Genomic DNA, 68,692 nt, shown 5'->3' with positions numbered 1-68,692 from the left:
TTTTCTGAGTTGTCAAAAACACCTAAGCAGCAACACAAGAGGACGGAGGAAAAAAGGCTGATATACCATGAATGGACTGATGAAGCAGACTCATATTGGATAGGGAACCAAATGACAAAAACTAAGCTGTGTGCTTTTTGGCTTCAGACCACGGTTATTATAGTTAACGAAAACTTAGACTATTACTAATACTAGCTGTTGAAAAATCATTTTATAAACCTGTTTCATAAAATTAAACTAAAACAGAATTGCAGATAAAATCAACTTAGTTTTCATTTCATTCTCTCCCTTAATTTTTACCATGTCTTGATCAATTTGACTTCTTGAGATTACCGACTAGTTCCAGAAGGTGGCAGCATAGCGGATGCCTGATGCAGCATAACACACAAGAAGAAGATGCGAAAAGCGCAAATTATGATTTCCAGGCAGAAAACGTCACCGCCAAATATGGGAATCATTTTTACTATGAACACTATTGTGTAGTTGGAGCTTCTTTCAATGAGGAAAACGTATAACATTTAAAGTCAGCGTTTATTTGCGTATTTGCTGCTTCTCACAAACATTAACAGAGGACGACAAACAGCAGACCTCCAGCCGATATCTTGGCACGTTAACTTTTTTCTACTTCCTGTTTTTCACTATCAAAATAAAAGCATTTTAAGTAATTCAGCTCAAAGCTTTCAAAGAAAATTAAATCTCTGGTTAAACCAGGCGGGGAGTTCTGGTCCTCTGAAATGAGGCCAACGCGGAAGTAACTTAGAGCTGCATTCTATCAAAAGGCCACCAGGGGGCGACCGTCTCTATACAAGTCAATGGAGAATTCACCAACTTCTCACTTGATTTCTAACCTCAGTAAACGTTTTCAAAATGTGTTTATGGTCTCAATCGTTAGTTTAAAACCTTCTTCAATGCAGTATGATGTTCATTTGTGAAATTTTGGCCTCCCTGATTTTATATGTGACGATAAAGCAGGGTATGCATTGGGGCGTGGTTACATCCTGATTGACAGGTTGATTGCCCAATGTCCTCGAGATCCAGCCCTCGCAACCTCCCCGCTCTGCCGTTGGCTCCGCCCATACTTCCGCCCATGGCTCCGCCTCATGCCCATATAAGTCGAATCCGTGTTCTTTTTTTTCCCAGCATGCACCTGAAATTTTCAAGATGGCGCTGCCTAGATTCGAAACTATTGGCTTCCGAGCAGCAGTCCACAAACCAATGGGTGATGTCACAGATGTTACGTCCATTTCTTTTATACAGTCTATGGGTTAAACACAACAATAACCATTTCTTGTTCCTTATGTCATGTAAATATTGTAAATAACAACATTTCCAACTGTAAATACTTTGCCCTTGTAACTGACCATTAATTAACTTATTTATTTATCTATTTAATTTAACATTTCTTAACAAACACATAGTAGATAAAAGTACCATAAAAACCAGTAAATAAGTCGTACCGGTGTATGAGACACAACCCATTTTTAAATGAAAAACAAAAATAGTAAGGTGCATCTTGTTTACTGGTTTTTATGGTAAATGTGTTGTGATGAAGAGCGATGGGAACATTTGTAGGATATCGCTAAAAGGGAATAATCCCACTAAAGTCTACCTTCAAAGCTCTCACAGAGAAGCACACAAAAAATGACAAATGACACCCTCCCTTCTGCTCTCACACCTCTTCACCCTAAAGTCCCAGAAATGTTGACTTAGAATACGTGTAACATATGTTTTCACAAATGTTTTTTTAAAGAAACATTTGACCTTGTTTCTAGAGGTTCACATCTTTTGGAACTGCTTTTGTGTATTATGGTTTTTCACATTTAAGTTTTGCTTTTGATTTAGCTCTAGGTGATTATTACTGAGTTCTGCTATGGCCTGAGCATCAAGCCAAAAACTAAACTACAACTAGTCAGTTCCTCAAAATAAAAATAATTCATCACTTGTAAACTGAAACATTTCTAGTTCAAAAAGAGAGTAACTGTCACAAGAACCTTGAACCCTGAAAGCCAATATAAAGACACAGATACCCTGAGGTGATACTCTGCAAGGTGGGAATGCCAGCTTTAATGACATGATATAAAGGTATGAATGACTACTAGCTGTCTAATTTAATGTGATCTCCAGATGTGAGCTGACCCTCGCGTTTCTGGACGTCGTTTAACTACCGCCTGATTCTGCAGTGAGTCGGTTCACTCTGAATTGTTCCTCCAGAAACGACCAAATGTGGCATTTACTGTCACTGAGTCGTAAACCTCTGCTGAGAAATGTAGTCTACACAGTGGAGGCAGTTTTTGAATGATCTGCTGTTAGCTGGAGAGATAGATGGAAAGAAAATAAGCAAATGTCTGAGGGTAAAGAACTGCGTAACCTCACCAAGATTTACTTTACCGTGTCGTGAGGATTGCTGAGAGGAAGCGAGAGGAGACACTGATAAACAGAGAGAGAGAGGGAAGCAGCACATAAAAGAAGGGGGTGGGAAAAAAAGTGGACAGACTTCTTCATGTGGAGGTGAGAGACAGATGTGACCGTGGCAGCCAAAAGGAAGGGATCAGGGGGGAGTAAGGGAGAGTCACGCTTGGTCAGCCATGAAGAGGAAAGAGAGAGAAGTGAGAGCTGTCTCCTGCCCTCTCTCTCTCTCTCTCTCTCTCTCTCTCTCTCTCTCTCTCTCTCTCTCTCTCTCTCTCTCTCTCTCTCTTTCTTTGAGCCTTGTCTTATTCATTTCTGTCTCTGGTGCTTTACTTGCTTCCTGCTAACTGCTTTGATAATCACAGTAAGTCTGTCTGACATGTTCCTCTCCCCTCCGCCTCTTTCCCATTCCCTCATCCCGTCCTCTCTCACCTTCCCAGGAGAAGCCTCTCAGAATGTTTTTTAAACCCACGCTCCTGTGCCGCAGAAGTAAACCATTCACTTTAGGGAGAGAGCATGCAGTATTGAAGATAATGATTCAGAACGAGTTTGGGAGCTGTGTAACGTGACGGTCGGAGTGGAGTTTTAAAGGGCTACTCCATAAATGTACCTATTGCGCTTCCTTAAAGTTAGACGTTAGTGGGCTTGTGATTTACAGTTTGTTTTTTTGTAAATGTCCACGTCTTTTTTTCTTCACCTGAGCCACAGCAGACATTTATTTGTACAAGTGATTTAACAGGCTGAATATAACCCCACACACACACACAGTGTCCAAGCCTGGAACTGATCCTGTTTGGCAGCTCTCAGTCTCTAAAGTCTCCGAGTTAAAGTAAGCCAACATTACAGTCTCACAGACTAACAGGACAAACTGCCACTCGGCTCTAAAGGTCTCCCTCAAAACGACAACTTAAAATATTGATGCGACACTCTGTGAATTACAACGCTAACTGTCTGTCAGCTCAGCGCTCGACTGCTGTCTGTCTAGAGCGACGAGGTGTGCGGTCAGCTGATACTAGATGGTTTTTGACAGACTCGTAGTCAGTCAACACAGTCACTGGAGATAGCTGGTAAAAATCATGGTACCACTTTACAATAAGTCTACCCTCATAAAGGCTTTGTAAATGGTTCATAATTGGCTTGTTAATTAGGTTGTGAACCCTTCATTAATAAGCTGTTAGAACTCATTGGCAAAAAAAGGTAACAGTGACCAGCTGCTTGCCTTTTTGGCATCCAACTATGAGCATTTCTTTATGAGTTACAAACAATTTAACACTAAAAGTGAGCTTTATTGTAAAGTGTGTAAAAGGCACCACCATTTACTAATGAATAATTAGCATTTATGACTGCCAAAGGGGAAACTTATTGTATGATGTATAAGCAGTTATAAATATCTATAACTAAATTAATGCTCATAATGAGATGACAAGAAACATCAAAACAGATGGAGGAAGTGACAAAATAGCCAGATAGTGACCCCACTATTAATTATGTTACAACTGTTAATTAATGGTTAATTAATTGTTTACAGTCTAATTAGTGACTCACTTACAACCATTTATAAATCCTTTATAAGGGTAGTCTTATGAGAAGCGAGCTAACAGCTGTGATTGTGGCCTTGTTATAGCAGGAGAAGCACAGGTGTAGCTGATAATTCTATTTAATTTCCATTTAGTAAAATCAACAAGGACCCTGAAACCTGCGTGCATAAATGAAATGCAGCAATGATTCATGTGATTAATCACACCCATGCTGTTCCTGGTACGATGTGTTAAAATCTATGTAAATAATAATAATAATTGTAAAATGACTGGAATTTCTCACTATGAGTGAAATTTGAAATTAGAGCCAGAGAGCTGTGGATAAAATGATGACTTGCTGTGACATTGTAGCGAAAAGTGACGCAGGCAAAAACATTTTGTGTGTATATGTTCAAGGAAAGCCATGAAAATGTCTTTAATGTTTATGAGCCAATCTCTGTGCTGATGTTCAGACGTCATCCTGTGTCGAGGAAGCAGCTTAAATGACTGTAGCGTCCTTGTCGACTCCTCTGCTGCAGTGGTGACATTAATTGTTCAGGCAGTGTGAGACAGAGATATGAGACACCTGGAAGCAGGTGTCAGCTTAAATGACAGCTGGTGTAAAATCATCTCACACTTGTGTCTCTCTGTCTGTCTCTCTGTCTCTCTCTCCGTCTCTCTCTGTCTCTCTCTGTGTCTCTTTAGGACCCAACACCTACGAGGACGCAGCAGCTTACATCCAAGCACAGTTCGAGAGTAAGAACCGCTCTCCAAATAAGGAAATCTACTGTCACATGACCTGCGCCACGGATACAGGAAACATCCAGGTGGTGTTTGACGCCGTGACCGACATCATCATCGCCAACAACCTCCGAGGGTGCGGCTTGTACTGAGCACGCCCCCTTAATGCCCCCTTCCCCCCCCCTCCACTTTGTCCCCTCTTTTCTCCTGCCCTTTCCTGTACCACCCCATCCCCTCCCTCTTCTCCACCCCTCCCTCCTCGTTCCTGTTCCTCTGACACTGCTGTGGATATGATGGTGGTGATGATGACGATGATGATTCTGCTGATTATTTAAAGAAAAAAAGAAAGAAAAATGCAACTAGGTACATATTAATAATGAGGATAATTTAAAAAAATAATAGGCATACGTATATATAAATATATATATATATATAATGTTTTTAGTTCTTGTCTCTCCTCTCGCTCCGACTTCTCCCCCCGATGTTCTTTGGCCTGCCGCCAAGCAAACAAAATTGTTTTAGTAGGTAACATGAAACCCTGCAGCCTTGAAAACTTCTTGAACAAAGTCGATGAAAGCCTCCGTTCCCCCCCGTCGTCTTCTTTTTTCTTTCCGTGTCTTCTGTGGTTAACAAAAACAAAATCTGTATCTTTTCTCTTTTTTTTTTTTTTTTTTGGTCTTTTTTTTTTATTACTATGAATATGACCTCTGTTTTATTTTTGTTGATGGTGTGTATATTTATTACATGAGTATCAGTCTGTACACTGATTTTTATTCACATTTTGCCTCACCTGACACCTTTATTTGTGTATTATTTTGTTAGAGGTTTGTTTTTTTTGCTATAGTAGTGTTTATGTAATAACAATTTTTGCAGAAATATGTGAAAATGTCGATAGCACTAAAGGAAAAAAAAAAAAAAGGAAAAAAAAACCCACCAGACAGGTCAGCCAAAACCTTAAAAAACTCTCCAGACCTGCTGAAACTGACAACACAGATTTTAACATTAGTCTTTTGTTTACATTAGCCAAGACGTTTGAAGATGTTTGCTGTCAATTTCTTTTTTCTTTTTCTAAGTAACTTGTCTCATTTTATTTCCCCCGCGACCGAGACCCGCTTTTCATCGACAGGAAGTGAGGCTTCCTGTTCCCAAAAACCTGGCCTTAGCCAGTAGCCAGCCGTCGTCATGGCCGAGCCTGAGAGCCAATAGGAAATGTGCTAAATGTCCTATCAGTGCCATGTAACAGAGGTACTGTACTGTAGATAGCTACGCTTTTAGAAGCAAGTACACAACGTTATAACTCTACCTTCCTCACTGTTATAACCTCTACTAACATTCTCCATGTAAGGAAATTCACTCCTGGTTTGATAATGGTTGATTAATTTATTAATTTATTTATTGATTGATCGCCTGTCCTACTCATACCTCTCTCTCTCTCTTTCTCTCTCTCTCTCTCTTCATTTACACACCACCATGCCTTTATTTCTCTCACCTCTATCCATCTTTTTTCTTTTTGCCTTCTTTCTGCATGGCGCCCTGGCGTCCTGATTTAGGGGGAGGGATTGCAGGGTGGGTCAGAGGTTGTGGTAAGGGGTCAAAGGGTCCCTCCTTTCTTGCCAACCTGTCTCTCCCTCCCCTCCTCTTTTCCTCTTTCTCCTAAAGCCCAGACACAGATAGCATGAGATACTCAAGCCTTTGTATAAAGAGACCAGTTAATTCATAAAAGCTTCACATAGATACTGTTCAGATAATAATAACTTAAAAAAATAAAAATACTTTTAATAAAAATCGTAAAACACGAATAAAAAAAAAGACAGGAAAAAAAAAGAAAACAAAAAAAAGAATGAGCCAACAGCTGGAAAGACAGAACTGAAGGAGAGAGATGATTGGTTCCAGACTAGGATTGGGCGGAGTCAAATTTTAGCGTAAGTATAAAAAAGTTTCGAAGGTAGAAATGTCACACGGGAAGCTGTTCGGAAAGACTTTGGGATTCTCGGATTCACAAATTAAAAAAAAAAAAAAAAAGAAAAAATCTACAATAATGAAGCCAATGAAATGAACATGGATATTACAACAATTAAGACAACAACAACGATCCTGTAATATTCTCAAAAAATAACCTTTCTTGTGCTTTGTAGCTACAGAACATTTTTTTCTCTATATCTCTCTTTTTTAAATAAAAAATAAAAAAAGATGTTTTGCAAAGGGTTCCAGTTTGACAGCAAGCCGATTTGGAGCCGCGACGATCTCAGAACCGACTCGTGTTGTTGTAATGCTCTGAACTGTGCCCCCCCCACCCCCCGCCCTGCCGCCCCTTTCCCTCCTCCTCTCCTTTTACCGTTTTGCCTGTTTCCCTGCATTTAGAACCATGTCCTCACTTTAGCCTGACTCCGAACGATTAAATATAATATTATAACAATATCTATTTTTTATTATTTCAGGAAGAAAAAAAAAAACAAAACCACTTTTTTTTTTTTTTTTTTTTTTTTTTTTTGGGGAGAGCACGTTTCTCGCTGCGCCCGCTAGTTAGGGACGCCGCATGTTCACACATCAACGCTGTACAAAGTCATGCTCCTTTTCTTCTTCTTCTTCCTTCTTCTACTTCTGTCTCTTTTTCAGTTTCGACACACACCCTCTTCCAGGTCTACAATGAAAAGCACAGTTCTCACGTCACACACACACACACTTTGCTGGCACTCACAGACACACATACACAATAAGTAGATTTGGAAATTTGTTATCTATTCATACCTAATCTATGTTACCCCTCATTGATCTATCTATCATCTATCTATATAAACCTCTCTTTCTCGCCTTTCTTGATTTCTAGTTTTTAAAAAGAGAAAAACAATTGTGTATAATGACATGATATACCTGTTTTTGGCATTCTGTTCCCGTTACCTTCATTATGATTTTTCTTTCTTGTTTTTCTTCTTTTTTTTTTTACCTCCTCTCTGTTCTATTCTTTACCCAGTGAATGCTTTTTTCTGTGCAGCTTTTTTTTCTCTTCTCTCTCTCTCTCCCCCTCTACTCCTCTTTAGTGAATGGTTGTTATTTCATGTGGGATGTCCGTGCTGGAAAAACCAATCGAATGTAGTGTTTACATTAAAAAGCCACTGTTTTCATGACTACAAAAAAAAAGGTCTTCTTGTGTCTGAGTCTTTCATTATCACTGTGTGTCTGTTGCTTTACCAGTGGGCTTCAGTCAGATTGAATATCTGGAACATGTCAGAGCAGATATTTGGCTTTTAGTGAACACTGACTAGGGATGGGAATTGAGAACCGGTTCCAGTTTAGAGGGTTGGTACCAAATTGTCCAAGCCATAGGAATTGTACTCCTCCCAGCTTAATGATTCTTCCTATCGATGACCAGGAACAGAAAAAGTGGAACTTGTCTGTGAGGGCAGTAGGGCTGGGTATCAGTAATCGATACTTTTAAGCTATCAACCAAAATAAATCGATACCAAGTAGTATCAAAACGTCTCACGTCAAACGATACCTGCAGTTGATTCTTTTTGCACCCAGAGCTAGAAAATATGGACTTACTCACAGCCAATCAACATAAGTGTTAATCGATTTAATGTGACCTTTGTCGTGTTCAAAATTTGAAGAAAGCGATGCAGTCGATGTTTGAGGGTTCAAAAGACAAAGTGTTTATTTGACAAAGCAAAGAATTATACGCAGCTGCGGACTTAGTCTACTTCACTCAGAAGTTTTATAGAAGAAGACCCGAATTTCCATTTTTAATTCCTTATATACCTTACTGTTTGATGCTATGTGCCACACCCTCATTGGCTCACATTGGGTGCTTTTGTCCTACTCGGGTTTTCCATATTATAGGTGGACGTGTCGTATGCTTTAAGTTTTTTGTTGATTCAGGTCTGTAGTCTGTCAAAAATAGATAATGAATTTGGGACCTGTTCCTCCTAATTAGCCCACAGGGACCCTAAATCCTTCAGTGGAACAGCTGAGTTGCAGAAACTGTCCCACATAGTTTTACTTTCTTCCTCTCTGGTATCGGCTATCGTGGCCTTCTGCACTTACAGAAAGGGGGATACATACTTTCACTTCAGTAGCCTAGGGTTGAATTTAAGGTCTTAGTCCCCTCTGTGAATCGTATCGAAACGTCTCACGTCAATCAAGCCAATCAACATAAGCGTTATTCGATTTAATGCAACTTTGTCCCATTCGATTGTCCCACTGCCACAGCAGCTACAACCCGTCTGTGGTGGTGAAGTCGTGGTGAATCTGAGTTAGCACGCTTAGCATTTGAGCAGCCAAGATGTCATCTAAACGCTCTAAAGTGTGTCTACACTACACACCTGTTACACCAGATAAAAGACAAAATGTGGAATGGGTATAGGATGAAGTAATCAATTTGTATCAGTATCACTTTACTGGGTACTTGGATTGGTACTGGTATCGTCATTTTTTACGGTTATCTTGTAGTTGTGAGACAAACGTGAAGTTGTAATGCCGTTAGCAGATTAACGTTAGCAGCGAAGCGGTGAGCGAACAGTAGTAACGAGCAGTAACAAACGAGGCAGGCTGACCAACAAACACGACAGCATTACACGATTTTGAGGTAAAGAAAATAACTGTTTAGTCTGTCTCACCTCAACAATCCTGCGTCCGCTCAATGTGTTTTATAACAATGTCTGTCCCGGAGATAGCGGTGCAGCAGAGAGGCATGCTCTCCACTGCTGGATATATAATCTTAATATATGTTAACATTAATTACAACATTTTGTTATTCTTATACAGACAGTAGATTGTAAGATGCTTTCAAATTAATTCATTAATTAATGCAGTTAACTTAGCTACTAGTTATGTTTCATATATTCGTCAGCATGCAGGTCACTGATAAACAGCAGAGATAATTAAACAGGTGTGTTGTTACTGAAAGCCTGTGTAGGCCAACTTTTACTCCACACAAAGAATTGATCAGGGAATTAAAGATTCTGACTAATTAGCAGAATCAATATGGCACTGGTATCAATTAAATCTTATCTATTCCCATCTCTAATAGTCACAACAGATAGACAGTATGATGGTAAATGATGCTTCACTTAGAGGCTGTTGAGGTTGAAACCAGGAAATGAAACGCATAAGCTCTCCAAACTGTGACTCTGCTTGGGTAGACACTGGTGTCACAGATGCTTTCTTTAATGAGGACACCTGGTGAAGTGCTCAGTTACACAGCAAGCCAGCAGCAAAAAAAAAACAAAAACACTTGAGTGAATAGCTTATCACCAGACACCCTCCCAACAATTGGAAATGAAGTCATGGCCGAAACAAAAACAAGCTTCAGGATTATAGTTGGTGCACACCGTCGACTTATGAGACGGTGATGATCATTCGTAATTGTATTTTAATAAGCTCTCACTGTTTACAGCTGGGCATCCAGCAGCAGGCAATCCGATCCTTCAGTAGTTGCAGAGAGAGGAAATTCATCAGTAGACAGGACTTCAAGATGAGTTTTTTAAATTCTATCAGGCTGACTCTGGTAGCTTTGCAGCGTCCATTGTTGAATCTCCAGAAACCTCATCATATGTAACACAGCCCATTGTTTCATCTCAGCTCTTACACAATCTTGAATGTTCAAACTGTAAATATCATATTTTCCATTGATTATTTTTGATTAACAAAAATCAAAGGCTGTTTTTTGTTTTGTTTTGTTTTTTAAACATTTCATGCCATCTGGCATAGAATTTGACAAAATGAGACCAGGAGGTTTTAAGGTGCAGTGTGTGGAATTTAGTGGAATCTAGCAGAATGGACTTTGCAAAAATGAAATATAATATTCTTAAATATGTTTACATTGGTGTATAAAATCCCATTAAAATAAGAATTGTTGTATTTTCATTACCTTAGATTGAGCCCTTTATATCTACATAGGGAATGGGTCCTCTTCCATGGAGGCCACTATGTTGCACCACCATGTTTCTACAGTAGCCCAGAATGGACAAACAAAATGCTCACTCTACTCTTTGGAAGTAAAAGCAAAAAAGACCAGTTGAAATATTACACACACAAGTGTGGCAGCAACAGCAGGTGGCAGCTGCTGGAGCTCTAAAAGACATTAAAACTTTAAAGTCTTCCTTTGAAATACATGCTTGAGATGAAATAGTTAAGCAATGACCTCCCGAAAAACATGTCTGGTCATGTGGTTGACTCATGTATTATCCTCTGAAGCTGTGTTCAGTGCACTTGCAGTATCCCCAGATGTCAGAACAGATGTGAGTAAAATGCTCTCTAATGACAGGACTGTGTTCAAAACAATTCAAGAACTATAAGAGTTATAAAAATACAGATGTTTTCTTTAAGGGGATGGAAAATGGAAAACTTGGGGCTGATTATATCAGAGATAAGTATCTCACACACATACACACACACACATTATTTACCCATATTAACTGTGACAAACATGTTGCTTCCTGTCCTCCCTTCAGATGACCCCCAAAGGGAGGAAGTCATGAAGTCAGTTGACATATTTCAGGCGGACAAACACAAACACACTTCTTCCATTAGTCTCTTGCATAATGTAAGTCTCACACACACTCCAAACACTGAAGATACCAAATTCAACTCTGTTTGGAAGAAAGTATATAAGCTGCATTAACCAAAGGAAAGTTGTTTACCTGCTGTGTTTGTTCTTGTTACACACACAATAATATAACAATATACATTTACTTATTTGTGTTATTGGTCCACTAAGTAACACTTTCCTTGCTGTCTCTCTATGTCGATAATACATTTTCCATATTGTCAACCCATAAGATGGAGCTGTGCCATGTCAGTACACTGATATAAAGCAGGGGAGTCCTTCACATACTGTACACACACTTCACAAGATAATACGCACACACACACACACACTCTCTCTGGCCTCTTATGAAGGTGCTTTTTCAACTTTACTGCAGGTCTTACTGATGTGAAGCATCATACACAGAAAGAAGCCCATGTCATGGCAGATAGAATAGTAAATGTGAGCCAGAGTGATAGGAGGCAGAGAGAGGGAGAGTCGGGTCGTGTCAGACGGCATTCATTCACACATGAAGAGACGAGCGAGTGGAGTGAGAGCCGAGTCTTTCATCCTCACTGCTGTGGCAGTAGCTGCAAGGAAAAAGGCTGGTTCACTGGGTTCAGGCATAATACAGAGAGAGGAGGAGAGAGGCTGGGCAGATGGAGAGAGCCATCAGACAGCAACAGAGAAGAAGAGGGAGGGGGTGTAAGAAAGGAAGGCTCTGAATCTTATCTCTCCTAACCCTGAATGCTGCTTTAAAAAAAACATTCTGTCCTTCCTCTCCTGCGGTTGTCTTTCTAGCTGTTAAAGGGCTGCTCTGACAGCTTGAAAATTTCACTTTATCTCATCTTGTTGGTTTGTTTATTTGTAACCACTGTGATATAGCAGCTATTTTGTTAAATCCACATAATTTCTTATCATAGCAATCATAGCAACTCACAGTTACATGATTGCAATGAGAATACAACATGAAACACCTACAGTTACACCAACACTCACTAAACAGCTTACACTGTAGTATAATATTATATGGTATATACAACATTAGATAAAGCACTAGAAGACACACACACACACACACACACATACACACAGACAAATGGTGAAAAAATAATGAAGCTGTCTGTGTTTAAACAAGTTTGGCCACTTGGGTGTGTCCAAAGCAAGGTGTCAACACATCACTGACATATCATCACCTTTTAAGTTGTTATGGTGAACTTGGTAGCAAACACCTGTTTATTTACACACCTCAGCCTGTTACAATAACTACATTATTGACTCATTGTACAATAAATTAAATATCGATATCATCATGTCTACATAACGACTTATCGTACAATAGCAAATATTGACATCATCATGTCTATATATCCATTTTTCATACGATACATGGACATGTCTTTGATCATTTTATGACCTCAATATTGCCACACTTCACATTAGCAGCTAAGAGGCTATTCATGTCACATTGGCTAAGCAAGTAGTAGTGTCCTCCATTCTTCACTGTGTACGTCCTGAGTGGAGACTGTAGAAGTGAACAGCACCGCTTATATCTCTGTCCTGACCCATAATGGCAGTCTGTGTTTTTACAGAAATGTAGCGCTCCCACCCCCACCCCCATTGCATTATTATGCTTTTATATTATCGTTATATCAGTGGTATGAGATGAAATGGTATGATCTTCAAATGACAATAATATCGTTTATCATGATTATTTCTGAGACAATATATCATCCAACAAAAGTAGTTATTGTGACAGGCTTATACACACCCAGTGTTTCTGTTAACCCAATGAATGTAAGACCAGTATTCCCTTTTTTAGTTCTGGTTTGGGTCTCCACCAGGGTCAGTTTGCTGTTAGGTGCTGAGCAGGTAGTGTATACTGGGTTTATCAGCACTTTTATCACTGCTACATTTTTTAATGACACTACGACAAAGACAACAGTGAAACTGAACTTTAAAGTTAAGGAACAAAAGCAGAACAATGAGCTAAAAGGAAGTTTTAAGTTTAGTAAAAACTGGAGTATTAAATAATGAAGTAACAGTTATTATTTTAACTTCTTATTACTGAATACTATTTACAATTATCGTTACAGTTCTTACCATTATGATGATAATGTTATTTATAATATACTATATATATACAGAATAAAGGTTTGCCAAAATCACCTGTGTGCCAACACTTCAGCTGTCTCAGTGTGTAAAATGTTTATACTAAACCTTTCAGCTATACATTTTTTATTAATAATTAGTCATTCCTGTAGAGTTTGGAGAATAAACTCTATCTCTTATTGTTATTTCACTGTACTAAATCAGTTTAGCCAATAGGAGAGCAGGAGGAGCCGTGGTGAAAAGATACTCTCTACTCTCGATTTAGTACTCTCCTTCTCTTGATTTACTAATTTATGCTCCCCATTTAGTAATTCATGCTCTCTATTTAATAATTTGTGCTCTCAGTTTAATAATTTGTGCTCTTGATTTAAAGGGAAACGTTGGTATTTTTTTAACCTGGCCCCTATTTTCCCATCTTATTGTGTGAAAGTGATCAGTGGGGACAACAGCTTTTGAAACTGATCCAAGTATTGAGCGAGAGAGCTGCAGCAGCAGGCGATAAATGAGCTGCAATGTAATCCTTTGAGACAACTGTACTCCGTGTATGTTTACTAAGGGTGCTTGTTTTTGTCACAGACTCACTCAGATTGGTATTGTGTCTGACAACATTATGGGAAGGAGCATACAGAGATTTTTATTTTTCATCTTTCACTTGATCTGTTTGTTTTTGTATTGTGCTTAATATCCACATATCTTAGTCCGAAATGCAAATAAAGCTTATTAAATCCAAGTGATCTTTGGTTAGGGTGTGCACTGGATGAGAGAATGGTCACAAATGAGTTATTTCTCCATGGCCCCTCCCGGTCTCCATACATGCTTGATGGTTTGAATCCACCGGGTGCATCTGTGTCACATTCCAGCTCGGAAGCAGCCACCAGAGCTGATCGCAGCCACTAGAGAAATGCTTGTGATTCCACCAGACGCCCCGCAGAATGTTCCAAAAGCATCACTTTGCTCCTCTGAAAACTATGACTATACCTATATAGTCTGTTTTTAATGGAAGCTGTGTCAACCTGCAAAGCCAGAGAGGAAACCAGGCACCAGAAAGGCACCAAGCAGATGGTCAATTTTCAGAACAAAACCACCTGCAGACTAATCATACATCACATCACTACATCAATATTACATCATAACCAATAGCACCAGGCCAGAAGGATAATTGCCACCATGGATAACGAGAGGTTATCTTGGAAGTGGAGAAAGATTTTATATGAGATGGGAGAAGCTCAAAAATGACAATCAGCAGCAAGTCAATATCAGACAGGCAAAGTAACTTTTGATTGTTTGTTGTTAGACTGATTCTCATGTGATTTTGCAGTTCTCACTCGATCTCATAAATCACGCTGGCTCACAAGTTACAGCAGGGCGACACTTGCAAGGCAGCGTTCCGCTTCTGAAACACTCCCGCTGGGGTATGACACCGTGCAGAGTAAGGAACAAAACTGCATGGGAATCAACGTTTAATAATTAGTGTTGTCCTTTCGAGGAATATTTCAACATTCTGAGAAATTTGATACCACTCTCATGTGTAGTATGGAGCTAGAGCCAAGAGGCAATTAGCTTAGCTTAGCATAAGAACTGGAAAACAACTGAAACAGCCACTGTAGGCTGGTTCTCTCCACAGTCCTAAAATATGCTTACCAGCAACTGTAAAGCTGTGTTCAGACAGAAAGCAAAGTGGATTTTCAGGTCCGCACATTTGCTGTGGAAATCCAATGAGCTGAAGTAAAAAGTCCTCTTTGAGACTGAAGAGTGTCTCAGTATTGAAGAGACTTTAGAGTGTAATCGCATATTGCAGGTGAACAGTGCGGTGACGCCCCAAAATCTGAAAGCAGAGCGTATTTAACCTCCTCAGAAGCCCACGTTCTGGCCGGCACACTGCAGCAAATATCGCCCAATAAAGTCATTTCTACTCATCTTCCTCTCTGAAGAAGTTATTGGTCAACCTTATTCTAAACATACACTGCCCTTACCAGGCAGATGCTAGTGTTGAGATCACTGTTAAAAATCTAAAGCCATTGTTGACCTGGAGGTACCATAACTCTAGCTAGGAACATTCCTTGATGTACCGACAGTAGAAACGAGATTAGTGAGCTTTAAAAGGAACCCAGTCCATTAAGGCTTTATTAGATTAACCTTGTCATCAACATATGTAAATGTGATATAAAACCACTTTTGGTGTCTTAATTTTTCATAAAATTGGGAAAAAAAACAGATGTATTCCCAGTCTCATGGCACTACAGCGAGATAAACATGTCTTCTGTTCAGCCTTTTCTCTATCCGAGGGCGTTTAACGTTAGACTCCTTGTGGGAGAAAATTGTGGGTACTTGGTTTTAGTCTTCGCTTAACACCAGCAGCACCCATTAGCTCTTTTAACAGCTGTGGTCAACTGAATGCATCAAACGCAGCAGGACTAAGTGGCGAGACCACAGCCGCAGATCTTTAGTGGGTTCAAGTTGAATTTGTCCACAAGCATTTTTCCACTTCTTTCTCCTCTTATTATCGCTTAGGAAAGCTGTGAAGACTTGCATCACTTGTCTTGTTTCATTTCGACTGGAAATTACAACCAAAAGCAGCACAGTCAACCAATTTAAGTCATCAACCTAAAGTTCATCATGCACTTAGTGTAACAGTGGCCTCCGTATGTCGAGATATGTATCAAACGTAGAGGATTTTTAATTTATGAAAATACATCTTGTGTTTCTAACAATGTATTCAAGTAAGACAGGGCAATTATAACATATTATGTGAGCTGTTTCTTCATGTTAAGTTTATTTAAACCTCTCCCTGCTCTAATCTATCAGTCTTCTCACCCAACTCTCAGAAAGTCCCTAAAATGTTTCTAATTGCTTGAAATGATACATGGTCATTTTATAGAAACAAAAAAGAGAGGGATGGACTAAGAAAACAACAAAAAGAAGACAAGGAAATAGAAACGAGTCTTGAAGAGAGGAGCAGATATTGACTTTTGATTTAGAAGGATGAAGACTGACAGGGAAATATTGACAGACGAGAAGAGTGACTGACAGCTAGATTGGACAGTCGAGTGTCAAGAATCTTAAATCCTACCCTGACTGACCCCCCCCCACACACACACACACACACACACACACACACACACACGCACACACGCACACACGCACACCCCTCTCCCTGTGAGATATTTTTAAATCCTGGAGGAGACATCAATGAATCATCATCATCAAGAGGAACAGAAGATAACAGCAGCAACTGAAACAGACACATCGCCTGCTCCACATGGAGCAGTCATATTGTACGGGCCTGTGAGTGGAAAAGGCTTTCATCATTTTTTACTGAATAAAAAGCCAGTCTGGGACTTTGTGGTGTTGTCTAATTTAGTGAAAATGGTGCACTGAACAGTATCTTATGCCTGCAAGGCGTCTCCTCACTAGGCTTTTTCTCTGTTAGAAAATAACAGGCAAATGACATTTTACCACACAACATGTTGTATCATATTATCTTATCAAGCCATCTTGGATGTACTTTTGCACAACTCTGAGTAGCCCTTTTGCTGGGGGGCACACAGGAGAAATCAACCAATACTCAACCTACTCTAAGAATGATGATTTCCAACTCAAAATATTTTACAAATTTTCATCGCACAGACCAAAATGAACATCTAGTTCTCCCACATAATTGTGCTCATTTCTGAAAAAGTCCCCACTGGCAAGTAGAAAATATTCATAATTTGCTGTGCATGATTCAGTGCATGATCTTCACTAGAGCAGTCATTTTAATAGCCAAGAGTCGAAAGTAATACCTGAATTATGATGTTTATTGTCAGCCTGAAAGCCATTATAATCAATAAAGGAAGATGGGTTTTATATGGAAATGGAATTGCTGTCAGATTTAATGCAGTGTACCTTGTGATTTTATATTATGCCATTTAGTAAGGAGTTGTCAAGCTTTTCTCACATAGCTAAAAAGACTTTTCAGGCCCCACGCTGACAACAAAGTTATGTGAACCTAGAATTGTCGATGATGCGCAGTTGAAAATGAAACTTGGTGAAATTTGGTGGCGCTTACATCCTACTAGCTTCAATGTTGATGTTCAATGTACTTCTCTCTCAATGTTGATTCTCAATGTGCTTCTCTCTCCTATCCTTCCTCTCTCTCCTCTCTACCCCAACTGGTCAAGGCAGATGGCCACCCACTCTGAGTCTGGTTCTGCCTGAGCTTTCTGGTTAAAAGGGATTTTTTTCTTGCCACTGTCGCCAAGTGCTTGCTCATGTGGGAATGTTGGGTCTCTTTAAAATTAAACCTGACGAGTACGATTTAGACCTGCTCTATGTGTGAAGGGATTTGCCGCTATATAAATAAAGATTGATTGATTGATTGATCCACATCATATGAGCAAGGTAGGAATTGTAATCTTTAGGACGCAGAATGTAATTAAACTTGTCGTCATTGAGCTTGAGAGATCATCATTGACTGTCTTGACATTTTCCAGAGATTTCAGCCAAATCGTGTGGGCCCTGGACAAGAAACTGAATCAACTAACAACTATCAGCTGTATGAGTCATCAGACCAAAACAAGTCACAGCATCCACTGCGAAGGGGTCAAAGATTATCCAAATACAAGCCCCACAAAGTTTCCAGTGTATGGATGGCAGACCTGTCAACTCTCCCATTTTTCCCATGTTTGGGGATTTTCCTCCCCTCTCCTCTCGCCGTGTTCCTGTTTCATAATTTTCACTGTAAATCTGCCTTTTTTATTTTTACAGTTCTACTCACAGCCGTAGTGGAGACGAAACATGCATAAACACCATTTAATAACCTCTTAAATTCTGAAATAGCATTTACTTTCATTAATTTAGAGCTGTTAGTGGGTCATGCTGGGTTGTGTCGAGATGGTAACCCTAGATTTGTGAAACTCTTGCACGTACACACTTGATTTAAGCACAGTAGCTCTTGACTCTGCAAACACTAGCAATGACAGATATTCAAAATATTTGTCTCAATGCATTTGAAGAGCTTCTGCATTCATATAAGGAGAATTATGTCACAATGCTATGGTTAAGACACAAAAACCACTTGGTTAGAGTTAGGGATCATCATGCTGACACTCATAGTTATGTTTTTTAAAAAGTGTCCTGATTCACAGTTGGAAATGTGGCACTCATGATTGGAAGCGGAAAGTGAACAGCAGTTTTTCTTTTATCACTCTCTACCTCCCCTGCTTGCATGTGTCACTTCTGGCTTCATCACATACATGCTGTTATGGTTGCACTTTGAAAGGTCAGCAGCAATTTTGAGCAGTGTGCCATACCAGTGCTTCCACCTAGTTGGACATATTGCCTCTCTCCTAATTCTTTCAAAACTCTCGCAAGATTTGTGACAAGAATCCAGGGTTACCATCTAGATAGACCTGTCACGATGACTACTTTAGTTTGACGATATATTGTCTCAGAAATAATCGCGATAAACGATATTATCATTTATAGACCAATTGTATACCACTGATATAATGATAATATAATTGCATAGTAATGCGTGGGGGGGTGGGATTGGAGTGGGGGAGCTACACTTCTGTAAAAACACAGACTACAACAAGTGAACCCTCCATGCTGAAGCTAGCAGGCAAGACTGGAGCTGCTTTCATGTGACTGATGACTGAATCAGTCACAGAGTTAAGAGGATCATGTAGGACATTAACTGACGTGTAGCATCAAATAATAATCCGTTAGAGAAAATACTAACAGCCACCATACGTTTTTTTAAATTGACATTAGTGCTGTTTTAACCATCCAGTTTATCTGCTGCTGCTTTATATCACAGTAATGTTAATGTAGCTTGATAGTTTGGATAGCTTGACTGCATATGCATTCCCAGCATGTGTTGTTTGTCCACGATTACTGTAATTAACACTGTCGCAAGTTAAAGTTCTGCTTCATGCTCTGTCAGACTTTTAAAAGGAAGGCTTTCTACTTTTCCAGAGCGAGTGGATGAATTAGGAGAGAGGAGACAGAAGTGAGAGAGAACTGTAGGATGTAATGGCGTTGAAAGAAAAACAAGGAGAAAGTAAAGGAGATGCAACTGATTCAAGATTGAAAGAAAAGGTTTGAGGAGGTAAGAAAAAAAGGAATTGTAAGGAACCTAAACCTGTATCTAGAATAATTACTGTTCTGGTAAATATTTTTGATGGCATTCTTGACAAAAGGCATGTTACAAAACAACCATGTGTTTTGCAAGATGTGTAGGGAGGACAATCATGGTGGAAAAACTGATGTTAACCGGCCTGCTAGATTAAACATAAGAACGCACAATACATCACAAAGAACAACCGATTACAGCATGGCAGGCAGTAAAGTCACCAGGTGATTAGATCTTTAGAGCCGACAGAGGAAAACATTTCCATAATGTAAAATTTATGGTCAATTGGATAAAATCTCCTTTATTGTCAAAGGCCAATGCTGACAGGTCTAGTCTATTACCTCCAGACATCAGCAGCTCCACTAATGATGCTCTCTTATCTGTGCTGTAGCCATCTCGCTTGCTTCTGGGCCTTTTTTCCTACAGTCACAAACATGATCAGCTGGATTAAGGTTAAGTAACTGACTTAGCCAGTAACAAATCTTCTTCTGTGTGTCCATATAAAAAAAAAAACTTAGTTGCTCATTGTCTCATTGTCCCTCTGCATTGTCTTAACCTTCTTGTTGTCTTCCCATTGACTAAGCAATTTTGTCCTACCGGGTCAGTTTTGACTGGTTGACTGTTAATAAAGCATACATTATCACCCAATTCTGTGTTAGACCTTTTTAGCTAACTTCATTCCAATTTATTACCACAAGTTTTACACTAGCTTTTGGAAATGATGGTCAACAGGCCTTATTTAAATGAAATGAAATCCTTTTTTGTGTCTAAATGTATGTAAAATGTAGGAATTATTTTAACTAAATTTAAGGCAAGAGGAAAACATGTTGACGGATTATCACAGACTGCTATACATACAGTAGGTCAAAGTTTAGGATATGGTTTGAAACCATTTCAAATGTTTTATGGCAGCACTTAATCACACCTGATGTCCTCCTGGGTTTAAAGTTAAGCCGGTCTGGTTTGACTGTCTATAAAGCATAAAGTAGAAATGATCACCCAATTTAATGACAGTAGTGATTATTATACTCGCAAAGAATGTAGTATGCAACCATCCATGTGATTTAATGGGAATTAGATTAAATACATCCAGATTTATGATATAACAACATTTTAAAAACAGGCCTAATTTGACCCGAGGACAAAAGGAGGGTTCAAATTGAGGCACAACACGTAACATTTGCTGCACCTGTTTAACTGTTCATCTCATTTGGATATAAACACTGAACATCAGCACTTGACCAGAACAATTCAATGTGCTGACGTAGAGCCAACATACTGAAAAATGCGTATTATTACTTTGTAACTGGACTGTATATATGCTTGATATAAATATTGAATGGTCATACATTAAAATGACAGGCCTAACAATCAAATATTAATTGAGTTGAAACAAAGGGCTTTCATGTTATTCTAAGAAAACAGAGAAAAATGCCTCTAATACTGGTACTCCTCTCAAGTCACGCATCATTAAACAACAGACAGGACTCTGGTGTTCCTCCACATTTCTGGGAATAGCTGAGTTAACAAAGCCAACTAAGACTTGTTGTTTCTCTTTTTATTAGAGTTTATCAGTTTCTGTTCAACAACAGGCGTTAGCAGTCATGAGTGATGGAGGGTGATTCATTAAAGGGTTTCATCTATCAGGCATAGATTATATGTGGATTAAGCTGCACAGTTTCATCATCTGGGTAACAGCAAACAATATTTGTAATGTTGGTGACTGTTGTTTGGTTGCTTGCCCAATTACTTCAGATTAGCTTCCCCCAAGTATACTGACATATTGTAGCTAATCAATTTTAAAGGTTATTACCATGTTCTGTATTTTGTCTCATTTACATTCAAAATGTTACCCTGCAACAGCAATACATCACTTAAAATGTGCCCAGGAGCTGGCAAATGGCTGCCTCCTAGTTTAAAAGTTTTTTTGCCAGCATTGCTTTTTAGCACAGTGGTGGGGGGAAAAAAGCTGTGTAGGTTAGGCTGAAAATGTAAAGAGATTTAGGAGAGAGTGTGGAAGCTGAGAGGAAGTTGAGGAGGAGAGAGATGAGAGGAGAGTGAGAGTGAGAGGAGAGATAGCAGGAGATGAGGTGCAGGAAAAGAGGGGTTGAAGCTTATTGCCTGTCAAAGCTCCGATGTTAAAGAGGCCTGCACTGACATCAAGCAGAATTAGCAATCATCATTCACCTTGAGATGTTTAGTCAGGAGCCTGCCAATTTAATGAAACTGGCCCACTGCCAATGCTAATCCACTAAAGCACTTACTTTACAGTTCATCTATAAAGAAGTGATTGTAGCTGAATACACACAGCATATAACTAAACTTTTGTTGTCTGATTAACACATACGTTTCAAATCTGTATTAAAGCATTAGCAGGATAATGAAAATTTTGATCCGATGGTGGCACTAGATAAACAGTCAAAGGGAAACAGCAAAGTTATTACAGTTTATCCTAAGTAGAACATTAATGTGTGTATTTCCCTGGCAGTCTATCCAATAGCTGTTGAGACAATTCACTCAAAACCACAAATATGAATCTCATGATGGTGCTAAATTAAAAGACTGGAGAAGTCGTTAGGATTCATCCTCTGAGGATCGTGAATATCTCATGGTAATCCATCCAGTTGCCAATCAGTCACTAGACGCTGGCTCCGACAGAGTCCCATTCATAAGATGTCATATTCTCTCTAGAGATATTAAGTCAATATTTTTTTCAATGAGTCATTAAGGTCTCAATCATTAAATTCAGCCCATCTAATAAATTTACTGGTGGTCATTTTGGTCAATAGTATAAGCCTTCAAGTCATTTAGATTTGAGGGGACTTGGATTGGTACTGGTATCGTAATTTTTTTAACGTTACCCAGCCCTAGCACAATGTAGCTAAAGTAACTAACAGTAGCCCGAGTTTGCACAGTTTGATATTTCCAGTTAGCTAACATTACCTTCTAGCTTCAGGCTGAGGTAGTGGGGCGTGTTTCCAGGGCGTGAAAGCCAATACCTTATTCCTCCTTATTTGAAGGGTCCTGGCTCCAAACAGAAAAGATGGCACTGACCACAAGATGCACAACTTTTGGCTTCAAAATGATGTTGCCCTTCACTTCTTCCTTCTTTATACAGTCTATATTCTGGACGAAAGTGGTGGCCATCACCATCCCTCAAGCCATTCTGCAGGCTGAATTTAATAGCAACAGCTTTTTCTAGAAACAATGTCACTATTTCTCTTAGTAACAGAACACAGTCAACCATTTTCATTGGAACTACTTTTCTACAACACAAACAGCTAGTAGAAAAGTAGTGAAGAAATATGTTGCCCTTGTAATTGAACTGACTGATCCTTGAATGGTACAGATGCATGGTATTGTTAAAGATTTCTTCATTTTTTAAAGGCTGCTTATATAAAACTAATATGAAACTCTAATATGAATCTCATCTGTAATGTTTTTATATCAATGTGCAAAATCTATTATGTAAGCAGTACCAAAAGCCTTTAATAAATGCTTGAAAACAAAGTATTAGGAGTCCTCAGTGAAATCTGCCTGCATTGCTATTCCCCATCGCCTCACTAACATTTCACTTTGCATAGATGGGTTTGTGGCCTGGAACGTGGGCAGATTGTTGAGGTTTGTCTAGCATATGAGCCATCTGTTACCTTACTTTCCTGTAAAATCTACCTTTGTCTTATTTCCCTTATCTACTGTCTGACCTTTATCAACACATATTATCATAACTGGTGTCCTTACACATCATCACACTGTGCTGCTCACACACTAACCATCTCACTCAGCTTATGACATTTATTAGAATAGAGAGACTGTCATGAAAAAAAAGCCAAACAGAATACAATATAGTAAGTTTTAAGATTTTAAACCATTACAATAACAGATTTCACAGCCACCAATTACAACATGTCACTTTTTATTCTCCGGTCCAGATCATAATAATTCAGCTGATCTGGTTTATTCATTAGATCCGTGATTGAATGGCTCTCATGTTGCCCTTCCATCAAAGCTGAGGCTACTTTACAACGATTTGTGTAATCTTCACTCCCAACACGACCATGCTTGATAGACATCATTGATTTTCAAACACATCATATCATATAGAAGTAAGCAGACTTAAGATACAGATGATTACATATTGAATGCACTGTTTGACATTGTGCAATTACATGGAATGGAAATGATTTATAAAACTACATTTTTACCAGCATTATAAAAGAATGTACAGTGACATAACGTTGTAAGAGATACTTAAAAACAACCAATAAAACACCAAATACTGAGAATAAAACAAGCAAAAAATTGAACAATGGAGCATTTGAATAAAAATATGAAACTTAAACTATGGTATGAAAAATATATACAGAAGGTAATCCCCATTAAAACTATAAAGAAAAGCCTAAGAAGTTTATTTCTACCTCAACTCCAACTTCTCTGAATCTCAAATTGGGCCAATCATTAGCATTCACTTCATGTTCAGCTGGAATCCAACCTGCATCCATAACACACCCACACTTCTGACTGCCATTTCAACAGCAGCCTGATTCCTTGTGTTGTTTATCTTGTACATGAGAGAAAAAAAACAACCTGTCACCAGAAAAATGAGCCCTGTGACATATGGTTATGTTTAATGAGATGAACCCCTGGAGGCTGAGGGAATTAAAACTGTTGTTTCATTTTTCAAAGGTGTAAAAACTGACTGTAAATTACAATAGAGGCAGTCTGACACCAAGAAATCAGATTAGAGTTTGTTTTTTGCCTTACATACTTTTGAAAATGACAGTGGATGCAGATTATAACACAAAACTAAAGGGTTTAGTAGTGTTTGTTATGCACTGGTGGAGATATTGATCTGTATTGCATTTCAGCATATTTTTTCTTTCTAATGCACTGAACTGCATGATATATATCATAAACTGGCCTTCACTGGAGATATACATGCAGATGAATGAGGTATGGTGGATGTCCTAAAGAATAAAGCATCCGCTCCTCTTCATGTCGCCCTCACTCATTTCTACTTCCCCATCCTAAGCAGGAGAACATAAGAAGGACTGCCCCTGGCACTAAATCAAGCCAACCTCTTTGCTCTGTGCTGTCTACCCTTTTCCTCTCTCTCTCTCCCTCTCTCTCTCTCTCTCTCTCTCTCTCTCTCTCTCTCTCTTTCTCCCTCTTGTCCTCACCCTCTGCTCTGTGGAACAGGTGATCCACCTTGTGGTGAAAGGAGGGCACTGCACCACCACGCCCAGTGATCAGGCTGCTGAAGTCACACCAGATTGCATGTGTCATGTGTCATGTTGAGGAGATGATGATACATTAACACAAACAGGAGCCTCCTGATCTCATGCTGTTGCATCCCTCCCTCCACCCACCATCCGTTATTCCCTCGCTTATCCCCCTTATTCGCTCTATATGTTCCTCTTTTTTCCTCTCTCACTCTCCCTCTGATGCTCTCTGCCCTGGATAAAGGGACATGATAGATAGATAGATAGATAGATAGATAGATAGATAGATAGATAGATAGATAGATAGATAGATAGATAGATAGATAGATAGATGCAATATGCGCACACACATACACAAAAAGGATATTTATAGCACTCCAGTACCAGTCTGTCTGTTGCTAGGATACCAGCCAGCTCAGAATTCTCAGACATGCAGTTTGGCTTTGTTTACAAAAATGAGCATGTTCAATATGGTCCCTCTGACCCACACACACACACTCACACACACATGCACATACACGCACACACACACTTAAGGAAGATGGAGACAGTAAAGATGAAGTGTATTCACACCCAAGTATCTCCCAAGATCATTTTTGCCTGCGTTGAACTGACAGTAACCATAGTGCTAGAATCTAAAAGAGATGCGGGAAGGAGATAAAAAATGCTGACAGTATTTATTCCCTAGTCTGACAGTCTCTGGTTGCTACGGCAACTGTCCTGGCTTCTCAGCAGCATCCCCTCGGTAACAGAAGTAGGGTGGCGGTGGCTAAACCAGAGGCCCCCTCATGGGAAACAAAGCTGCCACGTCGCCCTCTTCTGGTTCAGAGTGAGCTCTGTAAGGAAGGCTCCAATATTCCCTAAAGGCTTTGGATGTACAGTGTATTATATCACTTACATTTTTTCATTGATGGTAAGGGCTTGTTGGATTAAAATGTTTTCATCATTGCTTTTTTCGAAATCCCTCATAGTGGGCTCTATTTAATGATCTTAAATCAATCCAATTTGTTTTAATCCAAATCCTGGTTAATCTGTCAAAACAGCTGTTCTATTCTGCCTGTAAGGTTAGACAGTCAGCAGGAATTATCCTGTATGTGTGGACAGGGTGAAATAGCATCTTAAACCTCTTAAATAAAAACACACAAAAGGGGTTACTAGTTGTTACTTTTCGGTCAGGGTTAGTACTGATGCTATACTTACAGATATCATTTGAGAGATGCCTGACATATTTTGTGTTTTTAACATAATTAACGTAACAAGCTGTCATAACTCAGACAGATTCCCATGATGCAAAGATATGCAGGACTTCAAGAACAGTGTGATGGGCAGCTTTTTTTTTCTTTTTCTTTTACCACATTTGTGTATAAAGAACAAAGTTTCACTGAAAACAGTCTATCTGGTATACAGTCAAAATCAAAGATGAAATGCAGCAGCTTAATGTAATTGTTGTGTTATTTGACATGAAAAGTCCAGATGTTCTTGTCCAAAAGCTATTATAATATACATATTTTACTGAGCCATGCCATTATTTATCGGTCCTGCTGCTGCAAATAATCTCAATCCACAGCTGGATGTAGTTCCCAATACATTCTTTACTCCTGTTTGTTAATGTTGGTTAAAGCCTTGAACCTTTTTCTTTTAATCTGTGATCAGTTTTAAAGATGTATATCCTTAGTAGGGGAAGTCAGACTGTACTGAGATATGGGTTAACTTGCTGTTAATTGTGGTCTTTTCGTGGGATATAATTTGATTGATTTGATTTGAACATATAAATTAGACCAGACTTATCTTTTAAAATTCAAAACATGTTAACATTTTGTGCTTTCATTCAGTCTCTGCAGTAAAACATCATGGACATTTATCAGATACTGTTTGTTCATCTTTAACATTACCTTTATTTAACCAGATTAAATCGTCTGTATGTATTGTTTTGATATGATTATAGCATCTTTCAAATTATTCTGATATTATACATTTTTCTTTGTATTAAAATGAAAGAATCCCACTCTGTATGTTACTGGAAGCCCATTCTTCTCAGTTCTTTGGTAGGATCCATACCAGATGAATGCATTGCTGTCTGCCACAGTGTTTTTTCTGATACTACCACCGGGGGGCACCAAAGTCCAACATTTTCAAAATCGCCACATTGTGGTTTTAATATATAACATCTACTGTAGTCTGATGCATATGACCAATGTATTTGAGTAATTGGGATAGTATTACAATAATAAGTGAGTTTAGATTAGCTTCAAAATGTGACTGCAACAAATATAACTTAATGCCAAAAATAAAATGATGACACTAAAAGACTAAAATATAGTTAGTGTTGTTATTGTTTAAATTTTAACAGTAATATTTGATGTGTTGGCCTCAGCTTCTGCTATTATTGTTCACTTGTAACAATGTGCATAAGAAAAAATATAAATATTTTTGGTCTGCTGTCTGCTGTTTTCACATCATAGCCAATTGTGACACCATATTTGTGTGGGTGTGTGTGTGTGTGTGTGTGGTTAGGAATGGGGGATCCCTCCCCTCCCACTCCCACTCCCTGGTCTCTTTGGTGCGCAGACACAGTCAGACAGACAAACAAACAGACAGACAGGCGGGCAGACAGACAGACAGACTGGCTGACCGAACACTGTAACCGATATACTAAAATACTGGACCATGCGCCATTCCAAATTTGTCTTTCAGCCACGGGATCCCTCCGTCTGACCAGGAATAAACCCACACACACACACACACATCCAGGCGTCTCCCCTGCTCTATACTGTACTCCTGTGTGTGTGTGTGTGTGTGTGTGTGTGTGTGTGTGTGTGTGTATGGTGTGTGTATGTGTGTGTGTAGGGCCTACCACAGTGAGCGATGCAGGGATGTCTGGGAGAGGAAGGAGGTTGATTCTCAGTCGTTGATGTAACCAGGCTGGGTCACAATGAGTCCACGTGCAGCTCTCTTTATGGAGCCGCCTGGTAATCCCGTCTGCTAATGGTCATTTAATCCAAAGGACAGCTATTAACTCTTTGTATGTTATTTGTGGGACCCTGCTAGACATATTACCAATCATCAATAGCAGAAAAATAGTTGCCAAAATGGGACAAAAACACCTTGTGTAGAGAGGAAGGTTGAGAACAACAGATTGAATGACAGCAAGAATAAGACATCGTTAAGATGTTGTATTGACATTCTTTTTTGAACTACTCAGCGCTCATGCATGATGCATTCGTGCGACACTTTTGCAACAAGAGCAGAAATTGTTGTGTAGACAAGTCAGGTGGCATTTCCCAGTGCTGGTTTCACTGTCAGAGTTACAGACGGGAAAGAAGAAACTTGCCTCATTTCTGCACTACAGTGTGTCTGAACATTATTGAACAGGAGCAGATACCACCCAGGTAGCCAAACACAGACAACAGACAAACACTGAGAAACACTTTGTTCATATTCTTGCTCATTCTCCTTTTTACACAAACACACATCAGAGAAATAAGTCGAGTACGGCATTGTCAGTCTCACCTATTCTGTATACACACACACACACACACGCACACTGATTGTCTCGAGTCAGCTGTGTGTCACTGTAGCATCATTAGCTCTTGTGTGTTCCTGTGTTATTGATGCCTTTTTAAATATTTAATAGGCCACTTCCACAACAGCAGGAGCATCTTCTAAACCAGCGAACACAGCCCAGATATTTCTGCGTGTGTGTGCTTGAATAACAATGAGGAGGAACAACAGTGATACATCGATGTGATATAGGACAGATTTTCACTTCAAAACATATCTGCATAAGGTTTGAATTTGTGTCTCAGGGATGTTTAGGAGCTACTTATTGTATACAAAAAGGAACAGTAGAGAAGCTGAAAGGGTTATATGTTCCTGTGCTCCCTGGTCAGCTCATACTTCAACTTTGTCTTGTGACATGACTTGAACTGAATAATTGAAATCATGCTCATCTGGATATAACAATTTAAACTAATGAATGATAGAAAATAAGATAGCTAATTACTATTTATTTATATATTTTATCATTTCAGTCATGTTTTTTCTCATCACACTTTGAATAGAAGTTCATAAACTCAAGTGATTTTGTTGACTTTTGATTGATTCTTAGTATTTATGTTGTTTCTATTGGATTTTTTAAAAGTTGAAACATAAATGGAAAAATATTGGGGCCGCAATTAATAATTATTTTCATTATTGATTAAGCTATAGCTTTAGTTTATATTAAATTACAAGAAAGCGGTTAACAGATGATAACTTCATTAACTCTAAATGGAAGGATTCTGTAAAGGAAATCTATTAAATGGAAACGATAACTATGAGAATTAGAAATCAAATAGATATCTTTGAAGAAAAATGGGAAAATAGGTGAGGTGCATAACACATAATACTTCTAATGAGACAACTAGACAATATAGGATGAATTTAGTTGTATTGATGTCACTTTGTTTATGGATATATAAAAGAATGTACTCCCAGGTATATGTGAGAGTCTATTTGTGAGCTAGCAGGCGTGGTGGTGTATGAGTGCTTGGTATATATATATGTGTATGTCTATATATGTATATTAACATCTGTGAATATCTATATGGCACCTGTCCCCTGTTTATATATTGGCACAATATATCCTCTGACCTAAAAGTATTAGTCTACTTAACTATTCATCTACTTAACTACCATATCTGATGAACTAATATTAGTTGCCTTTTTTGTCTTTAGTTGTTACAGTATGTGATTCCAGTGTCATTTTGTTATATAATGCAACAACAACAACAAAAGTTTATATCAGACTGATACTGCATTTTAGGGGCTGATGCTGATATTGATATTAGGGAGCAAAAAATATCCCATATCAATATATTTGCTGATGTTATATGTTACAGAATATACATAAACACACATTTTTTTTAGCAATTATGACTCAAATGTGGTTATCAAACACTAATTAAATAAACAAAACACATTAAACTTGAATTAAGTAAAATGATCAAGTTTACATAAAATGCTCCTTATATGACTTTTAAGAAATAATATCAGCACATATCAGACAACATATTCACCGATACCAATATATCTGAGATATGTTTATATTGGCCGATAATATCAGTTGACCAATATATCAGTCAGGCTCTAGTTTATATCATAAAACTCTTCCCTCGATTGCATGGGTGATAACAGTGTTGTCTATAAATACCTTTTCATTTAGAATGATATAAACAGATAAAAGAAAGTAAAGATTGAAGAGAGAAAGAAAGACAAAAAGAGTAAAATAAAAAGAGAGACCGAGTTTTTCCCCTGCATAGTGCAACAGCTACAACAAAAATAGTAATGATATTCAGTATTACAGTTAGGTTTGAAGTTCTGTGGCAAAGTCATATTTTTCTAAGAGCTAATGGACCATACATAAGAGGTGACTCAGCCTCCCGTATTACAGTGTTGCTCCAAAACGCTACGCTCAGAAAACATTAGCAGAGGAAATCCATCAAGCTCTCCGTGATCCATCATTAATGTCATTTTACTGACAGGAACACTGCACATCTTAACATCATTTAAAAGGCTGAAGTGCATTTGCTCTTTACACTTGACTTGAAATTTGGACAGAGAGAGAGAGCGAGAGAGAGAGGGAGAAAAAAAGCATTCAGAACCCCAAACGAAGGAGTGCAAGAGCAGGCTGACCTCCAGTGTTTCAACCAAATTATTTTAAGACATGACATCAGCCGCTTAGAAGAGAAAGAAAGACTGATGGTATCCACTGTGACCTCAGGATCATAGAGATTCGTCTATACATAAATAAACTGAACTAACTTAAGATTTATTAACCAATGTGTATTTTGATGTGAAAAATAAACATTCTTACATTATTCAGACTGACAGACAGGTGTTCAAAATTGATGAGTCAGCCAGGCAAACAGAAAAGCAGCTCAGCACTGAACAGAAAAGAATGAAAACAATTTACAGCCATCATTTCCAGCACCAACGTGGAGACAATGCTCAGCTCCTCGGCTTCCTTTCCTCCACTTCCTGTGGCTTTCAGCGTGAAAAAGACTTAAAGAAATGAAGAAGATGAAGAAAAAAAAGACCAGACCTACAACAAATGAAATGAAATGTACAAAAAGTAACCATCACTAACCTAGACTTAAACTTTACTATAGTTTAAAGCAGTTTCCAACCTAGTGGTCGAGCCCCTCCAAAGGGTCACCAGATAAATCTGAGGGGTCGTGAGATGATTAATGGGAGAGGAAACAGGCTTTTGGACTTTTTCTCTGATCTTTGATTTTTTGCTGAAATAGTGGAAAAAATTAAACCATGTGAGAAGTTTAGAGGGAAAAATCATTATTTGGTGGAGATGTTAAGAACTCATGGACATCTGAAATGTGAGCCCGACTACACACTGCTTTTTATAAGACATCAAAAGACAAACAGACTGGTTTCATCTTTAACAATGTGTTGTATTTTTAAAAGCTTGTTATAATATCCATTGTGTCAAATCTTAATCTGAAGGATTTAAGGCTGTCAGATAAATGTAGTGGAGTATGAAGTGCAATATTTCCCTCTGAAATGTAGTGGAGAGAAAGTATAATAGCATCACATGGAAATACTCAAGTCAAATATGAGTACCTCAAATTTATACTTAAGCACAGCACTTAGGTAGATGTACTTAGTTACTTTCCATCACTGCACTTGTGCTTTTCCAACTGTGACATATGAAAATGAACTTTCATGAAAAAGGTGAATTAAACTACACTTCACCTCACCAAAACTAAACCAATCTAAACTTATTCTAAAGTTACCTAAAACTAAAAAAAGAGAAAAAGATCAACTCAAGCAAACTAAAATTAACCTCGACACAAACTAAACTTCACACTTGACCCGACACTAAAAACACATTGAGGGGAAGACGTTAAAACAAAGTGACATGAACTAAAGTGAGCTGTGCCCAATGTGCTGTGTGAAGATGAGACCAGACTACATGTCAGAACTCTTCGCCATGGCAACCACAGATTATCTGATTAATTAATGAACCTTTTACTGCGTCACCAGCTACTGTTGTTAATCACTCACGCACTGTTTGGCCTGCAGCTAACACACACACACACAAATGGCCACTTTGACATCATAAAGCAGTTAGCTCTGTGTGTGTGAATGTGATCCTCAGGCTATATGAATGGGAGAAGAATTGTTGGAAATCAATGACATGGGTGTCATAAAAGGAGCGTTTCTTTTCATAAAAGGTATTAAGAGCATATGCTGTGGCCCCAGGCTCTGTTTCCACCCTTGTTAGGATAAAAAAGTAATGATTTAAACATTTAGCTGCCCATTCTGCTCACAGGCACCATAAGTAGGTCAATGTGTTCAGTTTTACACATTTAGACATCTTGTACTCAATATTCCTTCATGATAATGCCAGATATTATTGCTCCAATAAGTTAGAAGCTCTGTCATTAGTTGAGTTTCTCCTCTGTAGAGTGTGTTTGTTTGTTATTAAAGGATAATTGCATGTGTTTCATTTTCTCTCTTCCTTTAGTCTCAGGAGATTCTTTGCAGCAAACATACATTTCACAAGTTAGTCTGTGAACACACATACACACACACACACACACACTAACAAAATAAACAACAAAACATGTCATGACAGATAAACACTGCTTGAGAGTACACACACAAACACACACACACCAACCTGCAAGTTCTTGTTCATCGTTTAATTAAGATCTGTGTGGGTGATTATGAAACTCCTCAGGGAATCACAGAGTCATATTTACTGTGTGCATGTCTGTGTGTCTGTGTGTGTCTGTGTGTGTGTTTATGCATGTGTGAGTAGGTGGGTGTGTTGACTACAAAGGAGCCGTGCTACATTCCAGGGGCGTGTGTTCTTATCCACCTGTTTATTGCCTAATCAAACATTCATTCCTCATTAAGTGCCAATATGTCTCGGCTGTAATGCTATAAATTAAAGTTTTCTGCCTGAGAGTCTGTGCGTGTAGTGTTGTGTGTGTGTGTAGTACTGTGCGTGTAGTGTTGTGTGTGTGTAGTACTCTGCGTGTAGTGTTGTGTGTGTAGTCGTGTGTGTGTGTGTGGTGCTGCATGTGTACGTGTGTGTATGTCAACTACTCTTCAAGTCTTTTCTTGTGTCATATTAACATGTAAGCAGCATTTTAATTATGCAGCTGTCTGAGATTGAGCTGATTTAAACTACATTTTAATACAGTTGGATAATATAATTTGTAACAAACAACAATGCATCATTTTTAAAATCATTTTTAATGTTTTGTTCGCAAAATGATCATTTGCAAAGTTACTAGTAAGTGCACAGTAGCTGCCAGATGTATAATATGTATAATAAATGTAATGCCAAACATCAGGAAATACTCAAATAAAGCCAGGTAATTCTAGTAATTGGTGTTATTTAATAACCATACTGAGTAAATGTACTGAATAATAATAATAATAATAATAATATGAAGATAACAATGAACATGAGCACATATTTATTACTTTTTATTTTACATTTATTATTTATTCCATGCTTTTTAATCCAAATTATTTTACTACTATTGTATTTGTATTGCTTGTCTACTTACTTATAATTTATTGTCCTTTATTCTTTGTTTTATCCCCTTGCTGCTGCAATAATGTAAATGTCCCCACTGTGGGATTAATAAAGGAATATCTTATCTCATCTCATTTCATCTTTTAGTGGATTTCAATGTAGTTAAAGAGTTCACTGTCCTCAGGCAGATCATTCCAGAAAGATAATAATCATAATCTTTTTTTTTTTAAATTAAACATGTCATATTTTGCACAAGGTCTAATAGAGTTTATGAACGAATGACTTCAGCATTTACAGAAGAATATACTCATTTAAAAGTAAATCAGTAAAATGTAGCCTACTTGATGTAAAAGTACTCACTGAGGAGAACTGGCCCGTTTGGTTGATTTATGATTTATGATTATATCTGACATAGTAGATTTTTTTTTCACAGTGTTGCATCAGTGTGTGAGTAGAACTTTACTGTTTTTAGCTGCTTGAGATGGAGCTTGAACTACTTTACATTCTGTTAGGTGGTTACATTCAGTGGTTCCCAACTTAACCCCCCCCACCCCCCCCCCCCCCACCCCACCCCATAAATGCTCTCAAAGTAAATCTGGAGGCTTGTGATGATTGAATGATTGGAGTATTGGAGTATACAAGAAATTTAAAAAAAAAAACAAACAACAAACGTCTGAACTAAATCTGAAGGACCTGGATCATTTAAACAGATATTTAAATGAAACCACATGAGAAGTTTTAACTGGAGACATCTGAATCATGACAAAGGGGCCCCAGCTGGACACTATTGTTTTAAAAGGGGTCACAAGCCAAAAAGATTGTAACATGGTATCAATTTCATTACATTATTATATGTGAAGTAAGTAGCATAAAATGGAAGACACTGTTGAACTTGTTAGCAGACTGTGTGACTCTCCGTGCTCTCCCTCCATCTCTCACTTTCTCACATAAGGATCCTATAAAGTTTCTGCGGTCCGGGACCCCCCTGACGCATGCGCAGTGAGGCCCCCGAGTAGCGTGTGTAGTAGTATTATTATTGTGAATGGGGGGGCGGAGGTGGGGGTGTGTGTGTGTGAGGAAGGGGGGTGTGGGGGCGGTATTTTGGGTGCACAGTCACAAGAGCGACTCGACGGAGCCAGGAAGTAGACTGTTGATGCCTTCAAGTGCGTGCTGGAATTGTGGTAATTTCGAGTGAGAGATGTGCCAGAACAACCCGCCAAAGTGTTACAAAGAGCAGGAAAACAGCGTGACGTGAAGGAGAGTGATGCATTGAGGCGGTGTTAAGTAATGAATAAACAATTGATATAACATATGAATAATAGTTTTATCCTTTAAGCTTTATGTTGACTTGTGTTTTTTGGCCCAATTATCACTTTTTAAACCTTTTTTTTTTTTTTTTTTTTTTTTAACTTTCAAATATAAAGACAAACCCCCTGCAAAGTACATGCATTTACTGAATCACTTTCCTTTTGACTGATACATAAATACAAATGTTAATTATAGGCTTACATGCCTCACATATATTTCCTCTTTAATCGGACACCAGAGCGCAGCGCAACTCGGTGCCAAATCATCATTAAAGCCGTCAAAAGATGATTAATTAGGCTATTTGATGGATTCATTTTGTTTGTTTGTTTGTTTTTCCTTCATGCACAAACACTACTGGGGAGGAGCAGTTGAAAGTTGCAGGTAGAGAGAGAAGGGAAGAGAGAAAGAGAGAGAGAGAAAGAGAGAGAGCGCTCGTTTGTTGCTTCTTGCTTAAGATCACACGCTCGTCAAGAGAGAGAGAGAGAGAGGTAGAGAGAGACTGAGGGAGGGAGAGAGAGAGAGAGAGAGAGAGAGAGAGAGAGAGAGAGAGAGAGAGACGCATGGTCAAATTGAGCTTTATCTATCGCAGTTGGTCACTTAATAAGACGCACTTGGATCCAGAGGCGACCGGGACGCAGATCATCTTAATAAGAGCAGCCGTCATAATTACAGAAGCCAGCAGCAGAAAAAGCACATTGCTCCACACAGGGAAGAAAAAAAAAAAAAAACACACACACACACACACACACACACACACGCATACATAGAGAGACTACACACAGACACGGAAGAGAAGTGAGTGAAAGAGAGGCTGAGTGAGGAACAGGACGGCGAGAAACACAGCTGAACTTTTACGCAGCGGGGAATCGTTGAAGCCAAAAAAAAAAAAAAAAGACAAAAAGTGACAAAAAAGAGAGGTTGGAAAGTGTTGGTTGAAGATGCCTCGGGTAGTCCCGGACCAGAGGAGCAAGTTTGACAATGAGGAGTTTTTCCGCAAGTTGAGCAGGGAGTGTGAGGTGAGTCTGCTGCGTTTCTACACACACACACACACACACACACACACATACACATACATATATATACACTCACACTCACACACTGGATCCTTTCTGTAAGACGGCGGAAATAAAAAAGACAAGAGAAGAAGGCTCGTTAGAGGAGAGAAGCATGCTGGCGGGTTGAGTTTTTTTTTTTTTTAGGATTCATAAAGATTACTTCATTCATGTTGGGAGAAGATTTACAGTTGAAAAAAATCTCCTCCTCCTCCTCCTCTAAAGTAGACTTGGAGCTTTAATAAAGAAAAGAGAAAAAAAAGGTGAATTAAATGAAATAGTTTCACATGTATCACTACTTTTAAGAAAGTGAGGAAAATGCATTGGGGAAAAAAAGGCTGATAAAATTATAAATGATTACTCTTCTCCCTTTTTTAATATATTTTTATTAGTTATTTTTGATGTAATGCAGAAACAAAAGCACCCTTAAATCAAAATTCCTGTGGCTTATCTTCTAATTGCAGGCTGCTGTCAAACAGAGTGTTTTCTACTATAAGATCAAACACATGTAACACACTCAGACTATGAATGCATGTGTGAGTAAAGCTCTCATTGTATAGCGAGTGTGCTCCTCAAGGTATGTGTGTCTATGTGCTCTAGATCAAATACACTGGCTTCAGAGACCGACCCCATGAGGAGAGGCAAGCCCGCTTCCAGAACGCCTGCAGGGACGGACGGTCAGAAGTGGTGAGTGCAAAACTAACATGTATACTCCTCTTCATCTTTGTCCTCCTCTTCACACGATACAAGAGATACAAGAGAGGGGGATGTAGAGCTAAATGCTGATTAATATTTGACTTAAAGAAAGAGAGAAAAAGAAGGCAGTGTGTGTTTGTGAGGGATGTGAAGCTGATGGTGCAGAATAACCTGACACAATAGATGAGTAGATATCATAAGCATGTCTTCTCTAATCCTTTGTGAACCATATATTTCTTTTATTAAACTGTAAAACACACTGGCTCATCTCAGAAGCTTTCAAACCGCATGCAGTAGCGAGCATTCATCTCAAGACTTAAATAGACAAATGAGCTCTTATTATGAGAACACTGTGCTCTGTTCACGTTGTGTGTGTGTGTGTGTGTGTGTGTGTGCGTGTTGTCTGATGTCTGTGTGTCCCTGCACCAGGAAGTAGACGTGCTATCACGCATGCAAGACCACCAGGCTTAACGTACCACACTCCCAGGCTCATCACCAATACTTCTCCCCTCTTATATTTTACAGCTGCGCTCATCTTCGTCTCAGCTTTGTTTGTGCAGAAGCATGAACGCACACATCGAGACACGTTGTCGCACTTTATGGTTACAACAAACACCGTTAAGGCTGTAATTTTGGGCCTAAAAGTGGTAACGTAAAGTAAATATTACCTGTCATGTCTAATTTTGGTATATACAGTAAACACGGGGATACAGTGAGCACACAGAGGATAACACAATGACTCGACAGGAAATACAAACACCTGATGTGAGAAAATACACAAGCCATTCAGTAAATAGTGACTTCATTAAATATGTTTTTGTTTGAAGTTGAAACTGTTATTCTAGTTAAAGTTCCAGCTTCTCACCTGACAGCATTTTCTGCTTCTCTTCATCTTATGTGATAAATAATAACCTTCACTTTGGGTTTTGGTAAAATGAAGAGGGCTGAAACTAATGCTTTTTTATTATCTGTTAATCTGTATATCAAATTTTTTTTTTTAAATAGCAGCTTTATGATTTACCAGGCTCCAAGGTGACATCTTTAAATTCCTTCTTTTTTCCAAACAGCAGTCCAAAACCATAAAATATTTGTATTACTGTCCTATATGACAAAGAAAAGCAGCAAATTCTCATATTTAAGGAGCTGAAGTCAAAGAATGTTTGGCATTTAATGATTAATCAATTATCAAAAGCCAAATATTTTTCTCCTGATTGACTAATCATGTCTTGATGTTGTTTTACTGACTGTTTTACAGAATAAAAGATTCATAAATTGAATGAGAAAATAATCAGCAGATAAATGAACAATGAAAATAATCATTAGGTGCATCTTTATTCATATTTAGTCCTCTGCTTGAGCTGTTTTTATGTTGACTCATCTCTTTTCTGTTAGTTAGTTGTATTGTGGTGTTGAACTGCATTATACTGAAAGCTTTTCCTCTTCATTTTTCATATATGGAGGAGAGAGTCAGTCGGTCCGTAGCCCACAGTGTCACAGCAAGTGTATTCTTCACCGGCATCTGTTTCCCTCCATTTCCAAACCGCGCGTCTCTGTTGCCGCGTCTGAAACGCATATGATCGTCGTCCAAATTTGAGATGGGTGCCTCTGAATGAGCGTCAGTGAAAAGAGAGCATTTGGAACTCAAAGTAATAATAGTAAAGAGAGTTTTTTTTTCTTTTATGAACACACATCCTGTACAAAGTCTTCACTTCTTTGCAAAGATTTGCCCCCAAAAAGTTAAGCCCAACCAGCGTGACCTTTTACTGTTTTCTTTCAAAACACTGGGTGTAGTGAGTGGAGGTTTGTAAATGAGCAGCTTATAGCATTTAAAGCAAGTCAGGACACATTCATATTCTCATTATGTCATTACTGTACGCTCGCTGTGTGAAGTCTGTGTACAAAAAAAAAAAAAAAAAAAAAAACCTCCCTAAAAACAGTAAAGTCAGGCAAACTGCTGGCACAAAACACAGGGGCAACTTCTGCTGTCTTAGTCATCCTCCAGGTATTTTTCACAAACACGTTGTCATCATTGCTGGAGGGGTGGTGGTGGTGGTGGGGGGAGACACATCTAGTTTTACCATCTTTTAGTGGGACATGATGCGTCCGACTGTCTGTCTGTCTGTCCTCACTGTATTTATAAGCCCCCCTCTTGCCGTGAGAATTGATGGCTACAGTTTTAATGGTTTGACGGCAGCTGTGACATCATGTTGCTGATTTATCTATCGGGCCAGACGCTTCTAAAGACCTCCTGCTATTTTCATGGTCAGCGTGAACAACTATTAGACACAATGAGACGTGAACGTGCTGCCAAGGTCCACTTTTTATAGATGAGACGGGCGAACAGAGAACATATAAACTTGACGCTGTGTTCAGCTTGTCAGGTTAACGCTGAATTTATGTTTTGTGTCACCTTCTGCTCAGAAAATGCATTTTGCTTGATTGTTACGTGTGCTGAATGATGTACATGCAGAGTTTGACGCTAGACGGGCTGTTTTCACCTTCATCTGCTGAATCAGACATCAGACACGTTAGGTTATAACATCATAGCAAGTTTGGAGCCAACCATAATCCAGTATGCAGCTGACACAAGTGTACACACACACACACACACACACACACACACACACAGAGAATTGACTTTTTGAAGTAGGAGACGTCTTGTGTCCAGCAGGAAAACTTTTGAACTATCTCTGAATATTCATAGATTCAGTTTTTTTTATCATAAGAGAGAAGGAGTAGATGTCTTTTTAATGAAGTAATTCAATTTTCAGTGGAAAAAACATACCAGACAGATACATGTCCAGAGGGAATCTTTAAATATCTTTATCCCCCATAAACAGTGCTTTCTCTTGTCAAAAAATGTGCTTCCAGACTTACGGTTTTTCTAATAATCTAGTTTCCACATGAAAAACAAAATTGCTGGTTAAATGAATAAATGAACAGTCTGTTAAAGAGGGCAGAAAATGAAAGACTAACACGGTATTCAGCGTACTTTATTCTCCAAATGTTAAAGCAGAAGAGTAGCAGGGTAGTAGATATGTGTAAAAAGCAAGTCAATATATATAAAGTGTGAGTCTTAATACACCCTGCATGATATATCAGATATTGATTAAACAGTAATATTCAATATTTTACCAGTTAGTCAGGATCAGAATTAATCATATCTTTGAAACTCAAATTGAAACCATTTTTACAGAGGGATCAGTCATGATGGATGTTTTGCTTGTGGTTACATGGTGCTGATATAGTTGTTTGTTTTTATGCAGTTCCATATGTATTTTACTGAGTTTGATGTATTTTAAAGGCCCATCTAGGAACAGGCATTACTAGCTTAGGTTATAAATGTTGTTGAACAGTTGTCCCTGTTCAAATAAATATTAAATAAATAGACAATAAAACAAATGAAAATATGTCAAATGCAGTACATGCAGTAATTTTACTTTGTACTATAAATTACAGGCTTATTTTTTGACACTATACGTATCATGTAAAATGCAGTTAGGCAGCTCTATATTGCCAGGAATTTCAGATCATTACACACACACACACACACACACACACACACACACGCGTGCGGCTCGACTCACAGGGCGACTCTAGAATGTTCAGGATTGATCTGATAAATGGGACAATAATTCAAAGTAAATTATCTTCAGCTCAGCTCATTAGAGATGAGTCGCTTTCTAAACTGCTATTGATTTTCATGCTGCGCTTCTCTCTCTTTCTCTCTCTCTCTTCCTCTTTCTTTCTCTCTCTGTCCGTTCCCTTCCCTTTAAATCATTTCCTCCACTCTCAGTTCTTTTGTCTTCTTCGTCTCTCCATCTCACTTCCATTTCCTGTTCCTTTCTTTTTTCTGACTTTACTTTTATCACGCTGTCTTCTCCGCTGTCCTGTTTCCCTTCATTTCTGTTCCTCTTTCTCATCTTCCTCAGCATGTGTCCACCCCCCCTCACCCCACCACTACCACTTCCATTTCTCCGCGCCTCCCTCGCTTTCCTCTTTCTCCTCCTTTGTCTCTCAGTTTCCCTCCATCTCTCTCCTCTCTCTGCCTCCCCTTCCCTCTTTTCTCTCCAGCAGTAGTAGGCAGCAAATTGGTATCAGATGGTTGTAATCCAATACTTCAAATACAGCAGAAATGATGACTCGGGTGTTCTTTTAGCTCTCAGTTTCTTAAGTGAGTGTGTATATAGACGTGTGTGTATTAGAGTGTGTGACGGGGTTTTTTTCACTTTGTGTGTCCATGTACGTTCATGGTAGTTTTCAGCGTGGTCCGACCTCCATTTCTCTGTCTTCTGCTCGCTCCTGTTCTCTCCGTCTCTTCCTCTTTCATTCAGTTTTTTCTCATTCTCTCTCGTTCTCTCAGTCTCTGATGAGAGACAGATTTGACAGGATGCATAATTCATATGCTTCCAGCTCAGTCGCAGCCCTAATGTCCTTAGTATTGATCTGTCTCAGCACACACAACAGACCACACACACACACACACACACACACACACACACACACACACACACACAAAGACAATTGACACAAACACACATCTACACATAAAACATAAATTTTCTAACTTAATTTTCTGCCTCTCTGTAATTCATTGCTTTCTGACTGCAACAGAGAAATGCTTTCTATTGATTTTCATTTTGTTTGTGTTTCAGTATTCATGCGTGCCTTTGTGCATGTCTGTGTGGTTGTGTGTGTGTGTGTGTGTGTGTGTGTGTGTGTGTGTGTGTGTGTGTGTTTATCTTAAAGCAAATGTCTCCCATTACAGCAAGAAGTCATTTTACAGAAATCAAAAAATGAGGGAAAGTTCCAGTTTGATGTGATTATGTATGTGTGTGTGTGTGTGTGTGTGTGTGTGTGTGTGTGTGTGTGTGTGTGTGTGTGTGTGTGTGTGTGTGTGGTGAGCAGGCCAGTGGTTCAGTTTAGGCTTTTGTTCTAAGACGGAGAGCGGTTTGACCAAAAAGAAGGAGCGATGGAGGGTGGGTGGGTTGAGTAAAGGAGAGAAAAAAAGGAACAACTTTGATGCACTCTATCAGACTTAAACCCTTCCAGGCTTTCACCCAAATAAGATATTTAAACTTATTTAAACATTCTGCTATTACTCTCTAAAAACCTCTATGAAGCCTTGGTAATGGTGGAATCATTTCCGATATCTACTGTCTATTTCAAAATATAGATTTTGGACCCACTTTACCACTTCTTTATATACCACTTCGTTATAATTCATATTAAAAGACCAGTAGTAAGTTATTATTGCTCTTCTATACATTTATAGGACTTGTGAGAGACACGTTTAATTAACAACAACAAAAAAAGTAAAAATTGAAGCATCGGAGGCTGAAATATGCCAGATTTTGGTCATTAGTATTCATCATGCCCCCCCAAAAAAGTTAGCAAATTTGTCTGAACTGCTTCTTTAAAACCGTGGCGATTGTCTGACAGTTAGTTTTTCATGTAGCGTTAAACACATTTTTTGCAATGTCGCCACATTCAGAGATCTCACCAATAATAAAACTGTAGTTTTCCTTTACTATTAAATGTAAATGCAATAAAAAAGTTATAACTTTCTATGACATCAGTGTTTTATGTGTTCTTTTCTCTTTTTCTCTCCAGGCCTTTGTAGCTACAGGTACCAACCTTTCTCTCCAGTTCTTTCCAGCCAACCTGCACGGAGATCAGAGGCAAGTGCCTACAAGGGAGTACGTCGACTTTGAGAGAGAGACAGGAAAGGTAAGACAAGTGAAAGACACACCCACGGACACACACAGTCACACACACACATTTCATTCTCCTCACCTGTTGGAAAGGTCATATGATTTGATCTAAAGCAGACAGATTGGTGAAAAAAAGAGACAAAAGTGTTTATTGGTGTGCAAATCCAAACAGCAGCACTCTGTTGGTTTTCACCACATATTTGCCATTTAATAAAACTTATATCATGCTCAGTCATGTGCACTTGATTATTCCAGCTTTGTTGACACATGTGACAATGTGAAACTTTTACAGGAAAAAGTAGCTTTTGTAGAAACACATGCATCTCCATCTGTTCTTTCTGTTTTTGTTCCTCTTTCATTTTGTGAAATGAAAGACACCCACATACACCCACACCCACACATGCCCACACACACATTTTTTTTATCAATAAAAAAATTGAACTTAATCCTGAACATGTGTGTCAGGATGGTCAGTGTCTGTGTGTTGACATCCCTGACAGAATACAGATTGATTTGTGTGTCAGGTCGAACACAAAGACAAATGAAAGGGATAAATCAGTCTGTAATCAACTCCGTGTTGTGTAGCGTTGAGCCTTTAAACCAGTGTTTTAAACCAGTGTGCAGTGTATTAATCATCTGTGGTGCCTTTAAAACTATTTTCGCTGTCTCCCACCAGCCTCTGAACATGCTGTGCAATGTTGTGACTGCAATTTATCCTGGTCACTGAGGTGAAATCACTGCTGTGCTCCTTTTCACACAATGGTCAGAAGTGATTGTGCTTGATCGAGATCACAGTCAAAGTTAAACAACTTAAAGAGCTCAGAAGCAGTTAGTTTGCTGCTGTTGTCAAGGTGATATCTGCCGTACAGTGCAGCGGTGTTGCTGCTGTGTTTATGTGTATGTTAATTGTCTCCCCTGGCACTACGCCTGGACTCTCTGTAGGTGTGTTTGTGTGTGTGTGTGTGTGTGTGTGTGTGTGTGTGTGTGTGTGTGTGTGTGTGTGTGTGTGTGTGTGTGTGTGTGTGTGTCAGAGGGCCCTCCACGGACACTGGCCAGCTGAAATGAATGCCGGCTGGCGGCTCATTAAAAATGCATTCTGGGGAATCGATGGACCTCCATGCCCCAAGGCTGACAGACTAATCTCACACTGTTAATTATTTAACACAAGTGCACTGATGGTTGAGAACAGTGTGTGTGTGTGTGTGTGTGTGTGTGTGTGTGTGTGTGTGTGTGTGTGTGTGTGTGTGTGTGTGTGTGTGTATGTGTGTGTATGTGTGTGTTGATGGGCGTCAGACATTTTGCAAAGTTTCTGATTTGTCAGGTGTTTGTGTGTGTGTGTGTCAGACAAAGGGAGAAAGAGACTGTATGCAGTGTGTTTGTAGGTGTGTGGCAAAGAAAGAGAGAGCGTGTGTGTGTGTGTGTGTGTGTGTGTGTGTGTGTGTGTGTGTGCGTGTAAGATGATACCCAATTCTTTGTCACCTCAACAGTGCTCACAGATCTATGAAGTTTTAATGAGGCCAGGAGTTGTCAATGTAAAGCAGTTTCACAGTTCTTCTGAAGAAATGAAGCCAAGAACTCACAATCACACACACACACTGACACACACACACACACCTCTGAGGATCCAGATAAACGTGCTGACAGTCCGCTCTTTTCATCCATATTAATCTTTTGGACTGAAAAACATAAGTCATGCTATACCAGCATAGCTACTCAGATAAGTTATTCCAGATTGCTGAAATGTTCTTCTTATGCTGCTCCCCACAAAAGACACAAGTATAAGGTTTCAGTCTTTACTTTTATGTAATGCTCATTTATATTCCACGTGTATAAAAAAACGACAGGCGAGCGCAAAATTGTGGTTTCCTGAGAGCAATGTACTGTAAAAAAGAAATATTGTTGAGAGGCTTCAATCAGCTGTCTCTATGCAGTCTTTAATTGTGTACTGAGTGTATATTCTATATTATTTCAACTTGTAGTTCATACAGTTAAACACACGCACACACACACACACACACACACTCACACACAAACGTAACCCCTCCTCACACACACACACACACATACACACACATACCCCGATCCCGCTGGACCTCCCTGTAGAATACAACTGACAGGCCAAGGCAGAGATCTTGTGAACGTTGCAACTTCTCTTAATTACTGTCACAGCTAAACCCCACACTCACATGTGCACGTACACACACACGCACACACACACACACACACACACACACAGATCTCTGATGCTTGGATATTAGTTATATCTCTTGCAAAAGCTTTTTCTTGCGTTTAGAATATTCTGTAGAATTTAAAACTGTTAAAAACACAAAATGATCCATGTTGCCCTTCTTACTTCTTTATGAATGACTTCACAGAATAGGTTCTTTTGTGAGTAAAGTGCTAATAATAATAATGATGTTGCTCATTTTTATTTATTCGGGGATGACACAGGAAAAAGATAACTTAATGTAATAGAGAGAGATTAGACAGCGGCTCATGAGCTATGATTCAATACAGGCTACCTGGATACTGGTAGCCTAAAGCACTTTCTTTCTTTCTTTGTATTATTTTCTCTACATATTTTCTTTCCTTCAGCTTCCCCTGCCTTTTTCTCTGTTTGTTATTCTTGTGGCAATTTATATGAACATCCACACTGCATGTCTGTCTCTCTATCCCTCCATTCTTCCTTCTTTCCATTCCCTGTGTTTTCTGCTTACATCCCCCCACTCCTTCCTTTTATCTTCCCCTCCTTCACTCGTTGCCATCCTCCCTCCGTCCGCTCTCCCCCTCCAGTCCTCCCTCCCTCTCTCCCACCTTCATTTCCAAACACAGACGGTGCCAAACCAAAAGGGTAGCACAGCCAGGTTAAACTTGGCGACTGGATAGCCAAGTCTGTGTGTGTGTGTGTGTGTGTGTGTGTGTGTGTGTGTTTCTGTGTGTGTGTATACGTGTGTGTGTTGGAGAGACAGAGAAAGAGTAGAAGTACAGGCTCTCTGTGTCGTTGCAGGCTAATGGGAGCCAGCTGTGCACAAGGTTAATTTTAGCAGCTAACGTGGTAGCGAGCATTAACCCTGTTGTAGGCTTGAACTGTAGCATCAGCAGCTTGTTTACCAGCAGCTTTAATTACAGCAGACTGCTGTAGTTTGTTCAGTTTACAGGGTTTCAATTTTGTAGCTGAACTGAAACACTCTGAATGAAATGGTTCCCACAGTAATTCGTGCTGCCATGTATTATATTTAAAAGTCTCTCCAGTTAGCCGGGCTCACGTTAGCTCCTTAGCTTAGTTAGCTCCTGTGTGCCAGGAACTGGACTGGTTTGCTCTGGCTATATAAAAATATAATAATGTGTAATTCCTTATAAGTCAGACATTATTCTGGTGACTAGAATTTAGGTCATAAAGACATTTTTTTACACCCATGATATGAAATGAAAGAAAAGAGAAAGAACATCTGTTTAGGGTAGTAGCTAACTTTGCCTGAAAGGTCACGTTTTAATCCTTTATTATGCAGGTTTTTATTTTGTTCTTGAAAAAGATTATCCAATTCAAAACCGACAGTGACTGTATCAGCTTCTTCCAACTTTTCATTAAAGCTCGGACATTAACAACAAGTATTCAAAACTAGGTTCCCACAGTAACTCGTGCCTGTATGTATTATATTTAAAAATCTCTCCAGTTAGCCGGGTTCACGTTAGCTCCTTTACACCAGGTACTCGACTGGTTTGCTCTGGAATATAAAAATATAATACAATAATGTGTATTTCCTTAAAAGTCAGACATGATTCTGGTGACTAGAATTGAGGCCATTGCTGGATAAAGACTTTTTTTTCTACCCGTGATACTAAAATAGAGAAATGAAAGAAAAGAGAAAGAACATCTTTTTTGGCTACTAGCTAACTTTGTCTGAAAGGTCGTGTTTTTAATCTGTCAATATGCAGATTTTTCCTTTGTTCTTAGAAAAAATCATCCTATTCCACACTGACAGATTCTTCCAGCTTTTCATTGAAACGAGGAAGTTCACAAGGAGTACACTATTCAAAACAAGGCCTGAGACAAAATGTATATATTCTAGGTGCCTTTGTGACATTTCAATTTGCTTTTCATATATATTTCATATTTAGCTTAGGCCTATACAGTTAGCAGAACACTTTATTCACAATAAAATTTACTTTATTCAAAATGTTCTGAAACTTTGTCCAAAATAAAGTTTTCTGAGCGATGTTTGGCTGCTTAGCATAAGTCAGAGAGGTTTAAGAGGTTTAATCTTAGGATGACTTCCATCATCGTCCTGACTAAAGTTATAAAGATTTAACAAGATATATTTGTTAAAGTTTTACATCACAAATAATCCAATAAATACAGACATATTTTATGAAAAAGCAGATGTGTAAAGTCCTACATCCTCCGCACAGTGTAATTGGTTGACTATATTATTAATTAATTGCATTATTAATTACAAGGAAGATTAGCACATGCATATTAACAGATGTTCATATCAAAACGTGGTTGTCAGTGCAGTAAGCACTAAAGTGATCACATTAACAGATGGGTGTTAAAAATGTGTGAAGGACAAGGTGCAAATGACATCCACATTTTGACAGCAGTGTTCTAGTAGATGTACAATGTAAGCTATATTCATCTCTGTCACAATTTTTAGGCAATTTTTAATCTTTCAGGACTGTTTTCTAAAACGGAGACTGTAGCATATTACATATTTTGCTTTTTTTTGTTGATCCAGGCACATCACATTTGTCATCACTGAGAAGCATTTTCCTGTAAAGGTTTGCTCTTTGTGACATTGACATGAACTCAGCATTCATTCCTCTTGGTTGGTAAAAGGGTTTTTGCATTCACTTGTTCATTAAGTCTTTGATCTGTCACCATTGTGAATGTGTTCAAACACTCTTTCCCTCCATTCATTCATGAGTTGTCATCTATCGAGTTTTGTTTGTGGTTTCCTTTGTGTGAAGCTGCTGAGCTTCTTTGTTTCCTTTAGGTAAAACAGATACTGGACTTTCCTTCCTTCCTGAACTGCACTTTATCCCTCCAGCTTGCCTAACCAACTCTAATATGCGTCTGAAAATGTAATATACTTCCTTCAGAAGCAGGGATGCTGTAGTGTATCTGTCATACTTTAAAAAAAAAAATAAAACAAAGGTACCAGTCTCTTTTATGTGCCTGATTTGAACCGTGAAGTTTTTAAGCCAACAGGGAACCAAATATGCTCAGAGTGTAGTTGAGCGTGGAGTGCTGCTGGTGAAACATGTTAAACTGATTAACATGACAGCAGCTCAGCAACAGTTACTGCTCATTTCCATTATGCTCTTATTACATTTTAACTAAAGTGTCAGGGGAGAAGAGGATTCAACAGAGCTGATTTTGCCAGCCGCAAACAATTTTTTTGGTCATGAAAGCACTTGGAGCAGGATGAGATCTGGTTGGAAACTGGAAACTGGCTCCAGTAGTGACCATTTCCTTGTGGAAAAGTCATATCTGAGGATGTGACTTTAGACAAGGTTGAAACCGCAGGAATTACTGTGCAAGTTTCAGTGTTGAAGGTTGTTTCTCTATATGAGTGTGTGGGTGTGGGTGTATGTGTATGTGTATGTGTGTGATTTCTCATTTCTACCACATGCTGATGAGATAGTGGCGCCAGACTGATTGCTGAGCCTTACACACAAATATATGCATGCCTACACACAAAAAAACACACAAATATATGAACAGTAAACAAAATCTAAAACAGAGAGAAAAGAAGTAGAAAGGGACAGAGAGAGATTAGTGGTCATGGGGTGCGGGGGGGACTAAATGAGAAGCAGACGAGTGTCTGTCAACTACATGATGAAGGAGGGTGGGCTGTCAGGGAGGAGCTCAAACACAAAACCCAGGAACTAGAAATGCACATGTGGGCCTTCATGTGTTCTCAAACTTAGGTATTTGCACCATTTCCTGTATATGCATGAACACAGTCAAACTCTTGTGTGTTTTATTTTTATTTTTTTATTTTTTTACTGTATTCACCATGTGCAGTAGTTGCATAGGTTTTCAGTACCATGGTTGTTTTTTTCACTTTGAGCACCTCTAACCATCCAGATAGAATCAAAAAAGTAAAATCCTCTAAACCTGCATGGTCAATGATGTTGGGCTTGTATCAACCCAATGATTATATTCCAATAAGATCTTGAGTAATACTACTCAATACTGACCTTATAATGCCACAAACAGTCACCCCCACAACTTTCATCTCCTAATTCCTCTCTGTTCTTGGCCCACCATGCCACATTAAATACCACTATTGTAATAGTGAACAAAAGTTGTTTCAGATTCAAGAAGTCAAAAGAAAATACAGCAAATATGGACACAGCTGTCGGTTAACTGTGTAAATATTTTATTGTACCTCTGCAGCACTGCAGCTCCACACCTAGAATAAACTGATTGGCCACTATTGTGGTACTGTGCAGGATAGATGTAAACAGTATTGCATAGTTATTGATAAAAACACCCATTAATAACTTCTCGATTTCAATGTACATTCTTAACACATTAATGGTAACTTTTAACAAACGTTTACAGCTCATAAACCTGGCTCTCTGATCCAGTTAGAAGACAACATTAAAACTTTTTTCTGGTAAACAAAACAGGACATATTCAGAGACTCGGAGTTGTACACTATGCTTAATATTTGGAGAAGGTGAGCAGCTTCCAGGATAAATAACCACATTTAGTTAACCATTCTTGGACAGATAGTGTATTCTTAGCAGTGGTATCAAAGAGTAAGAATCATACCAACATAACATCGAACAGGTATGAAGGCAAGGCAAGGCAGTTTTATTTATATAGCGCATTTCATACACAATGGCAACTCAATGTGCTTTACATAAAACAGAAAAACATGTCATTTGAGAAACTTAAAACATACAATTAACCCCCCCCCCCCATAATAAAAAACAAAGTACAGAAAAATAGAAAGACATAAATAAAATGATTGCAGCATAAAATAATAAATTAGCTTTAAAATCATTAAAAGGACATAGAGTGCAAATGGAAGATTAAAATGTAAAGTGCTTTAGAAGAGCTCAATCATAAGCACAGGAGAAGAGAAATGTTTTTAACCTGGATTTAAAAGTGTTGAAGTTGAATTTGTAGGTATGTTTACATGCTGTTTAACGTCCTGCAGCTGAGCAGCAATTAGCTATCTAGCTTTCAAACTCACCCAGTGAAGGAGGAAACCTTAGCAAGAAAGCTAATGTGGGTTGTTGTTCAGAGTCTATGGTTCTTGTGTCGTGTAGCAGGATGCAATCAGGCTCAGTGTCAGGCTCAGTGTGACCGTATGATAGACTCATGACCTTAATATAAGATTTGATTGGCTGATGAAATGAATGGATATCTAGTAGTATTCCACCAAATTAATGCAAAAGAGGACGCATGAATCATAAAACCAAACAATATAAGATATATTATGTATGCTGTAGTAGACACACACAAAAAAGAAATTATTACAATGGACTTTATTTCCTGGTATTTTTACACTGTAGACATATTTTCCATTTTGGCTTACCATGCCAGTAATCTTTTTCTTTCACACACACACACACACACACACACACACACACACACACACACACACACACACACACACACACACACACACACACACACAAACCATCTAAAGATAATTTCTTACCTGTCACTTCTGTTGCCCTGTAATTTAGTCATCAGGAGAAGCCACTAGGATTCTCCTCTGTCACATGCATGTTAACATCAGTCCATTAGTGTGTGTGTGTGTGTGCTTGCCTGTGCGCACAGTGTGTGGTATTATGTTTCCTTTTTGAACGGAAGCTGTGCCATCAGTGCGTGACTTGTCAGTGACATCATCAAAGCCAGACCACTAATTGGTTCCCTCTGCTACTGCTGCTCCGCATCAGACAGAGTGTGTGTGTGTGTGTGTGTGTGTGTTTGTGTGCATGCATATGTATGTTTGTGCAGTTGTGTTTTACATCTCATGTGTCCTCGCTGATTTCTAAGTACATTTTAATGAAGCTTGTTTCATTTCAATGAGTATAAATGAACTTTCCTCAAAATCTCCCTGCTGATGTTAGTGTCCCACAAAACCTCCTCCCTGAAAACACACACACACACATTTGCACGCCATCTCCTCCCACAGGGGTTCATATTTCCTGCTCCAGGCCTTAGATCAATGACCACACCCACTCCCACAATGCATTGCAGCACACATTCAGACAGGGTCCTCTGTTTATATGCTCTTTTCGTGCGTGTCACTTACTGATTTATGCTGGTATCATGTCTTTGTATTCGTGTGCATCTCTATCCAAGTGCATTTGTACATAAAAGGTAAAGGTGGAGACATACTGTGTTTGTGTGTACTTGAGGTACAAAAACTACTGATAGAGACACAAGGTTCAGATAGAAAACTAGTGCGAGAGGTCAGTCTGGTGTGAAATCCAGCATGTGTGTGTCAGCTCCATTCCTCTATTCTTAGTCCCTCTCTTCCAGTAAATGTCTGCTGAGCTGGAGTGAAGAATGCAACACAACTCACCTGGATGTGTGTGTTTGTGTGTCTGCAAATATTTGAACCTGTATGAAGTTCAAATGTCCTCAAAAGGACAGGAACATGATTTTCATGTTCCCCCTGGTCTATTTTCTGGATTTGGGTTTAATATTACAATATGAAGGAATGTTGACCTCAGCATACAGTAGGAGAATAAAGTACTCACTCTAGACCTCATATACAATTGGTCAGACAGTTAATGTCTTGTAGGAAACATAACACAGACATGTTTTTATTGAGCGTATCTGAAACTGTTCGCTGTTAACGTATTGTACTTGTTTTCCAACAATATCTCCCTCACAGAACTAAAGCATAATACATGTTTTTATGGCCATGTTTAGGCAACCAAAAGCAGTTTAGTCTTGGTTGAATTTTTAAAAGGTTGTGTTGACCTTTTAGTTTAAACCACACTCTTCCCCTAAAGTAGTCTGAAACCTACAAAGACTGAACAAACTACCACAGACTGTTTCCACCAACAAATCCAGATTTATTAGTGTTACAGTTAGAAAGGAGCACATAATCAACCACTGAGTAACTACGGAGACAATGCACTAGGCGAAAGGGTAGACTATGATTACAGTCACATCACCAGACTACCCAAATTCTGTGAGAACACAAGATTTGGGTGGTTCTCACATGTTCCTGTAAGAAAGCAGAAATGGGCATTCATCAAAAAAGAGCACCATAAACTCAATAAGGAAGTAAACTTGTGCTGAGCTCCTGCTCTGAACTAAAACCTGACAAAATGGATTATAAAATAATAGCTACTATCTCATTAGACTGGACAAATGATAAGAATCCTTTAAAACCACACATTTGTATGATATCAGCACCAACTTCCCAAAAGTTTAACAGACTTGATCCAGCATGGTCTGATCAGTCTGATCATGCTCAATCACATTCAAAATCAGCTCAACAATCAGATTCAAAAAGAACAGAAGTATGACGTTAAGATTGTTTATGAAGTTCATTTATAAATCTTCTTATATATCTCTCTGTCTGTCTCTCTCTGTCTGTCTGTCTCTACCTTCCTCTGGTTTCGTAACTCTATCTACAGCCCGTGTGTGGATTTGCATGATATTTCCATGCCTATGAAAGCCATAGGAACAAACAGTGGTTTTTGGCCCTCCGGTGCTCACCAAGAGGACTTTGCATGGCAATGATGCATATTATATGTCTACAGGCAGAGACCCAGATGGGACTGGGGCCAATTCACTCAGCCCACAATGGAAATACAAACTGCCAGTGAACCAGTGAACAATTATTATATTACACGTAATTAGGAACAGAAAACATATGACTTGACAAAGGTTTTTCAGTCTTTTAATTCTGAAAATGAAACTGATATAACTGAAAAAAAACCCCATGAGATACGATTGTTGCAGCTGCTTTTTCTTTCTGTTCAGTTTGTTTGGGAGTCAGTTTAGGAGTGAACGAAATAAGTGCTGAATTTTTAAAAATTTCGGTGGGGGAGTATGTGTGCGTATGTGTGTGTATGTAGGGGGGGGGAAGCATCTCTAAAGGTCAACCATGTCGTAGGTAACGCACAGTATGTGAAGTTGTTAGTTCAGATCCAGCTTATTATGCACGTCGTCACCCCTCTCTCACATCTGGCTCAACTGCATACACAACAACACATTTAACACCAACCTTGATGACCTGGCTGTCATTGTGTGTGTGTGATTTATGTGTGTGTGTGTGTGGTGTGTGGTGTGTGTGTATGTCTCATGTTGTTTTGCAGCTCCTATAATTACAGGGTGGGAAGTCAGAAGAAGAGAGAGTGATCTTGCAGTGGAGAGTACCGTACTATTATACTGCTGTTGCCTTAGCAGGTGACGAGGGTGTGTGTGTGCGTGGGTGTGTGTGGGTGTGTGTGTGTGTGTCTGTGTCTGTGTGTCAGACAATAGACCAGTAGACGTTGGGTTGTATTCAGTCGGGGATTAGGAACAGAAGGCCAGTAACGTGCTTTATCTCCACCTGCTGCTGTCACACCTGACACACACACACACACACACACACACACACACACACACACAGTGATTCTCACACTCCTCTATCTCATTGTGTTTTTCCCTCCCTCTCCCCCTTTTGCTGTTAATGTTTTCAACTACTTCCTTCAAAAAGAAAAAAGTCTCAGAAAATCTACATTTAGAGGCTTAAAAGTTAAAGCTCTAAATATCTTAAATTCATTTTTTATGTTTTGCTTCATGTAATGGCATTTTTGAGTTTATGATGAACCTGTGTTTTAATACAGTGTGAGTACAGGTTGGTTGGTATTAACAGATTCTTTAAAACAAACTCTAAAGTTATTGGCACATCTGTGTGCTGCTTTGTCATTAATAAACAATTCCAACATTCATAAAGATCAATCAAAAGGTGATTATGTGTCAAAGATATCTTGCTCCACCAGAAAGAGTTGTTTCTCTGCTTTTATGCTATATTAAAACCACATACTGTTTATGTCATCACTTAAAGGGTAAAACAATGTGTGAAATGAATCTACACACATACTTACAATGAACCGCTTAATGCTGTGTTTCAAGTTCAGTTTCAGTTTGATTCTGTACTTTGGCTGTTGGTGTAGTCTTAATTTGAAATGCAGATCCCCACTTTCCCCACTTTTTCTGTTTGTCTGTTTCACCCTCACTTTCATTCCTGACAAAAAAGACAACATGACGTCCGTGCTGGAGTCATGTTCAGTAGAATTGTTATGTCTTTGTTGTTGGCTGTGAAAGGGCCGCTGTGTGTGTGTGTGTGTGTGTGTGTGTGTGTGTGTGTGTGTGTGTGTGTGTGTGTGTGCATATGCGTGTGTGTCATTGTGCTGTGGAGGGGAGAGCATGAATCAGGCATGATTAATGTACAAAATACTTGGATCCCGAATTGTCCTTCCGGTAACACTGATGCTGTTTGCTCTCTCTCTTTCTTTTTTAACTTCACACTTTTTACTTGAAAGTATACCGCAATCTTTTATCAGATGAAGTTCCAGATGGTATTCTATAAGATTAAAAAGAAGAAGAAGAAGAAAGAACATGAGTTGTCTGACTGACTGGCTGCTGACTCAGACACACACACACACACACACACACACACACACACACACACACACGTGTTTATTGAGTGAATAACACACAGATTTCCAGCCAGTCACTAGAGCTCATCCTTAATCTAAATGATACACACACACACACACACACACACACACACACACACACACACACACACACACACACACACACACACACACACACACACACAGATGTTGATTGTTTGAATATAATCGACACACGCAGCCTCCCAGACGCTCTGACAGTCATTGATGTAACATTCTTCAGGATAATAACATAATTACTGCTCTAAATCAGTTGGTGCCGCCAGCTTAGACAGTAGACACACACACACACAGACACACACACACAGAAAAAATACACACGTATAGCATAGAAGAGAAGTAAAGTAGAAAAGCTCATATACGATCTTCATATTTAAGAAAAAAAGAGGGGAGTAGTGGTGGTGACTGAGGAATTCAAAGTTGCATATTTAAGTCTTCGAGCTGTTTATTTGAATGATTTGAATGTGTTTATATATGTGAGACTGTGCATGTCTTTGTGTGTGCGTGCGTGTGTGTGTGTGTGTGTTGTGTGTGTGTGTGTGTGTGTGTGTGTGTGTGTGTGTGTGTGTGTGGGAGAGACATACTGCCACAACTCACGAGGCTGAAAACACAGATGCCCATTGTGTTCACTCACCTCGTGGGCACTGTTCCGTGTGTGTGTGTGTACGTCCGTGTCCACGTATATGTGTGTGTGCGTGAGGAGTGGGCAGTTGTGCTGACTAGATGGTTGGCACTCGGCTGAATGAGAGGCACAGTGCCAACACATCCCTCTACATCTGCGTCACACACTCTACAGTACCCCTCTCTCTCTCTCTATCTCTCACACGCAGTGAGGTAGACTTGCCGGATGAAGGCTGAGCGTATTGGAGTGTGTTGATGTTTTTGCTCAGCAGAAGTGTTGGGTTGAAAAGTCTGCGACACTGGGTCTTTAAAACTGTCATAGTAAGGTGTCACCTCGAGCTTTGAGAGCAGCTTCAGTGCTCCATGCCATACATTCTCCACTTCTGCTCCATGCTTCAAGAAATCCCTGCATCTGGCGTTGTGATGATGGGGGTGGACAGTGCTGACTAACATCTTCAAATTCCTCATGTTGCATTGAGATCTGGTGACTGTGAAGGCCATAGCATACGATTCACATCATTGTGATACTGAAACCTCTTTGGTCCCTCATGGAAAGTTATGTCCCTCCACTGGCTTATTCAGGTTTTCTTTTAAGTTATTCTACAGCAACACCAGAAACAAGAGTACAACAAAGCATATGTGACACTACTAGTCTTTAGTCAGGTGTCATAAAGTAGGACAGCATAGAAAAATGTGACACAGATTTCATGTGGGAAAATATCACATAAAAGAGGTTTAGCAGACGTGTTACTTTTGATATGAAAGAATCGAGTGTGAAAACCTCAATTTCTCAAGTGATGAGGATTCATATAGGCACATGCACATTTTCAGATATTTAGTGTGAAAACTGAATGTTGTGTACTGTCTCAATCTGCAAAGTAAGTAGAAAAGCTGTGAAATGAATACTCCTCATCTGTGCTGCTGGCAGATACAAACAAATCCAAACAAAACACTCATCTTCCCGCCTAGCCCCTCATACAGCAACAAGGCCTCACTTACACTTGGTTTTAGAGAGAGTCTGAATTGTCACTGAATTTTACCCTGCTTCCTTTTTTTATTCACAGAGCACTGCAGCGTGTGAGAGTTCTCCAGTCTTCATGTGTGTGTGTGTGTGTGTGTGTGTGTGTGTCTGTGTGAGAGGAAAATATGTAGAAACGGCCCAACCACAGACTTCCTCTGAGAGAGAACCATGTCAACCCCCACATCCATTTACTGACACACACACACACACACACACACACACACACACACACACACACACACACACACACGCACGCACGCACGCACGCACGCACGCACACACACACACATATACATTTTCCCTGTTAAGCCAAATGAAGCTTTCTTTTAAAAGCACCATGCAGACCATCTCTCTCTCTCTACCTCTCTCTTTTTCTCCCTCTTTCTCTCTCATATACACACACATGCAGTAAAACACACACACACACACACACACACACACACACACACACACACACAGAAAAACATTCACTCGAATAAACACAAAAACCCACAGTCTCTTGGGGTGCGGTCTCCCCTGCAACCCCGGTGCAGTGTGGGTAGCTGTGGTAAAAGAGGTCCCTGTGAGAGGCTGTCCAAAAATAGCCAGAGTAAAAATGCAGGAACGTGGAGCTTGCCCGGTGTCACACAGAAAAATCAAGTTGTGTGTGTGTGTGTGTCGAAGCGGGGAGGTAGTGTTTGATTTTTTTGATTTATTCCTAAATTCTTGTTTATTTGGATAAAAATACCACGTAAAACATTCTACTCTGGGAAAAACAGACTGCTTCTCACTTCCTCTCACTGTCTCTTCATCGTCGAAAACGACATCGTGGGAAAGTAGAAGACAATGAAACAAAGAAAAAGAAAGAAAAAAAAAGCTAATTAGATTCCAACTTAATCACTTATGACATTATCGGCTCCTTTATCACATTTAGCTGTAAGACACATTCAGACAGCTCTCGTTGAAAGCCTGTGCAAATCATTGTTTAGTGTTTGTTCATGCGTCTCTCAATTTGACATTATACAAATCATTTCATGTTAAAGCAAAGAGAGCCTTTTCAGTTTTAAACCTGCATTCATTGAATTTGTGGCCACTTAGGGGCAGCAGAAACAAGCTAAGGACACTGACGCTGACATATTATCTATCAAACCTATTTATACATCCAGCAGATATGGAGCAACATTAGCATTCCTTTTGTAGTATGTTTGTCCACCTGACGAATGTATCTCTTTACCTGCTAAAGACTCCAGTATGTTTGTCAGCTAGTTGCTAACTTTGTCTGTTAGTGACAGGCAGATATTGCACAGTAGATTTTGAGAGCTTTTTGTCTGAAATCAGCTGTCTCCTGTGGCCGAAAACTCTGCTACGCAATCTGTGAGAACCAAAACAGTGAAGTTGCAAGACAGAAAACTGAGACAATGAGCTGAAAGAACCCTTTCAAACACAAGATAGGGGTGGACAATATGGCAAAAATATATCATAATTTCTTTTCAGGTAGGATCACGATCACGATCTTATCACAATTCTTTTTCATGTTGGTTTACTATTTTACAAGTTACTGAATAGTTGAAAAAAACCATTGTCTATTACATAATGACAGAAATTTGTCTGAGCTCACAAACAACACAAAAACTCATATAAAAACAAGTCCATAAATAAACAAAAGCATGTGTTAAAAAGTAGTGGCTGTCTATTTGGACTGGATATTGCAGTGAAACAGTAAAACCAAACTAATTTCATAGCTGAAAAGCAAACAGTACACCAGAGCTGACATCACGCTAGCCGGCACCATGACAGAAGCTAGTGCTACCAGTTAGCAGGCAATCTAACAGCTAAACGGTGGTGTGTAACTGTAGCCCAGCTGTCAGATTAACATGACGTGCAGTCATGTTCTTGCCATGTTGCCATGTACTGTTCTCCATTAGCCTTCTGCTAGCAGACTGTGCTGAGTCATGGAGCTGAACTGATGCAATGTAACTGTAGAACAATACTAAAGATCCCTCTGTCGTGAAGACATTTTAATCGCTCATGGTCTAATATTGTCATATTGCACGTCCAAGTAGTCATGTGATCCACTGTCAATATAAAAATATTGATTATAGCAGCTTTAAAGTTAATCAAGGTATATTTTGAAGGCAAAAAAATGCTATAAATTAGCACACGGATGTTTTAAGACAGACATTTGGACAAAACAAAAGTGTTGCCACAAACTGTTTGGAGGTCACTTGATGAACACTGTATGTATTTTGAACCCGTTAAAAGGCAGAACTGTTACTTAAATAGCTCCAGAGAGTCAAATGCAACTCCAGAAGCTAACTCATTGTGTGTTGTGCCTTTGATTGACATCAGAAACAATATAATCTTTCCCCTTAACAAAATATTTGTATTGCCAAATGTTGAGAAAGAGTTCATGCAGCAACATTTCCAATGTAGCTGAGACAGAGAGGCACATCTAAACAGGGGATAGGTTCTGTAATGCACATTCCCTCACCTCAGGGTAATAAACACACACAGGCACACACACACACACACACACACACACACACACACACACGCACACACACACACACACACACACACACATATTTGGTGGTTGCATTTCTGGCCTCTTGGCACAGAGCCACAGCCATGTAACCTAACCAGGAGTCATGAAAGAGACAAAGCCTGACCTCCTCTGATGCTGCAGACTGTCTTATGTCTACAGCTGGCTTATTGTGCTGCTTAGTGTACATGACAAAGAGAAGAGGGTTATTAAGATATAAGTAAACACTTCTACAACACTTCTTCACTATTATCTCTGCTCTTTCTCCCGCTGTCTTGCTCTCCCAGACAAAATACACACGACACAAGGTCAAAAAAGACTGACTGCTCACTCGGGTTGAGCTCCAACTCATGTACTTTTTTGTTATTATTAGGCCAGTGTCATTTTCCTAGAAGACCACAAAGTTATATATTAGCTGCCAGTGTGTGAATAAGTCCATTGAATAAAGTACGGACCCTTGGCAATGATCATAAAATAAACACACACACTTACAAAAGTGACATCTCTCAGGCATATGATATTTGCTTTTGATGACTGCTTCGCTCAGTTTAATTCACAATATAAACAGCCTACAGCAGCAAACACACACACACACACACACACACACACGTAGACGCACTAACCTCGACTGACACTCGTATGTAAATGAATGCATGCGTGTGTGTGTGTGTGTGATTTACTGGTCCACCACTCAATTGTGCTGGAGAGGTTTTTGACGTAGTTGGTGGTTTTTCTCTTTCACAGCAGTCAGAGTGGAAGGAGGGAGGGAGGGAGGAAAAAAACCCGCACTTCCCAAACACAGAGCTTTTCATTATTTCGGAGAAAACAGCTGACGGTTTCTGATTTAGGAATTATAATTACTTTATGAAAATCCACGTCATATTAAACTGCAACTTCTCCTTGGGCTAATGTAACAGTGGACAATAATTTGACCAAAGTCATCCATGGATGATTGTGGAGAAGCGTCAGACTGCAGTCTTGTAATCTTTTAGTCTTTTGTTGATGGTGCTTATTTTACATGTAGCTTCCTGCCATATTAGTTACTGAACATTAGATTACATCAGATATTTGCTCATATCAAAGGATTTTTAACCTTGCCAGCAAGGGAACTAAAGAGAACTAATGTTGATTTTCGGCTGAGTCTATGCTGAGTTTTAGAGCTCTAAAAATGTGCTAAAAATGTTGCATGGTTATGTAAAAATATCTCTCTCTCTCTCTTTCTCTCTCTCTCTCCTTTTCTCTCTCTCTAGGTCCATTTAAAGGCTCCTATGATCTTGAACGGGGTGTGTGTGATCTGGAGAGGTTGGATCGACCTACAGAGGCTGGATGGAATGGGGTTCCTGGAGTATGATGAAGAGAGGGCTCAGGTAACACACAACTACACATATCAACACACAGACATGATACATACACACACACACACACACACACAAGCTACACTCCACAATTGTGGTTATTATTTCCTCTTTACCTCCTGGAATCAACCCCCAGTCTCTAAGGATGAAGAAATATAACCTGGTCATAAACTTGGACCGTCTTTGTCATGGAAGAGCCAGAAAACTGAACGTACTCTCACTTTCTGTGCGTGTGTATATGTGTGTGTGTGTGCAGCACGAGGATGCTTTGGCCCAGGCAGCGTTCGAGGAGGCTCGCCGCAGAACCAGAGACTTTGAAGACAGAGACCGATCACATAGAGAGGATCTAGAGGTGAGAGGGCCTGGGACTGTTACTGGACTGTGTATAGCTCCAACTGCAACAGAACAAATCTGCTTCCTAACCTCGCAAAGCCAGTCTCTGAATCTCATCCAATCACATTTTGCTGCAAGATTCTAGTCTAGAAAAAAAGAGCTATGAATCAGTAACCTTAACTCTACCTGCAAACTGTCACATCAGAGTAACTTAACACCAAACTGAAAAGCAATATTTCACTTAGAGTCTGTTGCACGTCTGACCAAAACCATCATCTCTGCTGGGTGTGGTCAGCTTTCGTGCACCTGTAACCGCACCCAATAGTGATGAGTCAGTGGTGTATTGACCAAACCCTGAGTCAGCAAAAACAACATGCGCAGCTACTATTAAATTACTCTATAAAGAAACCAATGTAAATAAAAATGTTACGATCTAGAAACAGCATAGCCTACTTCTGGACTCGAATGTATGCAGGCGGTGCTGTCAGTGGATAATTTACGAGGCAGCTGCCGTTTCCTGGACACCTGCCATGTTTTTTCAGATTACTCCAGTGGTATCTAGTCAGGTGTAGAAAACATCTATATGTCTTGAAAAAACAGGAGATTTCAAGTTTATTGGCTGGCTTTGCAAAGTTAGATGTATCCAACTGGAAATTTGCAAATGTATAAATTCATAAACCTAATTAGAATAAGGATTATGGAAATATTTGGTATCTGAAATTAACATAATATGCTATAATCTTTTATTATAACACCATGTTTTTTTATATCCACAAATCAAATTTCCAGTAGGTGTTTTTGTTATTGTTTTCTTTTTTTTTTTTGCTTAGTGCTTGGGGCGGCTTAGGGTGGTGTGACGTGTGTTTGTGTGCTTTTTACTTTTCTTTTTCATTATTCAGGTAGAATTTTGAATCATAGGTTTAGTGCATGATCAGTTTGACAATAAATCTAATCTGATAATTGATTTGATTTGATATTATTGAAATATTGAATGACTGATTCAATTTTGTCAGGTGTCCCAAAAGCCTCAGAAGGGAAAGTAGTTTACTCGCTTTGTGCCACAGATCATTGAATAATGAACTAAATTATACATGATGTAAGATAAAGATCTGTTCTTAAATTTTATGGAGTTTACTGAAATTGAATTAACAGTTTGTGTTGTTTGCCACGTCTTATATGTAAACCAAATTCAGACTTGTATACGCTATAGCTTTGACTCGTGTAACCATCCCAAACACATTTAATTGCTTGAGACAAACTCACTTTCCCAGCAAGGCTTTGGGGAGATCGATGGCATCCTTCCTCAGTTGACGCCCTACGAATGAACCCCAAATTGTTTATTTTTTAGGACCCTGTGGTTTCTAAAATCTGGGACTGATGACACACAGACAGACAGCCAGCAGAAAAGAACAGGGTCTGTGTCCTTCATTTCTCACCATCTATCACTGTCATGCACTAAACCATCCTGTGCGTGCGCATGTGTGTTTGTGTGCTCATGTGTGTGTGTACGTGCATGTGTGTGTGTCCACCTGTTTAATGCATTCAGCTGTCTTTGTTTTTTATTTACATGTATATGTATATTACACTGTGTGAGTGTATGTGTGTGTGTATGTGTGTGCGAATGTGCATGCACCTCCTAATGAATTTTATGACTACAGTGTAATGTTTGTTTTGATGCTTGCGTGATGTGAGAGACAGAAGCAGCAATATGTGATCATTTCATTGCTAGTGTGAAGAAACAAGCACACGTGTACACACACACACACACACACACACACACATCAAGACCTACCACAGCTTTGCAGCACATGGTTCTGCAGAAATTAGAGAAGAAAGGCAGGAACTCAGCACATGAAAAGAGCAGAAAGACAGGAAAGAAAGAAAAGAAAGAGAGGCTTTTTTTTGAAGATCGTCTTTCGTCTGACTGATCTCATGTTTCTTCCCTGAGGCTCTGAGAGAAAAAGAAAACCTTGTGTCTCCCTCTGAATCAATATAAGTACCATCCCCGTCCCCTAAAACACCCTTAACAGTGTGTCAAAAAGGCATTTGATTTGGCACTGAAAAAGATTCAGATTTGGCAATAATAAGTGGAAACTGTGCCCCATTGCTTTAGGCTATATTCTGGTCCCATCACAGACAGTTTTGTTGCTAGATCATACTCACCTTTTTCACCAGCAGGAACAAGGCATAAGAAAAAAGGCATAAGATGTGTACTATGATGGTGTGTTTTGTAACTTCAGTCAGTGGGATAAGGTGAATCCCCACAATACAGTAGGAAGTTGTTAACAGTTTTGGGAAATACTTAGTTGCTTTTGTGATGAGAACATCAATTTCAGTCTTATGTGTGTTTGGGAGCTACAGTCATGAGAAGCTTAGCATGAAGCCTGGCTCTGTTCAAACTAAAAGAAAAAGTCCAGCACTTTTAAAGCTCACAAATGAATACATTACATATCATTAGTTTAATCCATATACAAACAGAAAGTAAAAAAAAACAAAGTGGTAATTATGTGGAAGGTTATGTGTTTCAGCTACTTCCTGTCGACCAGCAGCTGGTCACAGCGACTTCCTGGAGTGTCCGCTGGACACCTGGCAACCACGTGGTGCCAGCAAGACTCGAGGAAGTTAAGAGACATAACATGTCAATTTGTGAGTTTTAAACATGCTTAAAATGTTATTTTTAAAACCTGGATAGAGCTAGGCTAGCTGTTTTCAGTCTGTATGCTAAGCTAAACTAAGCTAAGCTAAGCTAATGGTCTCCTGGTTCTAGTGTCATACTCCATGTACAGATATGAGAGTGGTGTCAAGATTCTGTCTTCCTCCTAAAATGCCACACAATTCCTTTAAAGTCTGGAACATTATATGTGCTGGGAGGAAATATGTTAGTGTGTGTGTTACTACTAATGGATTCACATATTCTTCTTTAGCTTTAAAAGCAAAATTAGCCATGTGCTTTTTTTGTTGTTGTTTTTTTTTTTTACGCTGTCCATTCCTTCCAAAAATGTGTGTGGCAGTTTGTCAGATATTATCCTTTTTTAACTTCTTTGTCTAAACCAATAAGAGCAGATATGATTGAATTTTAGGTCAGTTATCTGATTCCCTCCTCCTCTTAATTATTTAATAATTATGGGCCTTTTGCAATTCTTCTCTGGAAACATCATTAAAAACACTTTCTAGTCTGACTATACAAACTACATGAAAACTATTCTAAAGCCAGACATCCTAAAATATCTACATGTTTTTTCTTTCTATAAATACACAGTACATTGCACAATCCATATATTCTTATCTTGCTTGCCTTGAGCCGTTTGGCTGATATTCATAAACAGAGGCCTGGAACATTTTGTACATTTACGTCCGTATTATGTAGACTTTACATATTTACCTGGAGAGGTTTGAAGACTTACGTTTGTTTTAGAGTTTGCTCATTTATTTGTGTCCATAGTAGATAGGTATATTATTTAGTATCTGTTTTGTAGAAGAGACTTCTGTGAAGTGTGGGTAGGAAACAGAGAAAGTCGTGGAAACAGTGAAAAATTGATGTTGGATGTTGTAGAAATACATACAAAGTTATATAAGAAAATAAAAAAGTGTTTCAATTATTAACAGAAATACTTTGATGGCCTTGCAGATAATTTTACAAGTTGTTGCAAAATGTTCCCATCATATATGTCCATATGAACTGAATGTTAGAGTTTAGAAACAGCAGTCCCAGTGCAGATGTGCTCTGAGCGGGTCTTTGGGTGTGACTGACGAGCATTGCTGAGGAGCTGCAAAGATTCAGCCTCTGCATTTCTGTGGTCTGAACTCCACCTCTCCTTCCGCCTCCCCACTTTTTCATCCATCCAGTTATCTCTCCGTCCTGTCTCAAAAACACAGTTAAGTTTTTCTTCTTCTTTCCGTCCGATAGACAACAAAGACAGACGGACTAAATTAGTGTTCTTTTTGTATTGCAAAATATTCTACTTTTCAGTCTCTCCTGAACAGAGGGTCAGGCAGAGGAGAAGACATGAAACAAACATGTGAAATGTGAAAGAATTAAGTAAGGCAATCAGGAAAAGGATGGCAGCATACAGTATTCACAATAATGTAAAAAAAAAAATGGATTTGCACATTTCTGTATAAGTTACATATCAGGGGCACACACAAGACTGTGACTGACACAGGACTTATTATATTTAAGTTGAAGTCATCACAAGTAGTGGTTATCAAGTTAAAATCTAAATCTGAGAAAACATCTGTGAAACATTTCTCAAATAATAAACCTCTCACACAAACCAAAACATATAGATTTTACAGGATATTAGCAGCTTAAGACAAAATTACATTTACTCCCATCATAACTAGATCTTTATGATTAATAAATATTACATTAAAAAATGTTGCTTGGGGGTGACTCGACACTTCCTCTTGAATTAAATGTTTCCATTGATTTGTTATTACACGTGTGCTCACTGAATATAAAGTTGTTTTCCCCTTAATTCCTGAAGCTTTGTCATTTTGGCAGATATAACATTTTTCATCCGAAAGCAGTGATGCTCCAGTCAGTCAAGGCCAGAAGGTATCTGTCAGAATGATGGATGGAGAAGCAATAGATCAAGAAGAAATGTGTTTGTAACTCCAGTACATGCGCGCACATACACACACACACACACGCACTTCTCCAAGTGCTCAGCAGAAAGAGATTTGGTGGTGAATGATGAGCTGGCACTGAAAGCATTAATATATCATTAGTATTGATCGCCATCAGACCCCCTGCTTTGACTTACACACATCACACACACACACACAAACACACACCCATTCACAGACACATTCATACTGTTCAGGCGCATATGTGCACAAACTCGCAGATACAGCAAATCTGCTTGTCATTCGCTGCCACACACACATGTACACAAAAAGACACTCACTCACACACACTTCTCCAGTATTGAGTTGTGGTTAAGCAGCCTATAGTGGCTCAGCAGGCTTCCATCTGTGTGTGGATCAATAGAGAAAGCTCTTCTGCCCTTACGATTAGCAAAGACCGCTCCCTTCTTACAAACACAAACACCACACACACACACACACACACACACACACTACTAAAGGCCTTGATGCCGCGGCAACAGCACGGAGTGAAAACACTGGATATTTCAGGCACAGCTATGAACAGCTTGTTTTTTTTTACCTCATACACTCAAAGCCCTCTGTGTTCACACTCACATTACTACAGACTTCATATAATTTGTTGGATTTATATAAATTGAAATGATTTAATTTAATTATCACTTGAATGTATGTTGAACTCTACAACCTAGTATGACATGACTACTTTAAAAAAAGAATTAGTAAGGAGGAGAAAAAAGAAACTTAAGTGAACAGAGCTTTGTCACCACAGACACAACATTTGCTGGAGTGGAGCCATCTTAAATGTTATCAGTTTTACCTGTGCTTTTTCCTGCTGCTGTAAAAGAGGTCCTTGAATCTGATTCATTCAAGAACGACAAAGAAACAAGTGTGCTCTTTTGCTAGTGAGGCTGTCAAAATACAATTTAGAGACTTATACAGGAAGCAAATTGGCACATAAAGATGAACAGAGTAAAGATAAAGTGGTGTTGGTTATTGCACAAACACCCATGCAAATTTAAAAGTCAAATTTAAGTCTTTCTTGCAAGCATAAATTCATTATTCTTTTTTAAAAATCTGGTAGGTAAAATTATTAAAAGAAAAAGAAAAAGAAAGATAACTTTAATATTAATTCTGCAAGATCCCGGAGTTGGAATGTTCAATGTCAACATTTTATAATTCATTTTCTAGTATCTACAAATTGCACCTACAGTGATGCAAATTGTTAATAGTTAGGCAACTGTGGAGCGCTCGCGTAACTGCAACATCCCCGGTTAGAGCCCGGCAAGGGACCTTTGTTGCATGCCCTACCCATTCATCCTCCCTCGTCTCATGCCTGCCTCTTCACTGTCCAATAAAGGCCAAAATGCCAAAAAAAATAAATCTTTTAAAAACTAAAACAACATTAATTGTTGGCTTGAGATGCTCATTCGCCTCAAAGCTTCCGCTTGCGTTAATTGTAGGCTGTGGGTGTCAATACTGTACTGCAGAGTCATCAAATATGCAATTTCGTAGCAGAGAAAAGATGGATTTGGCGTGTGACGGTTAGAGTTGAGATGTATTTATTGTGACTCCAAATGAATCCAAAAGAAAGTAATTCTGAAGTTCCAGAGGAGGCAGACAGATACTGGAGTCAGTCTGGCTGCGAGGAGGTAAAATGGTAGTATGACATACTGTATGTGTGTGTGCATGTGACTGTGTGTATGTTGCTATTATGGTGAGTCATTGAGATGACACAAACTGCATTCCAGTTGAACTAAGCGACCCCTTCACTATCTCTGTCTGCATTTCCGTCTGCGCTGCTCTCTGCCTCACCCCGTTCTCCTTTCTCCCCCCTTTTCACCCCTCTCTCCCCTAGCCCTTCCCATTTCTCACAGCTGAGCTATCACTTGAGTGTAAACATATAACCACAAGTATTTTTTACAGCAGGGGCAGGTCATGCCACGGGCTCACAAACACACACACACTCACACACATACACACATTACAGCAAGTCATGAAATATGTTTAAAAGTCTTGTCATGCCAATGATGACCTAATGATCCAGTGTGTGTGTGAATGTGTGTGTGTGTATTTATCTATGTCGGACAGCCTGCATGTCTGCCACTGCCATGTCTGTCTGTCTGCCTTTCTTCTTGTCTGTCTGCCAGCTACCTTGACTAAAATATCAACATCAGTAAAATGTATAAACAGCAGCACAGAGCCATGTTACTATAAAGCTCTCTGGCTTCCTCTAGCGACACTATGTGGAACTGCTGCTTGTTGAATAGCTTTTTCAATCCAGGAACTAAACTGAGTTCAGTTCATCTCATTAGTTCCTTATTGGCCCTTATTCATCATTTATAAGTCATATATAATCAATTAGTAATTTTTTCTAAGACACCAAAACACACTATAGTGTTGCTTTAAGCAGATATAAAGCCATGTGTTTGTGTTTATTTCTTCACCAATTACAACTGCTCCAATGAAGCTTTCATAACAAGTGTTTACAGAGTAGATGCTTCATAACACAGTATAATATAACTATAGTCACGTACAATCATATGTCTTCAGTAGTTGTAAATGTACATATGTACACAGAGTACTAAATATACTATAAATACTTTATAACCCATTGTAAAAAACAATTTAATATATTGTAATCTTAAATCATAAATGTATATATAAAAATGAATAAGGGGTGATTTCTTGTTGCACTTCAGTAAAGTTGGGGTGCTGAGGCATTTCCTGACTTTTAGACTCTAGTGTAGGTCAAACTCCAAAAACACTGGATCCTACATTTCCCATAATGCAACTCAATAGTGTCTTTAATTAGGTTGTCCCTGCCTCCTAAATAGCCACTTCTTTCAAACGTCACATCTCCAGTTTGTGACACGTTCCCCCACACTAATATTTGGTGTCAAGCCCATTTTTTTAAACACCCGATGACATCATCAGAGTTATTTTTTCAGACTTCAGAAATTCAGAGTCAAAGACGACATAATTTAGCTGCTATACTAATACTCTCTAATAAGTTTTACTATCAGTGTAAGAACTGTAATAAAGGATTATTACATACTACCAAATAGAAGTAGGCACTTATAAGGATATCTTAAAATGTTCAAAGTCTAATGAAGCATGACTGATGGAGGTTTAAAGTTTTTATATACATTTGTGAAAATTCAGGTACAAGATATTTATAAATCATTTGATAATATTTTTAAAGTGTTACAGATTTGTGAACTATTTATAACCATGTACAAATTATTTATGTTTATGCATCTGTTTAAAACTACTGAAAATAGATATATGATTGTATATATGATTACAGCTCTTATTATACTGTTAATACAGCAGTTATAAATGAATGGTAAAGCAGCTAACAAAGACATTTATAAAATGCCCTGCACAGATCCAGCTAAATCTCACTGGGCTTCAAATATTTGAAAATCTGTACTTAATTTTATTCTCTCTCCCTCTCTGATCCCTTTTTTTGCCATCCCTCAAATGCCCTCCCCTCCCTCCTCCCTCCTCTGCTCTTTTCTCCTCCCTTCTTTCATCCTTCCATCCCTCTCTCTCCCCAGTCCAGACGACAGCAGGACCCCAGCCCTGGCTCAAACATGGCCAACGCTGACGTGGAACACAAGATGCGCTGAGGAGTGGAGGATGAGGAGCAGTGGCAGGAGGAAGAGGAGGAAACCAGGACTGGAAGTCCTTTCACTTTCAATACAATCAGACAAAAAGAAAAAAAAAAGTCACCCGAAACTGCAATTGTAGACCAGTTGTTATCCATTATTTCCTCACAAGTTTGATATGATTATTTCCACATGCCAAACATTTTTGAGATATTTGAATGTAGATTTAAAAAAAATAAACTTCCTGAACTGATTGAATTGAAAGTGAAGCAAGCCCTAGAGCAGAAGGATTTAAAGGATTAAGGACACAACAGACCTGGGTAAAAAGTATATTTAAATGTGACACATCCAGAGTTGAAGTTGTTTCTTGTTTCAAATATCATAAAGTCAATATCAAATCATGCAAATGCTTGCAAGCAGGTACATATTTTTTTGTCCAGGTCTATAAAGGATTTGATGGATAGCTGTAGATTCAAATAACAAAAGTATATTTTCGAGTAATACAAGATGCTGAAAGTAGTAACAGAGGTATGGATGTGATTAACGGGGGAGTGGAGGAGGACAGACGGAAGCCAGAAGGAGCAGTGAAGAGAGAGATTTGTTTGGCTCAGGGTCATGGTCAGGGTTTATTAGTCAGGATTACCACAAAAGAGGTGTTGACAGTTTGTGAAAAGAAAAGAAAAATCTGTATTGTTCAGTGCCCATTTGTGAACATGCCCTTGTTAACCCTTACTATACCTTGCTCACATCCTGAAACCTGCTGTTTTCTGAGACCAAAGTTCACTTTGCTGGAAAGTGAGGGAGCGGGGAGGGAATAAAAGAAAAAGACAATTAAAAAAGTGGGCAGGAGAGGGAGGAGAGCAACCAGAGACAAGTTTTCTTCTGGTTGTAAGGTTAAGAAGTGTTTGCTGTACTATAATCTTTTACAACAACACAACAGCATCCGGTTAATCGAGATCATAGATCACAGGTAATGTAGCAAAAGCCTT

The 68,692-nt window shown here is 39.0% G+C and overlaps 1 protein-coding gene across 4 annotated transcripts; it reads left to right on the top strand.

Annotated features, from left to right (window-relative positions):
- The first annotated feature begins 35,021 nt into the window (after positions 1-35,021).
- On the top strand, positions 35,022-68,472 carry cbfb (core-binding factor subunit beta). 4 transcript variants are annotated; one of them, XM_053319017.1, is made up of 7 exons: positions 35,022-35,508; positions 36,145-36,231; positions 41,854-41,970; positions 59,044-59,160; positions 59,405-59,500; positions 60,830-60,895; positions 67,658-68,472. In XM_053319017.1, exons 1-6 carry the CDS (start codon positions 35,431-35,433, stop codon positions 60,857-60,859), a joined length of 525 nt encoding a protein of 174 aa, XP_053174992.1. In that variant the 5' UTR covers positions 35,022-35,430; the 3' UTR covers positions 60,860-60,895; positions 67,658-68,472. The 4 variants fall into 4 exon arrangements, with proteins under 4 accessions (XP_053174992.1, XP_053174991.1, XP_053174990.1 ...); XM_053319016.1 differs by having other exon boundaries at positions 67,653-68,472; XM_053319015.1 differs by lacking the exon at positions 60,830-60,895.
- Positions 68,473-68,692: the final 220 nt, after the last annotated feature.

The sequence above is a fragment of the Scomber japonicus genome, chromosome 5 (genome assembly GCF_027409825.1).
Source record: "Scomber japonicus isolate fScoJap1 chromosome 5, fScoJap1.pri, whole genome shotgun sequence".
NCBI classification, from domain to species: domain Eukaryota; kingdom Metazoa; phylum Chordata; class Actinopteri; order Scombriformes; family Scombridae; genus Scomber; species Scomber japonicus.
The sequence above is the reverse complement of the archived record's forward strand: the minus strand, read 5'-3'. Positions and strand labels throughout refer to the sequence as shown.

Excerpts from the sequence above, each read along its gene's own strand:
- cbfb (XM_053319014.1), top strand. The coding sequence starts at position 35,431 with ATGCCTCGGGTAGTCCCGGACCAGAGGAGCAAGTTTGACAATGAGGAG. Across the intron at positions 35,509-36,144 it reads AGTTGAGCAGGGAGTGTGAG|ATCAAATACACTGGCTTCAG; the intron begins GTGAGTCTGCTG and ends TATGTGCTCTAG. Across the intron at positions 59,161-59,404 it reads ATGATGAAGAGAGGGCTCAG|CACGAGGATGCTTTGGCCCA; the intron begins GTAACACACAAC and ends GTGTGTGTGCAG.